This window comes from Scomber scombrus, chromosome 21, assembly GCF_963691925.1.
Source record: "Scomber scombrus chromosome 21, fScoSco1.1, whole genome shotgun sequence".
NCBI classification, from domain to species: Eukaryota; Metazoa; Chordata; class Actinopteri; order Scombriformes; family Scombridae; genus Scomber; species Scomber scombrus.
The window spans coordinates 3,796,177-3,868,265 of NC_084990.1; the positions used below are offsets into that span (position 1 = coordinate 3,796,177).

Here is a 72,089-nt window from a genome sequence, read left to right on the forward strand (position 1 = left end):
ACTATACCATACCATACTACACTATACACCATACTAGTGTACTAAACCATAGTATACTTTAGCCTACTATACTATACCATACTACACTATACACTGTACCATACCATACTGGTGTACTAAACCATAGTATACTTTACCCTACTATACCATACTACACTATACACCGTACCATACCATACTAGTGTACTAAAACATAGTGAACTTTAGCCTACTATACCATACTACACTATACACCGTACCATACCATACTAGTACTAAACCATAGTATGCTTTAGTCTACTATACCATACCATACTACACTATACACCATACTAGTGTACTAAACCATAGTATACTTTAGCTTACTATACTACACCATACTACACTATACACCGTACCATACCATACTAGTACTAAACCATAGTATACATTAGTCTACTATACCATACTATACTACACTATACACTGTACCATACCATACTAGTGTACTAAACCATAGTATACTTTAGCCTACTATACTATACCATACTACACTATACACTGTACCATACCATACTAGTATACTAAACCATAGTATACTTTACCCTACTATACCATAACGTACTACACTATACACTGTACCATACCATACTAGTGTACTAAACCATAATATACTTTAGCCTACTATACTATACCATACTACACTATACACCGTACCATACCATACTAATGTACTAAACCATAGTATACTTTAGCCAACTATACTATACCATACTAAACTATACACCGTACCATACCATACTAGTGTACTAAACCATAGTATACTTTAGCCTACTATACTATACTACACTATACACTGTACCATACCAAACTAGTACTAAACCATAGTATACTTTAGTCTACTATACCATACCATACTACAATATACACTGTACCATACCATACTAGTACTAAACCATAGTATACTTTACCCTACTATACCATACCGTACTACACTATACACCGTACCATACCATACTAGTACTTAACCATAGTATACTTTAGTCTACTATACCATACCATACTACACTATACACCATACTAGTGTACTAAACCATAGTATACTTTAGCCTACTATACTATACCATACTACACTATACACTGTACCATACCATACTGGTGTACTAAACCATAGTATACTTTACCCTACTATACCATACTACACTATACACCGTACCATACCATACTAGTGTACTAAACCATAGTATACTTTAGTCTACTATACCATACTACACTATACACTGTACCATACCATACTAGTACTAAACCATAGTATACTTTAGTCTACTATACCATACCATACTACACTATACACCATACTAGTGTACTAAACCATAGTATACGTTAGCCTACTACACTATACTACACTATACACTGTACCATACCATACTAGTACTAAATCATAGTATACTTTAGTCTACTATACCATACCATACCATACTACACTATACACCATACTAGTGTACTAAACCATAGTATACTTTAGCCTACTACACTGTACCATACCATACTAGTGTACTAAACCATAGTATACTTTAGCCTACTATCCTATACTATAGACTGTACCATACCATACTAGTGTACTAAAACATAGTATACTTTAGCCTACTATGCTATACTACACTATAAACTATACCATATCATACTAGTACTAAACCATAGTATACTTTAGTCTACTATACCATACTACACTATACACCATACTAGTGTACTAAACCATAGTATACTTTAGCCTACTATACTATACTACACTATACACTGTACCATACCATACTAGTGTACTAAACCATGGTATACTTTAGCCTACTATACTATACTACACTATACACTGTACCATACCATACTAGTTTACTAAACCATAGTATACTTTAGCCTACTATACTATACCATACTACACTATACACCGTACCATAGCATACTAGTGTACTAAACCATAGTATACTTTAGCCTACTATACTATACTACACTATACACCGTACCATACCATACTAGTACTAAACCATAGTATACTTTAGTCTACTATACCATACCATACTACACTATACACCATACTAGTGTACTAAACCATAGTATACTTTAGCCTACTATACTACACCAAACTACACTATACACCGTACCATACCATACTAGTACTAAACCATAGTATACTTTAGTCTACTATACCATACTATACTACACTATACACTGTACCATACCATACTAGTGTACTAAACCATAGTATACTTTAGCCTACTATACTATACTATACACTGTACCATACCATACTAGTGTACTAAACCATAGTATACTTTAGCCTACTATACTATAATACATTATACCATACCATACTAGTGTACTAAACCATAGTATACTTTAACCTACTATACCATACTACAATATACAACGTACCATACCATAATAGTGTACTAAACCATAGTATACTTTAGCCTACTATACTATACTATACTACACTATACACTGTAACATACCATACTAGTGTACTAAACCATAGTATACTTTAGCCTACTATACTATACCATACTACACTATACACCGTACCATACCATACTAGTGTACTAAACCCTAGTATACTTTAGCCTACTATACTATACTACACAATACACTGTACCATACCATACCAGTACTAAACCATAGTATACTTTAGTCTACTATACCATACTACACTATACATCATACTAGTGTACTAAACCATAGTATACTTTAGCCTACTATAGTATACCATACTACACTATACACCGTACCATACCATACTAGTGTACTAAACCATAGTATATATTACCCTACTATACCATACAGTACTACACTATACACCGCACCATACCATACTAGTACTAAACCATAGTATACTTTTGTCTACTATACCATACTATACTACACTATACACCATACTAGTGTACTAAACCATAGTATACTTTAGCCTACTACACTATACTACACTATACACTGTACCATACCATACTAGTGTACTAAACCATAGTATACTTTAGCCTACTATACTATACACTGTACCATACCATACTAGTGTACTAAACCATAGTATACTTTAGTCTACTATACCATACCATACTACACTATACACCATACTAGTGTACTAAACCATAGTATACTGTAGCCTACTATACTATACAACACTATACACTGTACCATACCATACTAGTGTACTAAACCATAGTATACTTTAGCCTACTATACTATACCGTACTACACTATACACCGTACCATACCATACTAGTGTACTAAACCATAGTATACTTTAGCCTACTATACTATACTACACTATACACTGTACCATACCATACTAGTGTACTAAACCATAGTATACTTTGACCTACTATACCATACTACACTATACACCGTACCATTCCATACTAGTGTATTAAACCATAGTATACTTTAACCTACTATACCATACTACAATATACAACGTACCATATCATAATAGTGTACTAAACCATAGTATACTTTAGCCTACTATACTATACCATACTGCACTATACACCGTACCATACCATACTAGTGTACTAAACCATAGTATACTTTAGCCTACTATACTATACTACACAATACACTGTACCATACTATACTAGTACTGAACCATAGTATACTTTAGTCTACTATACCATACCATACTACACTATACACCATAATAGTGTACTAAACCATAGTATACTTTATCCTATTATACTATACTACACTACACTATACACTGTACCATACCATACTAGTGTACTAAACCATAGTATACTTTAGCCTACTATACTATACTACACTATACACTGTACCATACCATACTAGTGTACTAAACCATAGTAAACTTTAGCCTACTATACTATACAACACTATACACTGTACCATACCATACTAGTGTACTAAACCATAGTATACTTTACCCTACTATACCATACTGTACTACACTATACACTGTACCATACCATACTAGTACTAAACCATAGTATACTTTATTCTACTATACCATACAATACTACACTATACACTGTACCATACAATACTAGTGTACTAAACCATAGTATACTTTAGCCTACTATACTATACTACACTATACACTGTACCATACCATACTAGTGTACTAAACCATAGTATACTTTAGCCTACTATACTATACCATACTAAACTATACACCGTACCATACCATACTAGTGTACTAAACCATAGTATACTTTAGCCTACTATACCATACTATACTATACACCGTACCATACCAAACTAGTGTACTAAACCATAGTATACTTTAGCCTACTATACTATACTACACTATACACTGTACCATACCATACCAATACTAAACCATAGTATACTTTAGTCTACTATACTATACCATACTACACTATACATCATACTAGTGTACTAAACCATAGTATACTTTAGCCTACTATAGTATACCATACTACACTATACACCGTACCATACCATACTAGTGTACTAAACCATAGTATACATTACCCTACTATACATTACCCTACTATACCATACCGTAATACACTATACACCGTACCATACCATACTAGTACTAAACCATAGTATACTTTAGTCTACTATACCATAATATACTACACTATACACCATACTAGTGTACTAAACCATAGTATACTTTAGCCTAATACACTATACTACACTATACACTGTACCATACCATACTAGTGTACTAAACCATAGTATACTTTAGCCTACTATACTATACACTGTACCATACCATACTAGTGTACTAAACCATAGTATACTTTAGCCTACTATACTATACTACACTATACACCGTACCATACCATACTAGTGTACTAAAACATAGTGAACTTTAGCCTACTATACTATACTACACTATAAACTGTACCATACCATACTAGTACTAAACCATAGTATACTTTAGTCTACTATACCATACTACACTATACACCATACTAGTGTACTAAACCATAGTATACTTTAGCCTACTATACTATACTACACTATACACTGTACCATACCATAGTAGTGTACTAAACCATAGTATACTTTAGCCTACTATACTATACTACACTAAACATTGTACCATACCATACTAGTACTAAACCATAGTATACTTTAGTCTACTATACCATACCATACTACAATATACAACGTACCATACCATAATAGTGTACTAAACCATAGTATACTTTAGCCTACTATACTATATTACACTATACACTGTAACATACCATACTAGTGTACTAATCCATAGTATACTTTAGCCTACTATACTATACCATACTACACTATACACCGTACCATACCATACTAGTGTACTAAACCATAGTATACTTTAGCCTACTATACTATACTACACAATACACTGTACCATACCATACCAGTACTAAACCATAGTATACTTTAGTCTACTATACCATACCATACTACACTATACACCATACTAGTGTACTAAACCATAGTATACTTTAGCCTACTATACTACACCAAACTACACTATACACCGTACCATACCATACTAGTACTAAACCATAGTATACTTTAGTCTACTATACCATACTATACTACACTATACACTGTACCATACCATACTAGTGTACTAAACCATAGTATACTTTAGCCTACTATACTATACTATACACTGTACCATACCATACTAGTGTACTAAACCATAGTATACTTTAGCCTACTATACTATAATACATTATACCATACCATACTAGTGTACTAAACCATAGTATACTTTAACCTACTATACCATACTACAATATACAACGTACCATACCATAATAGTGTACTAAACCATAGTATACTTTAGCCTACTATACTATACTATACTACACTATACACTGTAACATACCATACTAGTGTACTAAACCATAGTATACTTTAGCCTACTATACTATACCATACTACACTATACACCGTACCATACCATACTAGTGTACTAAACCCTAGTATACTTTAGCCTACTATACTATACTACACAATACACTGTACCATACCATACCAGTACTAAACCATAGTATACTTTAGTCTACTATACCATACTACACTATACATCATACTAGTGTACTAAACCATAGTATACTTTAGCCTACTATAGTATACCATACTACACTATACACCGTACCATACCATACTAGTGTACTAAACCATAGTATATATTACCCTACTATACCATACAGTACTACACTATACACCGCACCATACCATACTAGTACTAAACCATAGTATACTTTTGTCTACTATACCATACTATACTACACTATACACCATACTAGTGTACTAAACCATAGTATACTTTAGCCTACTACACTATACTACACTATACACTGTACCATACCATACTAGTGTACTAAACCATAGTATACTTTAGCCTACTATACTATACACTGTACCATACCATACTAGTGTACTAAACCATAGTATACTTTAGTCTACTATACCATACCATACTACACTATACACCATACTAGTGTACTAAACCATAGTATACTGTAGCCTACTATACTATACAACACTATACACTGTACCATACCATACTAGTGTACTAAACCATAGTATACTTTAGCCTACTATACTATACCGTACTACACTATACACCGTACCATACCATACTAGTGTACTAAACCATAGTATACTTTAGCCTACTATACTATACTACACTATACACTGTACCATACCATACTAGTGTACTAAACCATAGTATACTTTAACCTACTATACCATACTACACTATACACCGTACCATTCCATACTAGTGTATTAAACCATAGTATACTTTAACCTACTATACCATACTACAATATACAACGTACCATATCATAATAGTGTACTAAACCATAGTATACTTTAGCCTACTATACTATACCATACTGCACTATACACCGTACCATACCATACTAGTGTACTAAACCATAGTATACTTTAGCCTACTATACTATACTACACAATACACTGTACCATACTATACTAGTACTGAACCATAGTATACTTTAGTCTACTATACCATACCATACTACACTATACACCATAATAGTGTACTAAACCATAGTATACTTTATCCTATTATACTATACTACACTACACTATACACTGTACCATACCATACTAGTGTACTAAACCATAGTATACTTTAGCCTACTATACTATACTACACTATACACTGTACCATACCATACTAGTGTACTAAACCATAGTAAACTTTAGCCTACTATACTATACAACACTATACACTGTACCATACCATACTAGTGTACTAAACCATAGTATACTTTACCCTACTATACCATACTGTACTACACTATACACTGTACCATACCATACTAGTACTAAACCATAGTATACTTTATTCTACTATACCATACAATACTACACTATACACTGTACCATACAATACTAGTGTACTAAACCATAGTATACTTTAGCCTACTATACTATACTACACTATACACTGTACCATACCATACTAGTGTACTAAACCATAGTATACTTTAGCCTACTATACTATACCATACTAAACTATACACCGTACCATACCATACTAGTGTACTAAACCATAGTATACTTTAGCCTACTATACCATACTATACTATACACCGTACCATACCAAACTAGTGTACTAAACCATAGTATACTTTAGCCTACTATACTATACTACACTATACACTGTACCATACCATACCAATACTAAACCATAGTATACTTTAGTCTACTATACTATACCATACTACACTATACATCATACTAGTGTACTAAACCATAGTATACTTTAGCCTACTATAGTATACCATACTACACTATACACCGTACCATACCATACTAGTGTACTAAACCATAGTATACATTACCCTACTATACATTACCCTACTATACCATACCGTAATACACTATACACCGTACCATACCATACTAGTACTAAACCATAGTATACTTTAGTCTACTATACCATAATATACTACACTATACACCATACTAGTGTACTAAACCATAGTATACTTTAGCCTAATACACTATACTACACTATACACTGTACCATACCATACTAGTGTACTAAACCATAGTATACTTTAGCCTACTATACTATACACTGTACCATACCATACTAGTGTACTAAACCATAGTATACTTTAGCCTACTATACTATACTACACTATACACCGTACCATACCATACTAGTGTACTAAAACATAGTGAACTTTAGCCTACTATACTATACTACACTATAAACTGTACCATACCATACTAGTACTAAACCATAGTATACTTTAGTCTACTATACCATACTACACTATACACCATACTAGTGTACTAAACCATAGTATACTTTAGCCTACTATACTATACTACACTATACACTGTACCATACCATAGTAGTGTACTAAACCATAGTATACTTTAGCCTACTATACTATACTACACTAAACATTGTACCATACCATACTAGTACTAAACCATAGTATACTTTAGTCTACTATACCATACCATACTACAATATACAACGTACCATACCATAATAGTGTACTAAACCATAGTATACTTTAGCCTACTATACTATATTACACTATACACTGTAACATACCATACTAGTGTACTAATCCATAGTATACTTTAGCCTACTATACTATACCATACTACACTATACACCGTACCATACCATACTAGTGTACTAAACCATAGTATACTTTAGCCTACTATACTATACTACACAATACACTGTACCATACCATACCAGTACTAAACCATAGTATACTTTAGTCTACTATACCATACCATACTACACTATACATCATACTAGTGTACTAAACCATAGTATACTTTAGCCTACTATAGTATACCATACTACACTATACACCGTACCATACCATACCATACTAGTGTACTAAACCATAGTATATATTACCCTACTATACCATACCGTACTACACTATACACCGCACCATACCATACTAGTACTAAACCATAGTATACTTTAGCCTACTACACTATACTACACTATACACTGTACCATACCATACTAGTACTAAACCATAGTATACTTTAGTCTACTATACCATACTACACTATACACCATACTAGTGTACTAAACCATAGTATACTTTAGCCTACTATACTATACTACACTATACACTGTACCATACCATACTAGTGTACTAAACCATGGTATACTTTAGCCTACTATACTATACTACACTATACACTGTACCATACCATAGTAGTGTACTAAACCATAGTATACTTTAGGCTACTATACTATACTACACTAAACATTGTACCATACCATACTAGTACTAAACCATAGTATACTTTAGTCTACTATACCATACCATACTACAATATACAACGTACCATACCATAATAGTGTACTAAACCATAGTATACTTTAGCCTACTATACTATATTACACTATACACTGTAACATACCATACTAGTGTACTAAACCATAGTATACTTTAGCCTACTATACTATACCATACTACACTATACACCGTACCATACCATACTAGTGTACTAAACCATAGTATACTTTAGCCTACTATATTATACTACACAATACACTGTACCATACCATACCAGTACTAAACCATAGTATACTTTAGTCTACTATACCATACCATACTACACTATACATCATACTAGTGTACTAAACCATAGTATACTTTAGCCTACTATAGTATACCATACTACACTATACACCGTACCATACCATACCATACCATACTAGTGTACTAAACCATAGTATATATTACCCTACTATACCATACCGTACTACACTATACACCGCACCATACCATACTAGTACTAAACCATAGTATACTTTAGCCTACTACACTATACTACACTATACACTGTACCATACCATACTAGTGTACTAAACCATAGTATACTTTAGCCTACTATACTATACACTGTACCATACCATACTAGTGTACTAAACCATAGTATACTTTAGTCTACTATACCATACCATACTACACTATACACCATACTAGTGTACTAAACCATAGTATACTTTAGCCTACTATACTATACCATACTACACTATACACCGTACCATACCATACTAATGTACTAAACCATAGTATATTTTAGCCAACTATACTATACCATACTACACTATACACCGTACCATACCATACTAGTGTACTAAACCATAGTATACTTTAGCCTACTATACTATACTACACTATACACCATACCATACTAATGTACTAAACCATAGTATACTTTAGCCTACTATACTATACTACACTATACACTGTACCATACCATACTAGTGTACTAAACCATAGTATACTTTAACCTACTATACCATACTACACTATACACCGTACCATACCATACTAGTACATACATAGGTATGCCTGGCAACCTATGGAGAGGACGCTGGCGCTGCTCTGTTCGCCGCTTCTCCACCCGCGATTTTCTTAAATTTATTAGTCTTTTAAACTCTTCTACTAGTTCTCCTTGTGTCTACTTTCCTCCTACTTTCAACCCCTTCTGTTCGACACCTTTCTGGACCTTGGATCTGACTACAATCTCCCCCTCTACCCGTGAAGTAGGCATCCTACCTGCTTGGATCTCCTGCTGTCAACATTGCCCTCCGGGAAACAAAAACTCTGCGGGCCTAACCACCTCCGTCCCCGTCGGGTTGCCGACCTCCGTCACTCCGGTTGCATTTGCTTCTGTCGTCCTGTCATGGTCTGGATTGTCCTCGCTTCCCTCTCTGTTCTCCATCTGAGTTGGCTGACGTTACTAGCCAGCGAGCTCGCGGCTAGCTGCCGACTAGTGCTGGCATCGCACGTCTAGCTGCTAACGCTACTAGCAGTGTCAGCAGGACCAACGACAGCATGGTGCTAAAATACCGGCATCCCATCTCCGAACTTCTCCAACTACACTCTTCACCAACCACTCCTCCCGGGCACGTTGCATCCAACAGCATCAATGAACTTGGACTTCCTTGTCGGCCACGATATGTCCATAGAGGCAGCCGGAGAAAGTTTGTTTACTCCGGCTCAGGGAATTCAATTCCTTCTCTGTGGGCCAATCGGCACCCTCCAAAGACACGACGTCATTACCATAACAATCACAACGTGCGCACTGTTTACCTCACTCCTCTACCCAGAGCTCCTCAACCCATCACCAATAGAAACCCATCTCATCTGAAATTTGCTCTTCTCAACACCCGTTCACTTAATAAAAAAGGACTTCTCCTCAGTGAATTTATTTCTGACTCAGCACTGGATTTTCTCTGTCTCACCGAAACCTGGCAAAAACCCATGGACTATTTTTCACTCAATCAAGCCACACCCCCTGGATACTCCTACATTGACAAACCTCGTCTGGATGGTCGAACTGGAGGTGGAATTGCCATCATTCATCGCCATGACATCAAAACCAGTGCAACATCCATCCCAACCCCTTCATCATTCGAATCCCTTTCTTTTAAACTATCTGGTCCCAAGCCCCTGGTCATTGCAGTCATTTACCGTCCCCCCAAGCCCGACCCTGCCTTTCCCTCTGATTTATCTGCATTCCTTACCCAGCTCTGTGCTATATCTCCATCTGTTCTCCTCCTGGGCGACTTCAACACTCATGTTGACTCCTCTGACTGCAAACCAGCAACCGAAATTCTGGAAATCCTCTCATTCTTCAACATCACCCAGCACGTTGATTTTCCAACCCATCACAAAGGCCACACCCTGGATCTGGTCTGTTCCACTGGAGTCACCATCAGTCACCTGGCCAGTAACAACCTTCACATCTCCGATCATCTGGCCATCACTTTCCAAACTCACACTCCCTCCCCCCACGAGAAGCAAAAACGCACTATCACCTTCCGCAACCTTAAGTCCATCAACCCATCCTCTCTCTCCACATGTCTTTCTGAGTCCATCTCAAAACTCACCATCACCCACAACAACTCCCCCGACAACCTGGTCAACTGCTACAACTCATCACTTTCATCCTGCCTTGACCAGCTTGCACCCGTTCAGTCTAAACTGGTCTCATTCACCCACTCTGCCCCATGGTACACTGATGAACTCCACCATCTCAAATCCAAACGACGCCAACTGGAACGGCTTGCCTCAAAAACGGGTCTTACTGTTCACCAGGAAATGTATAAACAACATCTACAGCTCTACAAAGACACCCTGAACTCTACCCGCTCCTCCTACTACTCTGAAATCATCCAGTCTGGCAGCAGCAATCCAAGGACCCTCTTCACCACCATTAACACACTCCTCAAACCAATGGACACCATCTCACACTCCTTCTCAGTTGAGAAATGCAATAACTTCCTATCCTTCTTCAGTGACAAAATCAGCACAATCCACAGCCAGTTGACCACCTACCCCGCTCCATGTCCCGAACCTGGGCCCCTCCTAACCACTGGTAAATCCTTCTCCACCTTTGCTACCATCACCTCCTCTGATCTCTCCTCCACAGTCTCAACCATGAAACCATCAACCTGCAACCTTGACCCGCTTCCCACCGCACTTCTAAAGGCCTGTCTCCCTGCTCTCACCACCCTCATCACAACCACTGTAAACTCCTCTCTTTCCTCTGGCCATGTCCCCTCCTCCCTAAAGCTTGCATCAGTCACCCCCGTACTAAAGAAACCCGGCCTTGATCCTGATTCCCCTAACAACTACCGCCCCATTTCCAATCTGCCTTTTCTATCAAAAATCCTCGAACGTGTTGTTGCCAAACAACTCATCACCTACCTAGACTCAAACGACCTCTTCGAACTCTTCCAATCTGGTTTCCGCTCTAAACACAGTACAGAAACTGCCCTCCTCAAAGTGACAAATGACCTTCTGCTATCCTCTGACACTGGCTCCCTCAACATCCTCATCCTCCTTGACCTCAGTGCTGCCTTTGACACGATCCACCACTCCATTCTCATCTCCCGTCTTCAATCCACCCTCGGCATCCCTGGCACCGTCCTCTCCTGGCTCAGATCCTATCTCTCCGACAGACACCAATTCATTGCCATCAACAACTGCCAATCAGCCACTGCTCCTCTCATCCACGGTGTCCCCCAGGGCTCTGTGCTTGGTCCACTCCTCTTCATTCTATACATGCTTCCACTTGGTCAGATCCTCCGTCACCATGGTCTCCAGTTCCATTGCTACGCCGATGACACACAGCTTTACCTCCCCTCCAAAACCATCACTGCCTCCACCCTCTCAACCCTCTCCAACTGTCTGACTGCCATTAAGACCTGGATGCAAAATAACTTCCTCAAACTCAACTCCAACAAATCCGAAGTCCTCATCATTGGTCTTGACTCCCTCACCCACTCCACTCAGAACTTCTCCCTCAACATTGACGGCTCCACCATCACCCCCTCCACCAAAATCCGTAACCTTGGAGTTATCCTGGATCCCACTCTCTCCTTCCTCCCCCATGTCAACCATATCACCAAAACCGCCTTTTTCCACCTCCGAAACATCGCCCGCCTCCGCCCCAACCTGTCTACTACCGCTGCTGAGACACTCATTCATGCTTTCATTACATCAAGGCTCGATTACTGCAACAGTCTTCTCTACGGCACCACCACCAAAGTCCTCAATAAACTCCAATACGTCCAGAACTCTGCTGCACGTCTCCTCACCGGTACCCGCTCCAGAGAACACATCACACCTGTCCTCCGTGAACTTCACTGGCTTCCAATCAAACACAGAATCAACTTTAAAATCCTCCTCACCACCTACAAGGCCCTCAACAACTTAGCACCCCCCTACCTTGCTGACCTCCTTCATCACCACGCCCCCTCCCGATCCCTCAGGTCCGTCTCTGCCAACCTGCTACAAGTCCCCCGGACTAAGTGCCGGACCTGGGGTGATCGGGCCTTCTCTGTTGCTACCCCCACCCTATGGAATTCACTCCCCCCTCACATCAAAATCTCCCCAACCCTCTCCTCTTTCAAATCTGCACTAAAAACACACCTTTTCTTACTAGCCTTCAACTCCTAGCTCCCACTGGACTCGTCATGTTTTGAACCTTTGTTTTTGTGTTCATTCGTTGTTTGTTTTTTAACCTTTTATAACTTATAAACATTTGTTTCATAGCTTTAAATAGGGAAATAGGGAAATTGTAAAGCGTATTTGAGCACCGCATAAAGCGCTATATAAGTTTGATTTATTATTATTATTATTATTAGTGTACTAAACCATAGTATACTTTAGCCTACTATACTATAATACATTATACCATACCACACTAGTGTACTAAACCATAGTATACTTTAACCTACTATACCATACTACAATATACAACGTACCATACCATAATAGTGTACTAAACCATAGTATACTTTAGTCTACTATACTATACTACACTATACACTGTAACATACCATACTAGTGTACTAAACCATGGTATACTTTAGCCTACTATACTATACCATACTACACTATACACCGTACCATACCATACTAGTGTACTAAACCATAGTATACTTTAGCCTACTATACTATACTACACAATACACTGAACCATACCATACTAGTACTAAACCATAGTATACTTTAGTCTACTAAACCATACCATACTACACTATACACCATAATAGTGTACTAAACCATAGTATACTTTATCCTATTATACTATACTACACTACACTATACACTGTACCATACCATACTAGTGTACTAAACCATAGTATACTTTAGCCTACTATACTATACTACACTATACACTGTACCATACCATACTAGTGTAGTAAACCATAGTATACTTTAGCCTACTATACTATACTACACTATACACTGTACCATACCATACTAGTGTACTAAACCATAGTATACTTTACCCTACTATACCATACTGTACTACACTATACACTGTACCATACCATACTAGTACTAAACCATAGTATACTTTATTCTACTATACCATACAATACTACACTATACACTGTACCATACAATACTAGTGTACTAAACCATAGTATACTTTAGCCTACTATACTATACTACACTATACACTGTACCATACCATACTAGTGTACTAAACCATAGTATACTTTAGCCTACTATACTATACCATACTACACTATACACCGTACCATACCATACTAGTGTACTAAACCATAGTATACTTTAGCCTACCATACCATACTACACTATACACCGTACCATACCAAACTAGTGTACTAAACCATAGTATACTTTAGCCTACTATACTATACTACACTATACACTGTACCATACCATACCAGTACTAAACCATAGTATACTTTAGTCTACTATACCATACCATACTACACTATACATCATACTAGTGTACTAAACCATAGTATACTTTAGCTTACTATAGTATACCATACTACACTATACACCGTACCATACCATACTAGTGTACTAAAGCATAGTATACATTACCCTACTATACCATACCGTACTACACTATACACCGTACCATACCATACTAGTACTAAACCATAGTATACTTTAGTCTACTATACCATAATATACTACACTATACACCATACTAGTGTACTAAACCATAGTATACTTTAGCCTACTACACTATACTACACTATACACTGTACCATACCATACTAGTGTACTAAAACATAGTATACTTTAGCCTACTATAGTATACCATACTACACTATACACCGTACCATACCATACTAGTGTACTAAACCATAGTATATATTACCCTACTATACCATACCGTACTACACTATACACCGCACCATACCATACTAGTACTAAACCATAGTATACTTTAGTCTACTATACCATACTATACTACACTATACACCATACTAGTGTACTAAACCATAGTATACTTTAGCCTACTACACTATACTACACTATACACTGTACCATACCATACTAGTGTACTAAACCATAGTATACTTTAGCCTACTATACTATACACTGTACCATACCATACTAGTGTACTAAACCATAGTATACTTTAGCCTACTATACTACACTATACACCGTACCATACCATACTAGTGTACTAAAACATAGTGAACTTTAGCCTACTATACTATACTACACTATAAACTGTACCATACCATACTAGTACTAAACCATAGTATACTTTAGTCTACTATACCATACTACACTATACACCATACTAGTGTACTAAACCATAGTATACTTTATCCTATTATACTATACTACACTACACTATACACCGTACCATACCATACTAGTGTACTAAACCATAGTATACTTTAGCCTACTATACCATACTACACTATACACCGTACCATACCATAGTAGTGTACTAAACCATAGTATACTTTAGCCTACTATACTATACTACACTAAACATTGTACCATACCATACTAGTACTAAACCATAGTATATTTTAGTCTACTATACCATATCATACTACACTATACACCATACTAGTGTACTAAACCATAGTATACTTTAGCCTACTATACTATACTACACTATACACTGTACCATACCATACTAGTGTACTAAACCATAGTATACTTTAGCCTACTATCCTATACCATACTACACTATACACCGTACCATACCATACTAGTACTAAACCATAGTATACTTTAGTCTACTATACCATACCATACTACACTATACACAATACTAGTGTACTAAACCATAGTATACTTTAGCCTACTATACTATACTACACTATACAATGTACCATACCATACTAGTGTACTAAACCATAGTATACTTTAGCCTACTATACTATACCATACTACACTATACACTGTACCATACCATACTAGTACTAAACCATAGTATACTTTAGTCTACTATACCATACTATACTACACTATACACAGTACGATACCATACTAGTGTACTAAACCATAGTATACTTTAGCCTACTATACTATACCATACTACACTATACACCATACCATACTAGTGTACTAAACCATAGTATACGTTACCCTACTATACTATACTACACTATAAACTGTACCATACCATACTAGTACTAAACCATAGTATACTTTAGTCTACTATACCATACTACACTATACACCATACTAGTGTACTAAACCATAGTATACTTTAGCCTACTATACTACACTACACTATACACTGTACCATACCATAGTATACTTTAGCCTACTATACTATACTACACTATACACTGTACCATACCATACTAGTGTACTAAACCATAGTATACTTTAGCCTACTATACTATACTACACTATACACTGTACCATACCATACTAGTGTACTAAACCATAGTATACTTTAGCCTACTATACTATACCATACTACACTATACACTGTACCATACCATAGTATACTTTAGCCTACTACTCTATACTACACTATACACTGTACCATACAATACTAGTGTACTAAACCATAGTATACTTTAGCCTACTATACCATACAACACTATACACCGTACCATACTATACTAGTGTACTAAACCATAGTATACTTTAGCCTACTATACTATACTACACTATACACTGTACCATACCATACTAGTGTACTAAACCATAGTATACTTTAGCCTACAATACCCTACTACACTATACACTGTACCATACCATACTAGTGTACTAAACCATAGTATACTTTAGCCTACTATACTATACTACACTATACAATGTACCATACCATACTAGTGTACTAAACCATAGTATACTTTAGCCTACTATACTATACCATACTACACTATACACAGTACCATACCATACTAGTGTACTAAACCATAGTATACTTTAGCCTACTATACTATACCATACTACACTATACACTGTACCATACCATACTAGTACTAAACCATAGTATACTTTAGTCTACTATACCATACTATACTACACTATACACAGTACGATACCATACTAGTGTACTAAACCATAGTATACTTTAGCCTACTATACTATACCATACTACACTATACACCATACCATACTAGTGTACTAAACCATAGTATACGTTACCCTACTATACTATACTACACTATAAACTGTACCATACCATACTAGTACTAAACCATAGTATACTTTAGTCTACTATACCATACTACACTATACACCATACTAGTGTACTAAACCATAGTATACTTTAGCCTACTATACTACACTACACTATACACTGTACCATACCATAGTATACTTTAGCCTACTATACTATACTACACTATACACTGTACCATACCATACTAGTGTACTAAACCATAGTATACTTTAGCCTACTATACTATACTACACTATACACTGTACCATACCATACTAGTGTACTAAACCATAGTATACTTTAGCCTACTATACTATACCATACTACACTATACACTGTACCATACCATAGTATACTTTAGCCTACTACTCTATACTACACTATACACTGTACCATACAATACTAGTGTACTAAACCATAGTATACTTTAGCCTACTATACCATACAACACTATACACCGTACCATACTATACTAGTGTACTAAACCATAGTATACTTTAGCCTACTATACTATACTACACTATACACTGTACCATACCATACTAGTGTACTAAACCATAGTATACTTTAGCCTACAATACCCTACTACACTATACACTGTACCATACCATACTAGTGTACTAAACCATAGTATACTTTAGCCTACTATACCATACCATACTACACTATACACCATACCATACTAGTGTACTAAACCATAGTATACTTTAGCCTACTATACTATACTACACTATACACCGTACCATACCATACTAGTACTAAACCATAGTATATATACTTTAGCCTACTATACTATACTACACTATACCATACCATACTAGTACTAAACCATAGTATACTTTAGCCTACTATACCATACTACACTATACACCGTACCATACCATACTAGTGTACTAAACCATAGTATACATTAGCCTACTATACTATACTACTCTATACACCGTACCATACCATACTAGTGTACTAAACCATAGTATACTTTAACCTACTATACCATACCATACTACACTATACACCATACCATACTAGTGTACTAAACCATAGTATACTTTAACCTACTATACTATACTACACTATACACCGTACCATACCATATTAGTACTAAACCATAGTATACTTTAGCCTACTATACCATAATTCACACCGTACCATACCATACTAGTACTAAACCATAGTATATAGTTTAGCCTACTATACTATATTACACTATACACTGTACCATACCATACTAGTACTAACCATAGTATACTTTAGCCTACTATACTATATTACACTATACACTGTACCATACCATTCTAGTGTACTAAACCATAGTATACTTTAGCCTACTATACCATACTACACTATACACCGTACCATACCAAACTAGTGTACTAAACCATAGTATACTTCAGCCTACTATACTACTCTATACACCACACCATACATACCACACTATATCATAATATACTTTAACTTACTATACCATACTACACTATACCATAAAATACTATACCATACTTTACTATACTATATTATACCATATATTTCAAGAGAAAAGTTATATTATGATAAAAAGTGGTCTTATTACTTGAATAAAGTTATATACTATTATATATTTAAAAAATGTGTTCAAGGGATTATTGAATTTAATGTAAACGCTAATGTTTCCTGATGCGACACCGGCAAGGACCTAACAGGAAACTACGTGGTCAATATGGGGTGTGGCTTTTATTTTGGTAAATAGTTGAAAGAATGGAGTGGAGCACAGATCTATACATGTATATTAGTGTTTTTAAACATTTTTATTAGCTCTTAGCTCTTTAGCACTAACAACAAATCTTATTGACCAAATGTACTAAACATGAATTTGAATGTACTTTACAGCTGACCTGGAAATGTATTTGTATGATAGTGCTCCACTCAGGACAACTTCACGTCCATTTCAGTCCTTCCACTGACTCAACAATCTCAGTAAAAAAAACTGACCCTGACACAGCGCTTACTCATAAAAATTCTCCTTTTATTGATTTCCAGAATGATACAGAACTCAGTGGAAATATTAATCAGAGTAACAGGCATTCATCAAAACAGAACACAGGAACCAATAGTGCTAAAACTTTAGATTTTGATGTCAAAATGATTCACGTCTCAAAATCCTAAAAACACTCCAACTCCCTGATTTTGTTACAAAGCTCTTCCCGGCAGAAGTTTTAAGGGGGAAATTAATGTATGCTTAAAAAAACTAAACAGGGAGAGCATGTTTAAGGATCAATATAGGATTAAACATCTAGCTAATGGCTTTTCCTTACTGAGGATGGCTCACAAACAGGCATTCAACTGCAATAAATCAATGACTGGAATCAGACTAACGAATGATGAAAGCAGGTTTCTGTGGAGTGAATAATCTATAAGGTGCAGTTAACAAAAGTACAGGAGTCACAATATTTTCATACAGAATGACAAATGTAGATCTGGGATCAGTTAACACTGGTGAACCTGGAGTCTTACAAAGCTGGTTAACAGCTAGTTCTGGGTTTACCCAACTATGCAGGTTGTGCATGTGAAACAGGCAGCCAGTCAAATGCAGCTTAACAGATCAAGAGCAGTCAGGGCAAAAATATGAATTAAAAAAAAATCCTGCTATGTAATATTCTTCTTTGTAGCAGTATAAAGTCGATTAAGCAAATTCAAAGTTACAAACCTCTGTGCTCTGTCGTCACTTTAATTTAACATTTTGTCCACTCTTGATATACTATAGAAATGGTGGCTACATTTTTCTCACAGACGAGGTGAGGTGTTGAGGATGTGGTTCTTTTTTTATTTGTGGGTTAGGCTTGCAGTATCTGTTACCATGGTAACTGAACTCAGGGTGAAGGCCTGCTATCTCTGTGAGACTGTAAAGTCAGTGTTAACCTCAGAGTTAGCTGGCTACTACTTAGTCTGCAGTGTGCCACCGGAAAAATGACAATATAAATTTAAATAAATATGATAAATACATTTCCATAAAAATCACTATAGAAAACTACTATAGAAATTACAATATATGGACAAACAATTTTAAGTTTTAATACATTTTTTTAATATGAAGTAAAATTAAAAATAGATACGGTAAAATTAAATCTGTATTTAAACAGTATATTCTAAAGCTCTCTGTAATAGACAGAAAAGATCAATTTATTTCCTTAGATCTTAAAATGTGGAATTAATAATTACATCTTATCATTGAATCACAATATAAATTAAAATGGAACTTTTATTTGTTCCATTCATTTAAGTATGCTCAAATTAAATTCCATTTCATTTCATTTGTTAGCTGATTTAAGAATGAACAATTCTATAAGGAACAAGCAAAAATATTCATTTGCATTTAATGTCCTATTTATTATCTTACTACTTGAATTATACGGAATAAAGTTATAATGTAAATTATTAGTTGATTCTAATTTAACAAAGTAAAAGTCTTTCATTTTTCCGGTGGCACACTCAAGCCTCCGTACAGTGCAGTGTACAATTTGTAAAAAACAAGACTCTATAGATACACAATCTCTTACAGTGTTCAGTCACTTTCTAACTGAGCATTCTTGACATGCTTTGTAACAGGCCACTGTTGAAATGTCTAAAATCATTTGCCATTCTTTGGAAAGGGAAGGTCCTCAAACTGCACTCTTACAGTAAGTAGACTTCATAGCACCCTGAGGCGAGCAGTAAAACCCTCCAAAGCCAACTCCTCTGTCTCTAAATAAGAACTTCACTCCACAGCAGTCACACCTGATAAATGTGTTTTTACTGACCATAATAGTGCTTTTTAAAATTAGTGTTCCCCCAACTTGGTGCTCACAGAAACGTCTCATTGTAACTCCTGAAGAGGATAAAAGACTTTGGTAAAAACATTTTACATCAAATCTAGTACATTTATATATGGAATATGCTGCTTTTAATACAATAAACAGTAATTTCCTCATGTTATACACAGTAAGCAGCAATATATATATTTATATATATATAACACAATAATGCTAATATACACAATAATCATTTAAACAGTGAATCAGTCAATAGGAACTCCATTTGTTAAAAAACAAACATAGAAGTATAAATATACTCAGTATAAAGATATCTGACTACATCTGAAAACGCACACACACACGCACACACGCGCACACACGCACACACACACGCACATTTACAGATAACATGAACAAAATGGACCCTCATTCCCTTTAGTGAAAATAAACTTGACACACACACACATACACATCTGGAAGCTGTTCTAGCAGCCGCTGTTTGTTGTCGCTCCAATAACATTCCCAGGTGTGTGTCCTAAGGCGAAGTGCTCGCTGTTGAAAAACTGGGCAATACTGAGGAAAAGTTGTGCAGGAAATCCTCAAATGTGCTCTTATTGGTTCATCTGCTGTGTCTGTTCTTACCCTCATCAAAGGTTCAAACTGACCTCCTGTTTTTTCATCTGTTGCTCCCTTTAAGAAAACAATCATGTCCCTCTGTGGAGGAGTTTTGGGAAGTCACTCCAACATGGCGTCCAGCTGGTCGGCCAGGTCATCAAACATGTTGCCGATGTCGTCCAGAATGTTCCCTGCTGCCTTCACTGTGCTGCTGCTGCTGTCAAACAGAGTCAGATTTTATCTGTACTGAAAGAAATCTCTTTATTTGACACCAGAAGGTGTTTAAAAGTAAGTTTAAAAAGGCGATAAAAGTGTTATAAATCAGTCATTCTTACCTCTGCATAGTGTTCCCCTGTGCCAGTTTGTTCTCCACCACTTTGAGCGCAGCCTCCAGTGATGTACTGGTTTCCTCCAGCCTCTTCTGAGCCAGCACCTCCATACTGGCCAGCGCCACCCCTGCTGTCCCTGCCTGAGCCGGTAGAGCTGAGGCGGGGTAGCAAGAGGCAGGCGGCGCTGGGGAGGACGGAGCAGTGAACACAACGCTCTGGACCACGCTGATGTTTGAGCCTGAGGGACGGAAGACAAGGGTTAATCCATCATCCAAAAAATAAGTGTATTATGAAGCAGTTTTGAATAAAATAAGTGTTTTTTGGTGGCTGTTACCTGTTGGTGATGTTAGGGTGGTGTCAGGCTGAGGGAGTCTTGATAAGGACAAATCTGCAGCTTTCTGTGGACTGTCTGGTTTGGACATCAGTCTCTGTTGGTGTCTGACAGGTTTAGGACTGAGTATACATGTCTGTGTGTTGATGCTGCCGCCCAGTTTCGCTGAGACTGTGTGAATCTGGACGCTGGTCAGTTTAGGAATGCCTGTTTGTACACTAAGTTGTTCTGAGGGGACTATTTTTTGTGGGGTTGTTGGTCTGCTGTTGGGGGTTTGTCTGAGAGGACTGGAGGGTTTGCAGGACACCGGAGGCTTGAGGCCTTTTCCAATGGAGCCCACTCTGTGGAAAACAATTCTCTGAGTGTCCTCGTCGCTGACATCACTGTATGCGTGGTGGCTGTTGATGTGCGAGTAGTGGTCTCTGTTTGGGGTTGACGCCTCCTCGGGTGTCGACGCTCCTTTCTCTTTGGGTTTGTGTCGTCTTTTAACCGTGTCCGACTCTTTCAGGTTGAACTCTGGGAGCTCCAGGCTGTTCGGGGTCTGGACCGGACCCTCCGGAGGCGTATTGATTTCGTTGTCTGAGCGACTGACAGATGCTATCCTGGGTCTCTGTTTGATGGTGAGGTTACCTTCCTCGGCGAAAGGGAGGTGTTGTCCGGTGCCGTGCTTCGGAGATGCGGCGGCGCTCTTTGATGTTCTTTCACTTTTCTTTGCTTTGTCTTCAGAGGAAATGCTTCCGCCTCTTTGTCTGTCGGGGTCTCCTTCCGTTCTCTCACTTCCTGTCCTCCTAAGGCCCCCGAGGCCGAGGGCGGGGACAGGTTTGGAGTGCTGTAAGATGATGTTCGGAGTCCCGGTTTGAATGGGGGATGAGACGGGGCTGAAAACAGGTGAGGCTGGGATGTGTGTTGGGGGTATGTCGATCCTCCTGGATGGACTGCTGCTGCTGCTGCTGGTGCTTCCCTCCAGCCTGGCCGCGATGCTCCTCACGCTGCCCACGCTCTCCGTCTCCACCCCTCCCTTCACCTCTGGCTCTGCTACTTTACCGTTCCCCGATTGGCGCACCGGGCTGCCGCTCACCGAGCTCATCCTCTTGGGTGGAGGCGGGGGCGGGCCTTTGCGTCGGGAGCGCACGGCGAAGGACTGGCTGCGGTTGATGTGGCGTTGGACCCCCGAGGCGCTCGTGTGCCCACGCCCCGGCCTGCGCGACAGGGTGGCGTAGGAGGGCATGGCCGCGGAGGACACAGAGTTACAGGAGGGGCCGAAGTCTTCGTCTTCGTCCGGCTCGCCGTCAGACAGGGCGTAGCGGGTCAGGCTCTGGGTGCGCTTCTTGATCGGACCCCTGTGGGCGTCGTCGGCCGGGCCCTGTCCAGACCGGGGACCCAGCAATGGGATGGCTCCAGGTAGAGGTTTGGAGAGCACACGTGGAGCCCCGTTGGCGCCTCCTGCCTGAGCGTGTAGGTAATTGAAGGCTTTCTGTGTGGGGGAGGGCTGTGAGGAAGGAGAGGAAGGGGAGGGGGGCGGGTGGTGTTGAGGCTGATAGAGGCGGTTGGGGGACTGGAAGTGTTTGGCTTTGGGTGGGACGGCCGGGTAGGCGTAGCGGGGCATCTTGCTGGGGGTAAGTGGAGGAGTGAGGGGGGAGAAAGGGAGTTTGTTGGGGGTGGAGGATCGACCCTGGTGCTCCCACATCTCTGTAGGTCTCTGTCTGCTTCTCCCTGCAGGACTGCTTCCTCCACGCTTGGCCTCCTCCCCTACTCCACTCCCCAGGCTCTCCTCAGACCGGCTGGAGGTCCTGGCTGAAGGTGGTGCAGAAAGGTGCTCCTGAGGATATCCTGAATTTGAATTTCCAGAGTTACCAGAATTCCCAGAACCACGCGACCGCACGCTGATGCTCTCCTGACTCAAAGACATGGCGGAGATAGCTGCAGCAGAGGCCACGCCCCTGATGCAGAACACCTCCGTGCTTCCTCCTCCCGCCTTGCCCATCATGGCGCTCTGCAGCTCGGCGCTCAGCTCGCTGTCCTGGAAGGAGAGCAGCGCCCGAGGGGTACGAGGGGAGGGGCAGCAGTCGTCAGACGGAGCATCAGAGCGCATGTGAGGGTGCACGTTGTGTGTTGGCATGTGTTCGATGGCCACCAGCTCCAGAGCAGCGGGGGGCTTTCTGCGAAGAGTTCCGGCTCTGTCGCCATGGTTACGAGAGCGCTGTAGGTCGGAAAGTCTCTTCACTGCTAACATTAACTTCTTCTGATGGCCTGAAACACAGACAGCAGTCATTACTATCTACTCATTACAACACTCATGATAGTTTTAAGTTTTAGCTTTCAATCAAACCTCATGGTCTTCCTCAGTGGATGGACTTTGCCCAAACTGGCATTTTCTGAAGCTTTTAACCACTCCAGAAAGACGTGCAGTTGGAAGCTCTAATATAATCTATGAGGTGGATTTGAGTTGACTTTTGGTCAAATACACTTCTTATTTTTTACTTGTCTAATAAAGCCAATGAAAAATGTATTCAACAGCAGCATAGCACATGCAAAACGCTGAAATTCAACTTTTCATTTCTAAGAGAATACTAGAAATACTAGAATAATGTATTTCTTCTCTACATAGACTTGCTTTATTATACTCCTCTCTTCGACATTTTTATTTGACTTTTTATCAAAGTAAGGTGGAAATATACATCATGAAAACAAGACAGTTTAAGTTTACTACTAGTACCTCCTACAGCACCCAACAAGACAATGAGTGAAATGTAAAGTCTCTTCAATATTTGCAACATTGAAGAGAAGAACTGTCTTGAAATGGAATCAATCAATAAACACCCATAGCAAAACCTGGCTTTTAATTTTTGTGATATTTGGTCAAATGCAACAAAAAGTCAGAGAGTCACTGGAATCATTATGAACACTGTAGAATTGTCTACATCCTTACAACATTTCAGTGTCTACTCTAATCTCTCACCCAGTTTGGTGATGCCTATCTCCTGCAGGTCCTCCCAGGTGATGTCTTTAACGATGGTGATGGAGTCGTAGCCATTCTCACATAATCTCTTGTGATACTGAGGCAGTCCAATCACACTCAGCCACTCCCCCAGGTCCGCCTGAGCAGCAACAAACACACATGGATAGAGAGACAGAGGAACAGATAGTGTGAGTCAGAATCAGAATGGATTTTGTGTGTTGTTGGTTTGCAGTAGCAGTATCAATCATCTAACTGACACCAGTGTTTCAATGTATTACAGCAAATTTAACAGCTGTGATACAATCAATCAATTAATCAATCAATTAATAACTGCATTTCATGGATGTTACAGTATGTGAGTGGGACATTTCTCACAGGAATGTAATCAGGAAGCCATTCAGGGATGCTCAGCTTGCCAATCTCCATAGAGATCTTCTTACGGTGGCCTGGTTTGGTCACTCCGATGGCGGTCAGGTCCTGAAGAACATAAAAACATGTGAATGGCCAGTTACTACAACACTGTGGGAGAATCTGTAACCAATACATAACCTATTTCTGATGGATAACATTTGAATGGTGAGTGACATCTACCACTACTTAAATATGCCACATGCAGCATGTTTCATATGTGACTGTCAAATGTGTTTGTCTTTATCCTGCACCACTAGTATCATTTGTAATATAGTTTCACAGAACTAATACTATATGTCTCATAAAGTACAGTATATAACAGCAGATTTTTACCTATGGACAGAGTCAGGTTAGCTGTTTCCCCTTGCTCTCAGTCATTATGCTAAGCTAAGCTAACTAACTTCTGACTCTAGCCGCATATGTACCGTACAGACATGAAAGTGGTGTAAATCTTCTCATCTTAAGGCACCTTTAGATTGTGCAACAACAATTATCATGTAAGTTTATTGCAGTTTGTTTGTCGGTGAGTTGGACAAGTTTCACAGTGAGATCTGGAATCATTGCTTTGAATGGACGACCAATGATTTCACCACGTTTCTCTCATGATTGCCAATTTTCATGTCAGGGAGCTCAAAGTTACATATTGTAGAGGGAACTTTAACTTCCAGCCAAAAAGCAGAGGTCTATTTCCCAAAATGTCTAAATATTTCTTTAATTAATTCCAATGAACAGCAGCAAGCTTTAAATGGATTTTATTCTAAATACTAAAAACACACCTCAGGGGTCATCCTGCTGATGGTAGGAACATCATATCCTGAGTTGATGAAGTTGGATGTGTATTGCTCCAACTGGAATTCACACAACCACTGGTAGATGGCCTCAGAGTCCTAACGAACAGAGAGGAGGGATATTAATGAGGCCTCTCTCTTAAACAAACACACACACATACACTCATACTTCTAGCCCTCAACTCACCTTGCCCTCCAGAAGGTGTTCCGGCCTCACAAAGCCTTTCTGAGGAGTGTTGTTGACCTGCCGACGGGAACCACCTAGAAAACACACATTATCAATCGTAAAGGAAAACCCCCGCCACACTTTATTGCGAATGGGATCAAGCACACTCTGGCAGAAACTAAGACAGTATTGGCGAGGAAACAAAGACACACCCAGACAAAAATATAAATTCTAGCCAGTGATTAACACAGTCTTCTTTAAACTTAATCATGACACACTCAGTACGTTAAGTCATGTTGGATCACTCTTCTCCATGCAGCTGTCTAGGTGAAAGAGGAGAAAGGGGGGTCTTGGGTCTCTCCAGGTGACTGAAGTTGTGTTATCTACCTGATCTGAAAGCCCACTGAACACAGTCATGACACATCTATCTTTCGGTCATGACATGTAACCCCAAATCTCTGAGGAATGCACCTTTCCTTCCATTTACTCCGTCTTTGCCTCTAGTTTGCCCGAGGTCAGGGTTTTGATCGTTCCCCCCATTTTCTTTCTGCTGGTTTAGTCATCTTTCCTGACAGAATCCATCTGCCTTTTAATTATTACCATTTAGAATAACCTTTATCTATGAAGCACCTTTCTGAAAACTTTTAGCCTCAGGTCCTTGAATAAAGGTATAGGTCAACGTTTGGTGGATCCCTCCCTCATGTCTGTGAGTTAAGTATGAAGCTGGATCCAGGAGGTGATTAGTCTACCTTAGAATAAAAACTGAGGCAACAGCTCTAAACCCCACTAAATGACATGTTGTATTTTTTTCCTGAAATGTATCAAATTTGTTACATGTTGCTACTTCTTGGTGAACAAGAGTGAGATGCAGTGATTTCCTGGAGCCTCGTCATCACCCTGGGGTTCCCATGTCACCAATCTGATTTTACGGACACTTATCCTAAAACCTGTGCTCATCGACCACATCCAGCAACCAAAGCTACAAACACCGCACACTGCTAATATACAGGATGGATGGTCGAACTGTGGGTCGTCAGAAAAATAGTGCCTGTTCTGTTTGTGAGCCGATAAAACAAACGAGACACAATGTAGGACTATATTCAAGAACTTAACTTTTAACAGAGCAGGTTAGCTAAGTTAACCATGTCCCAACTTCAGCTCTGTATACAGAAAAAGAAGTAAGTACCAATCTTTTCATCCATCTCTTCTAAAGAAAGTAAGTCTATTGCCTATTTGAATTACAATATTCCTTTACGTTACTCCAAAAGTTTTGATGCACTGGGGTCAAACAACCTTCGTTTTTTTATCTAGACCTCATCTCCCCGCAGGACTTTGCACTTTCTTTGTTTTGTGTCTCTTTTTCCAGGTTCTGTTTTTCTCTATTTTGTTGTGAAGGTCAGGGGCCCTGTTCGCTCTCCCAAGGGAGTTAAACAACACCTAGTGAACAGGTATTTGGCCTCAGGGTAAGAGAGACTCGCTGATGGAAATTCATCGACTGTTGGGACGAGAAGCACTCTTCACAAAACCCGAAAGAGAGAAAATAACACGTGAACAGTACGCTACAAAAGAAAACATATGACGATAGAAGTATGGATACAAATCTTTTAAAGACCCTGTAATGGTACTTTACAGGGTACCATTACCATTTTTGCAGCTGGAATAAATTCAGAAATGGTTAAACTTTGGTACTTTTTTTTTCTTGAACAGTCTTCGTTAAAGCTCAGAACAGTAGCTTTTGATTTCCTGTGGGTAATCCACCAGTTAAAAATACAAATTTAATCCCTTCACTCTGGCTTCTTATTGTCTCCACAAACTAACAACTACCATCTACCAACATAGATGATATGAAATGTGAATAAAAGCTTTATCCCCTGCAGCCAAGACAAAGAACATCCAACATCCTGTCAAATCGCTTCTTACCCTTCATGAGGAACGAGAGCGACAGAGCTCCTGATGTTTGGCACTTCATCCTTCCTTCTGTCTATAACTCATACACTGCAGACATTTCCTCCAGTTTCAGTCTGTTCTTTTTCTTTCCCACTCTTTCTTCTTCATTTAGCAAATATGTTTTGCTCCTGTCTCCTCCCCCTGACCCCTCCCCTCCCACTCCTCATTTCTCGTCTCCTTCACTTTAAACCCACCTTCCCATTCAGCCTGGGGTCAACAGAGATCCTCGGCTCTGTCTTGCATGTCAGTTCTTCACACTGAATGGCTCGTTGCAAAGCCCCTGCTCAGCAGATAACCTGTCGGGAACATCTGAGGCATATGTGGTTTCTATGATTTCTCTGCACCTGCCGGTTAGATGTGACACTAAAACATTTTGTTGGCCTTTTCTTGGAGTAGTAATCGGGTGCTTTGATGGGCTGTGTGGTTGAGAGAAGCTTGTGGTTTTATTAGTTTCGGTGGCGAGGTGAGGTTCACTCTGCCTCCGTCTCATTTCCTTTCAGACTGACGCCAATAACAGCTCAATCTGCAGAACAAAAGCACTGCTGCTACATTTTTCTTTAATTGCATTCCTCAAGTGTAAGTAGGTACAGTAATGTCTGTGAGAAGCTGCAGTGACTCAGGTCATGATGTATGGTACGTCTGCTGTCTGAAAAGGTTCCGATGTCAGCAAAGTACACATATTCAAGGTGGTTTGAAATGTCTAAGTGAAACAATGATCAGTCAACAGAGGAAGTGGTCTTCAACACCACATATCAGCCACATAAACATGATCCATGTAAGCACACCAACGCCCATGCTTTGTGGTACACAAGGTCAATTTCAGAATTTTAAATTTTAAATCCATTTACAGAATGGAATAATAATTCATTTTTGTAATTTTGAAGTGGGATATACATTTTGAAATAAAATAGTAATTGTATAAGGGGAAAAATGGACTGTGCTATGGACCCTTCCCAGTCAATTTAACCACCATTTGTACCTTGGGGACATACCTAATTCTTTTAATTGCATCCAGGTTTCCCTCAATCACATCATATCCTTGTATCTTAGTCTCTCCAATTAAAGACATGAGAAGAGATCTGAAGCCATGTCAGTTTGATGATGACCCAATCGCTATCACATTTCCAATAAAAAGGGAGTCGGGCGGTACAGATTCCCCATGGTCTTCTCTCTTGTATCCTCACTCAAGCTGCTTCCAGGATACTTCCACAGTCCTTGCTCCTCAGAGCAGAAATAACAGAACTGAAACATCCATCATGATGGCAGACTGGAACAATTTATGGGGTCAAGTAAAGAGCGATCAAATAAGGGAACTGGGATGAACACCTCATCTCATTTGGCTCTATCTACTGAAGGAGCCTTTTGGATGAAAAGCGAAACATCTTTGATAATCTAGTCCAGTTGTCCCTAATGTATCCTAAGTATTACAATTATATATACCAGGGGTCAGCACTTAGGTAGTGTTTATTTGAGGGCTGCTGTTGTACAGTCATAATGAAAACACATATTTTGGAGATACTTTTATTTGTATAAAACAGTTTTAGGGTTATATCTGAGGGTAAATCTTTTAAGTATAAATCGTATAAGTCATTGTGCATGTTGTGCAAAAGTTGCAATTTTGGGAAAAAGTTATAATATTAGAAGAGGAAATTTGTAACACTTTGACGTTACAGACACATAATCAACATTTTCAAGATTAAGTGTTTTGTTAAAAATATTTTTAAAAGTTAAAATGGTGAGTTAACACGTGGGTACGTCAGCTTTTGAGGGGTTTCAAATAATCTGAAGTTATAATGGTGACCAATGAGTACCTTTTCATCACCAAATGATGCAAAAATAAACCAAACATCATCTACTGCATGAATCCATAACCAGATGTGTTTTGAAGCAGAAGTTAAAAAAATCATAAGTAAGACGCAGGATAAAGACTGAAATGTCTGTCTTTGACTAACCTGTGGATCCATCAGCCTGTTTGCTGTGGTCTGCTCCTGTAATGTGGAGATGATCTCCTGATTCACCAGCAGAGGGAGCCATCTGCACACGCAAACAAGGGAGACGCAATGAGTAACAGCACTGAATGTCAATGATCACTGAGATGCAATGCAAACAGTATCCACCTCAGCAAGTCAGATCATGTTGTCATGTGTTCTGTGAATTAAACTGAAAATGAGTGAGCGTCACACTAGCGGAGAAATCTGCTGACACAACATAAGTAGGTTCAGCTGGAGGTTAATTGTAGAACAGTGTAACAACTGTATTGCAAGAGTTGGTATGGAGAGCTTTTCAGTGTGATAAGGGATTTTATTAATCAAACGTACAATTTGTGGTTAATAAATGTGTGACTTCTATTTGAAAGTTGTGTGAATGGTGTTTCTGAGCAGATCTAACCTTGCCAGTGTCAGCATTGTGGCGATTTTGAGTCCCGTTCTGTTTGTGGCAGCTTTCGGAGCTCTGGCCGCTACCAGCACTGCGGCTGCTACCCACGCTCCCAGAACTGCCAACGCTGTTTCTGTCACCTGAGAGGAACAAAGAAAGCAAAAGAAAGCAGGGAGTGATATAGTAATTATATGTATGTCTGTGTGTGTTGATTGATTTATTATTGAATTAATGGAGAAGCCAAGACTGTCAGGCAAAACTGGTCGGGCAAAACGTGTGTGGTTTGAGTCAACAGCAAAAATCCAAAACCAATTTTAACAAGTCCTTATTGAGTCACATTCAAAATACAGTCTTTTGCTTTGTTTCCGGGGGTCATTTAAGAAGATCAATTCCACCATAATGTCTGTGCTTTGAAGCCTCTCATATCAGTCAGACTATGTGTAATGTGAAAGTGGTTCACATTGTTTTAGCATCTTTCAGCTTAGTGTTTTGGTTTTACAACAACATGACTTTACTCTTTACTGTCTCACTGGTCTCATTAGTGTTTCTTCCAGCAGCAGCAGCAGCAGGCAGCTATTTTCAGCTAAGAACATCTGATAAACCCGCTGTACACTACCTGTTCAGCACCAAACAGCTAACAGACAAAGTTAGCAACTAGCTGGTAAACATAGTGGAGCATTTCAGAGTGTTTTTTCTTCCTTAGGAATTGGTCAAGACAAAAAAAGAGCTAAAAGGAGATTGAATATTGGACTTATATTTGTCAGATGGTCAGACACAACTCCAAATGAATGCTAATGTAGCTTTGTGTCTGTTAGATGCATAATTAGCATTTGTTTGCAAACATGTTCACCATATTAATTTTATAGGGTGATAAAATGCTAATGTTTGGGTTTTTAGCTTTTTGCAATTATTGCAGTTGCAAGTACAGAGCTAGTTTCGAGATGCGATTAGCTTAGCTTCAAATAAAGACTGGAAGCAGAGGTAGAAGCTAGCATGGCTCTGTTCAAAAATACACCTGACAACAAATCTAAAGCTGGCTAATTAACACACTGTAGCTTAATACTTTAATGTGTACACAAACAGAACTGTAAAACACTTAGTGATTTTAGGTGAGTTACATGGTGTAACTATTTATGCCTGGCTATTGTTAAGCAGGAAATAGTTAGAGCCGCAACTCCTCTTCAACCTGCAAATTCCTAAATTCTATATTTCTATTGCTTGTGTCCAAATTTTAAAACCTCAATACAACATGTTCATTTTTCTAACACTGCACAAAGCCAGGCTGGCTGGCTTCCCCCTGATTCCAGTCTTTATGCTAAGCTAGGCTAACTGCTCAAACTCTATTCTTGATGCACAGATATACAGTAAGAATGGTTTTGATCTTCTCATGCAACTATTAGAAACAAAGCAAAATGTAAAACTTTTCCCTTAACTTTGTACTTAAAGAATGATCTGGAGTTTTTGTCTCTTTATATATTAAACACAAAAATAAATGTTTTACTCAATACTAGATGAAATGACTTGTAAAGATAACTGTTTTTTTTGTTGTTTTTTTCATATTTGCTGTACAGGCTTTCAGGGAGGGGGCAGGTGCAGCAGCAAGCTGCAAAAAACTGTCAAACCAGCAGGTCAGAGTGACACAGGAGTAAAAGAAAAGGCTCAAAAGAAATGCTGTTCACTTACCATTGTGTACTTCTGAAAGACAACTATAGTTATATGGTTATAGCTGGATTATTGGGGTGGGGGTAGTGGGGTGGGGGGATGGGATGGGGGGATGGGATTTGCAGGGTTGCACCGTAGTTCAAGACTTGGGGATATAAAGGGATAAAGATGGGAATAAGCTTCCTACAGTGCTGGTGGGTGAGGTTTAAAAAGGCCCAGTTGTTCAGAGCTGGTCTATAGGTTCACACAGGGGAGGGAGAGGGGGCGGGGTGTTTGGGGCCACACACTCTTACCAGTGGGAGAGCTCCTGAGGACCCAAATGTCCTGAGTGGGGCTAGCAGGACTAGCTGGGGTTGAGAGCTGACTGCCAGGTGGAACACCTAACAAACACACACACACCTTTAGACACACGCTCACTGTATACCCCACATACTGGGGCTGGGAGTGGACCTATCAAGCTGACACTGAGCACCAGAGGGCTGACGGAGTGGAGACCGGGATCAGGGCGCTGTTTGGGAGGGAAACGTGAAACCTGGGAGGACGTGTCACTGGTGATGAGAAGAGACCAATCAGAGTGGAGAAAGTTGAGTTGGGTTTTGTGAGTGCGTGTATGTACCTGCAGGGTCATAGCCGAGTGTGTATGAATCGTCAGTCTGAGGAGCGAGGCCGTGGCTTGAGGGAGGAGCTCTGTTGGCAAATACTCGTTGGCTTGGCGCAGAGGCTTGACGGGAGAGAGTGCCCCCTGCAGTCAGGGAGACAGGTGTGGGATGAGGCAGGCATGCATGAGTGAGGGAGAGTCCTTCATGTACATGCATGTGTGTGTGTGTTTCAGTTTGAGCAGCGTGCACAGGTATGGGTAAAGTCTGTAACGTGGCAGCGAAAAGCTTTTTGAAGTATGGTGAGTACATTATGAAGAGCTAAAAAAAGGCTAAATTGACTGTAAATCCCCTGTGGTGTTACATAAGAAGCTGCTGAATGGAAGTGTAAGATCACCAGCGACGCTGAGAGGGCTTACTTATCCTTTGTGTGTTGTTGGTCCATGGTTGCTGACACCATTGACATTATCACAGGGCTCAGGCGCACACACACACACAAATATGCACACACACACTGCTGAGTTTGCCTCATAAGCAAAGAGCCTGTCACAGACTTTAAGTCAAACTCTCTGTCTCTTTCCTTCAAGCGTGAGCAGACACACATACACACACACACATACACACACACACAATATCCCGACGTTGACTGTGAGGGCTTTAGCACTGAGCTGACACTTTGCAATCTGGCCATAGTAATCCTATAAATGTGCGTCTCTGTGTGTGTTTGGGTATCTACGGATGTGTGTAGCCTGGCTTGCTGAGGACCTAGATCTGAAGTGTGTACGCGCGTGTCTGTGTGTGTATTATGGGACCCCTTACTGTGCTTGCCATGCTTTTTGAATGTCAATGACTTTACAGCTGCAGAACAAGGACAGGACTAGTATTCCTTTTATTCACAGGGATTAAATCTGATGATTTACAAGCATGCTGAACCCCACAGTGATCCTGCTTGTTTACAAGTAGAGCTGGCAGATATATTGATATTATATTAATACTGTGATATGAAGATTTATCCAAAAATATATTTTGTTAAATAACCAATATCACCCCTACAATATTGTTGCAGTATTGATTTCAAGATATTTGGTCATAAATATCTTGATATTTAATTTTGTCCACATTGCCCAACCCTATGTATAAATATGGAGATGAATGCATTCTTAGCCCAAATATAACTGTTGCCCTGGGTGAAGTCAGCCACTTTAACACCACTCTGCCAGCTCAAGCCCATAATGTACCAGGACTAATCTAGCCCTGAGATGGATTTATTATAGTCAGAGCACGATATAGTCAACACTCATTCTTCTGCTGCTTTTGCTTTTCATATTTAGTCAATCGTGTCATGTCTTTAATAAAATAAAATAAACACTGCTTTAAGTCATACTTTTTTTTTTTTTGACAATTTCAAATAAATTGAATGCATAAAAATATAGGTGGCTGAATTAGTTTTTCAGCAACTGCAATGCTTGTATACTTTACTAAATTTAACTATTTTACACACTGTTATTTGACATGTGTCTCAAGGACACCACCGAGTGTCTCTGAGTTAATACAGATGTTGTGTGCCAGCTGTCTACCTGCTCTTCTGCTGAGGACCTCCACCACCGAAGGGGGGAAGAAGCCCACCCGGTCTGTCCCCCGCTGGGTGTCGTGGATGTGACCTTTCCACCGGCCGTCTGAGTGCTGCTCCAGGACCTGACATGAACAAATCATGAGCATACTTCAGCTGAAATGTTTGTATCATTGCAAATAGCTGTGACGGACATGAACGTCTGTACAAAATTTGAAAGGCAATCCACCCAATAGTTGTCAAGACAGTGGCAGGAGAAGAACAAAGTCAGTAGGATTCATTCTCTGGTGACCAGGAGTCTCTTGTTTTTCCTTGTCAACTGTATATCATGTGTAAGTATGCATGTCAAGTGTGTGTGAGTCCTCCGGGCATGCTTTTAAAACCATAATGAGAGAACCAATGAGCTGGAAATACACTATCCATTCATTGTGAGTGTTAACAAAATGCCTGGAGAGGACAAAAACAAACGCTGCTGCTGCCTTCTGACAGGAGACTGCATAAAAACAACACACAGTTACGAGTTCAAACAGGAGTCTGGGGTGTCACGCCAACTCTTAAAAAATATATCAAAATGCATGGCAGTAAGCACATAAACACGCAAACACGCACATGATTGAGTGCGAGAAGTGTGTGCGTGTGTGTGTGGGGAGGGGGGTGAGTGGTGGCTAAGCAAACAAGGTGGTAATGAGAGAGTGACAGCAGCAAGTTACTGCGTGTTTCTCTTCTGTGGTCTCCTGCTCAGGGTACACTAAATTACCCTGCAACATCCCACACAAATCCTAACAACGAGACTGGAATCACTGAAGACTTCACTGTATAATCCTGTGATTTCCCTGCCAGTAAACATGCAGAGTGAAGCAGCTGGAAGCAGAAGGTTCAAAATGACTTTCAGTTGATTCAGTTTTACGGTAATTGCGAGAAAACAGTTATGTGGAAACATACCATCGTACATTCACTAAAACACAACAAGCCTTCACTTTGGAAAGGTCCTGTTTACACCTGGTATTAACATGCATCTCGGGTGATCCGATCACAAGTGGACAGCTGAGACACATTCATGTTCACACCTGTTTCTATTATGACTCTCGAGCTCATCATTTAAGATACGTGGTCAGATGAGTCGCACACCTCATTGGCAAGTGGTGTTTTAGTGATTGGATCAGGTCTAAACAAACAAATGTATCAATCCACAACAACTCCATGTGTATGTGTATGTGTATGAATAATACATACCAACAAAAACCATGCATATAGCAGTACGTTTCCCACGATTAAACTAGGATCTATAAAAGAGGAATGCACCATTTTCAAGAGTGATCCGACGGCAAATGATAAAGTGGAGATGAGAAATGAAAACAAGACATTGAATCTAATGATAAAACAGTGTGCCGATGAAGTAAATGTGATTAATTATTTGTGTTATGAGTAGCCAGAGCCATCTTTAATGATAACACATGAGATGGCTGACCTAGCATAGATGGAAAAGCTCATCGATGTTCTGCAATCTGTAAAATTGTTCTTCTCTGCCGTTCTTTGCATTGACAGGTTTAAAGACTAGTGAAGCAGACATAAGTTTTTATATACAACAGGTGTTTAAGTGTATGTCTACATCCATCAATAGTAAAACGGGCTTGTACAAGTTTCACAAAGGGTTTTATAGAATAGAACCAAGGCTAGGCACCAGTTTGTAGATACGATGAAAAGAATGTGTATCTTTAAGTTTTACTCATCAAGTCTTAAGTCTATTCACGATATAATGTCCAATAGTTCTTGTTGTGAATTTCAGTCTGGAGCAAAGTGGTGGTCCAACTGAGCAATATTGCCATCCTTGGCTAAAAATTAGGCTTCTTGAAAATTACTTTATCCATTGAATTTCTGATGAGTCACCCTAATAAAAACAGTACTGCTGAACCAGCGACTCATGGGTGAGGATCTAGTCATCAAGAAATCTAATGGTTTCCTTTAAAGCCACTTTATGTAGAATTTGAACATTTCGATCTTTGTCACCCCCTTGTGGCCAATGAATGTGGCAGACGGATCTGACCAAGGCAAATGAATCAGGTGATTTTAATACACCAATTTTCACCAGGGTTGTAAGATTTCTCTACTATAAAAATAAATTGAAATCATTTGAGAGATGCTGTAATCACATAAACAACTGCTGCCACCTGGTATTTTCTGTCTTAATGGAGGTCAAAGAGCCACTGTTGACTGTACAGCTGGAAGACATTAAGCAGGAGTTTAGCAAAACTACTAAGAGTCAGCTGAGGCACAACAACTCAAGCAAAACCAGGAGTACTGCAGAATGAAACCATGACTTGTGTGCTAGACAGCTATTAAAGAGACCTGTTTCTTTCTCTACAAACATACACAGACAAAAGCAAATACCATAATGAGGTCTCCAGCCCGGAGGTTAAGAGCTGTGGGGTCGTGGAGGTTCCAGTAGTCCTTCACCGCTCTGACCTGGAGGGAACTTGATGCCTCTGTGGAAAAAAAAAGACAGACACAGAGCTGTCATCAAGAGGGCACAAATGCTTTGTTCTAATCTACACCATCAAGATCAATTTTGACCCTTTGCCATTTAGCATGTAAGCCTCTGTCTCAACCAAAACAATCCAAATTTCATGAAAGCATCAATGAAACATTTAAAAAATGAAGAAAAAGGTAGTATTTAAAAAGCAATCTACCTCTCAGCAGTTGTTTGATTTCCCTGCTGGCTGTGGAGGTGGTGAACTGGTTGACGATGTCCAGAGCTGTCTGGTTGTATGTGTTGCGCATGTTCACGTTGATGCCCGCCTAGACACAAAAACACACACAGTGTAGGATTGCACTTTTAAAACAAACCCTCCCTTGATGAGATGCACTTTTTTAAACAAACCCTCCCTCAAACGCCTCCCTCCTTTATTAAAGAATAACACTGAGAAACTAGCGTTGTGTGAAGTCGTCTTAGTTTTAATCTGTTGTTCTATCAGCAGTTTAAATTCAGAAATATCTGTTCAAGCCTTCAAAATGAGCTTATCATACTAGCTGAATGAAAATTTAATTCCCGTCACTTTTGCTTACATCAAGCAGCAGCCGCACTACCTCCGTCTTGCCGTAGAGGGCGGCCTCGTGCAGAGACGTCCCTGCTTTGGTGGCTCTGTTGATGTCAATGCCGGCTTTGAGTAGCAACCTAGGAAATCAAATCAGACACACTGATGTAAGGCTGCAGATTCATCTATTCAACTGTTAAAAGATATCTGCAAATTAAATCAATTAAAGCATATACCCCCTCCCACCACTCATCAACAAGCCAACAAATGTCTCTCTGGTTAAGTGAGAGGCCCTGAAGAAGCCACGCTGATGTATCTGGAGAGCTGTGCAGGAGGAGGAGGAGCAGGTGGAGGTTCTGGGCTCACTGTGTGAAGGTTGAGTCAAGTTTTGAATATGTAAATAACATTGAAGCAAGGCTGTAGTAAACTGAAGGCTGATGTTCATGGACATTGTTGCCATTTGTGTTCCGTAGATGCTAAACCTCTGCATATTGGGGGGTGTTTCTTTTTTTTTCTCCAACTTTATGTTTATTGGGGCACAGATGCCAGTTATTACATCATTTTTCTTTCAAATTCTACTAAATCTTCCTCTCCTCCCAGTTTAACACCTCCTCAACCCAACCAATAACAAAAAAATATAATAATAATACTACTTTACTTATAGAAGACTTTTCAAAATCCAAGTTACAAAGTGTTTCAGAAGGGAGAAAAACACACAAAGTAATGAGGTTTTAAAAGAGAACAAATAAAAAGGGGTAAAAACCATTTAAATGTAGGAAAAAGGCAAGAACAGATAAACCATATTTAAAGGAGATAAAAGCCATTCAAACTCAAATAAAATTGGGAAAAGGCTCACGGATAAAAGTTTGTTTTAAGAAGGGACTTAAAAGAGATTACTGATTCAAACCATTAAAAACCATAACACTGATATTAGCAGCCACAATTACACAACACATCACTAGAAAGCTACTTACAATATAAATTAATGAAAGGCAAAAGTTTCCTAAGCTTCCCTTGCTCCATATACTTCTGGCCAAGTTGACTATCAGTCTGTGAATTGTACAGTCTCAGCATATAAGTTGTTTTTTCCCCCATTGTGTAACTACTGACTGTCATGTGTCATAGATTGGAGGTCAGTGTTATTGCTGTCTTGACTGCTGCAGGAAATGTATGCATTAAGTGTATATTTGTCCTGCTCATCACTGCCTCTGGGATGCCCCCAAGCATGGTCAGCAATGGGTCCCCTGGGTAGTTGAAAACCAAATAGTTATCCAAGAGAGGACACCTCAACATATATATTTATATATATATATTTATATATATATTAGGGGTGTGACGATACACTCAGCTCACGAGACGAGACGAGGCACGATATTGGGTTCACGAGATCCCCTGCTCCTCCTACTTCAGGCTCTCAGTGTAGAGACCTGAGATCAACCTTCTCCTCTCCTCATGTCTTACTTCTGACTGAGATCTTCTCAGCAGGTAGAAGCTGTAACAAGGTTAATGATCCACACGTGACATTCTAAAAAGAAGACATGACGTGCGAATGAGCGATAGAAAACCGATCGTCTTTTTTTTTTTTGGTGTGCCCCTTAATTATAGCTTCGCGAGACAAAATTCACTTTGACGAGAAATATTGCACGTTTTCATCTTGCGAGATCTCGTATATATATATATATATATATTGCAGACTTCTCTCCACATTTCCTCCAACATACACTTGTTAGACTGGAGTGTATTTTGGAAAGGATATGAGGCGTTCCAAAGAATCAGTTAAGTATTTTCTACTGGAACTCCTTCCATAAGTTTGCATTAGTGATTTTGTGAGTTTCTGAAGAGATATTTTCCCAAACCCCCTTACTCATTTCTCATTCAAGCTCCGCTTCCCAGAGCATCGTGATGTCTGGGCCTAAAACTATCTGATGTCAACACAGTAATGCAGGTTTTTAAAGCTGTTAAAAAGAATTCCTTGAGTTAGGTAGTTTCCCCTGAAGAGTCCCTCCCTGATTACCAACTCTTTCATCACCTGAAGCTTCAATTTCAGTGGTTTCAGTGGAAGTTACATTATAAAAATGCATCAGACCATAAGAAAAATAAGAAGTTAAATTATAAAACATAATAAAAAAGTGTGGCTGACATATACATCACTATTATAACTGGATTACATGAAATATCTGGTATATAAAATAGTATGAATACTGTGACATTTAGTGGTAGATGGAACATCCACACACACTGTATTTATTTCATTAAATAATAAATGATAAACACCAATGTTAATGTTCAGCCCTAATTACACTTTATTTTAGTAAATGTTAATTAGAGAGAGAGAAAAAAAATCCAAATCTGCCTTTTTTGCACGAGGCAGTATTAAAAGTATAGTCTCTTGTGCTCCTTGAGTGCAACATGAAGTTAAGCACAATGTCTCCATACTACTTGTGCCTATGATGTAGGTGGTAGAGAGGTCATGGTCCAATGTGATATGATTACCTTCAAACGGCAAGTCTTTTGTTTTCCATCTAGGGACGTCAGGTTTGGTCAATACTGCTTGCAGTAGACAGCTAACTGTTGACTGGTAACTATCCAGTTCATTTTTAGGAAAAGTTGTGAATGATGTTGCTTTCATTTGTGAGAGCTGTCCAGTAGTTGGTGGTCAGAGCTAGCTCAATCTTCTTCTTCTCCAAGTGTTTTTCAATGCGTTCAGTAGCTCTTGATGGTAGAACATACTCGGTACTGAGGTACTGAGCTAGCACTTTCAAAAAAATGTATTTTAACTTTTTACATTGAATTGGGACTTTTATTGATATCACGGTTTTATTCTCAAATATCTATATCGTCATAAAAAGACGACATTTTTCTCAGAACTGAATAGTTTATTCTTGAAATCATCCATTTTTTTTCAATAATTGCGATAATGAGACACACACGTACTAATTCTGTTTCAATGTTAATATGAATAAGCTACGTGGCTATAAACTCAGCATTTGGTTTAACGTCACTGTACTGAAGGTAAAAAGCCTGAAGTTGACTTGTGAAATGGGAACACTTTTTGACAAACACTCTTGACTTGACAAGATCTCCCTAAGTGGGACACTAAAACAGAGAGGAGAGATATTAAGCCATGCAGTGACAAAAAAAGAGCGTGAAGGACACTGTAACCTGCAACTGTTTTAATCATACTGGCTTAAACTGGAGAACATGTCTGTCCTGCTGATAAGCTGTTGATTTACTCTCTGCATACACTGCAGCATATACTGTACATCAAATGGTTATCAACATCCAGAGTCCAGGGATCTCTAAAGGCTTTGACAATTGCTTTATTTAATTATAAATTCCCTAAATTAAGAGGACTTGTTATATTTTTATATGAGTAGATCGATTGTTCACACATACACAACACTAAAATCTTCCTGTCTCTTCCCTGTGCAAATGTTTGCAGTTCTAACCAGACCCAGAAAGCTCCTCCAGCTATACAAAAAGTAGGTACTGTAAGATGTCTCCCTCATAAGTATGGCAGTCTTTGAAGAGACATAAATCCCTTAGTAGGAGATCACAGCTAAATTCTGCTGAGTAAACCCTGAATAAACTTGTGTGCTAATGCAGTGAATTTTTTATTTCTGTTTGTGTCAGAGCCTCCCCTCCTCTCCTGCACATCTGCTATTCACCATTCCAGTTCAGAAGAGTGAGAGAGGAGGATGGAAAGGGTGTTGCAAGAGAGATCAGATAATTACGGGAGGATGGGAATCGTTAACAGCATTTCTGAGAGGCAGGGTGGAGTAACTTGGCTAAATTTACACATATATGCCGGTGTAAAAAGACACAGCAAACTACTACAGGCTGTGTGAAAAATTTGAAGTCACTAGGATTAAATATCAGTACAGTACAAAGTGTTTTCTTTGAGAAAGTGGTTATTACTGGTTTTATTTTCTGGGACTACCTGAGGGAAAATGTTAAGCTCCTGCAGCAGTGGTGTAGTGACAGTAGACGTCATTAGCTGTAGCTGTAGCAGAGGATGCAGTAGTAGCAGTAAAGGTAGTAGAAGTAGTAGTAGCAGTAAAAATAGCAGTAGCAGTAGAAGTAGCAGCAGAAGTAGTAGTAGCAGTAATAGCAATATCAGTAATAGCAATAGAAATAGCAGTAGAAGTACTAGTAGCAGTAGCAATAGCAGTAGAAGTAGCAGTAGAAGTAATAGTAGCAGTAATTGTAGTAGCAGTAGCAATAGCAGTAGAAGTAGCAGTAAAACAATAGACTGTATATAAGAAATGGACGTAACATCCGTGACGTCACCCATTGGTTTGTGGACTGCTGCTCGGAAGCCAATAGTTTCGGATCTGGGCAGCGCCATGTTGAAAATTTCCGGTGCATGCCGGGAAAAATAAGTTATAACTTATATGGGCATCAGGAGGAGCATGAGGCGCCCTCCTGAACCTGTGAACTAATCAACCTGTCAATCACAACGTAGCCACGCCCTAATGCATACCCTGCTTTATCGTCAAATATAAAATCAGGGAGGCCAAAATTTCACAAATTATAATAATAGCAGTTGTAGTAACGTTAGCAGTAGAGCTATTAGTAACAGCTGCAGTGTGCGTCAAAATTGAATTAAATGAATTACAGCCTTAGAATTGTGATGTGTTTTCTTTTCTGTTTTGTGAGTATTCTTTACACATTTTGAAGGTTTTATGGGTAGAAGAGAGGAGGGGTAAAAAATGAACAAATATATTTATGTATGTATATGAAGATTTGAATACTGATTTTGCTGTTCAAATGTCATCGAACAAAGCTTCAAAGCATTTATGTCAGCCCTAGGTAATAGTAGCAGCTGTACTTGTAGTAGCAGCAGCAGCAACAGTAGCTGTTGGTAAAGTAGACAGAAGCTGGCAGGAAGATAAAGGAGCAGAAATAGAGACGTGACAGAATCCTATTACAGTGTATTTCAACACGGCTCCTTGCTGTGATCTTACTTGATGATGTCTTTGTGTCCGTTCCTGGCTGCCAGGTGGAGCGGGGTGGTGGATGGAGCGTCCAGGCTGTCGTGCCCTACCTCTCCTTCTAACAGCGCTGCCACCATATTACTGCTCAGCAGCAACTGAGCCACCTAAAGAGAAATTTAAAGACGGAAATTTAAAATGGAGATGAAATGTGATTTGTGTGAACAGAGGAGTGGCAGAATCGGGGCAGGAATTACAGCATTAGCAATACATTAATATACACTAGATGCAAAGCTGAGCTGGCTGAGTTTGCAGGATATAAATATATCCATTGAAATAATATACAGTATACGGTGATACATATATATATATATATATATGGTCAAGCTAGTGCATAGAGGCTCATCCGCTACATCGACAAAAAAAACTGCTCAAAGCCTTCTATTCTTTCAAAGCTGAAGTGAAAACTCAGACCGGAGAACATTTAACAGGCATGGACAGTGTATGTGTGTGTGTGCATCTAATTCTGATTACAGGACCGGCTATACATCTCACAGCCAGGCTTATCCACAGATGTGACAGACAAACAGTGAAACACACTGCAGTGTGCAATCCCTTTAACGATACAGTGTGCGCGTGTCCCAAAAGAGCCACTCAAGCCCATTTTCCTTTCGCTCAAACAAGCTTAATTTAGCTGGGTCACTTCATCTAAGCCATGGTTCATGTTTGACACGGGCTGTCCCCCATCCAAAAGGGGCAAAACAGAGTTTTAACATGCAAATAATTGGATTAGTCGCTATCTGAATGAAGCAAATCACCACATGAAGGTTTAGCATGTTATTGGACTGTCCATAGACACAGAGGAGCACAGGCATACTCACACAAGGAGATCTATGCAGATTCATGACTAAGTCTGTGTGCACAGAGTCAGAGAAATGCATTTGCACTATTTTTGTCTGATTTACGAAGCTATACATTTCTCATGTGCTTTTGTAAATATCCATTTTTGCAAATGTTTGCACATGGCACAAACCATGATTTCCCTATATCAATGCATAGCCTTTAACAATTTGTTTTCATATAGACACCTTTGTCTGGCAAAGGAGCAGAATTCATGTCCTGTACTCTCTTGGACCTCTGTGGACTCTGCTTGGGACCTGAGAGAGATGTGTCCTCCACCTTACATGATCTTACTGTGACTAAATTACCATAAGAATTTTTGCTATCCACGCTAGCTAAAAATGGATGGTGCAATAATGGTGGTCAATTTGTCAATCTGTCTCTCTGTTATTCATTTTCCATACCGCTCATCCTCTGGAGGGTTGCTGGGGAGCTGGAGCCAATCCCAGTTGTCCCAGCCGGCCAGCAAGTTCGTACCCAGAACCCTCTTGCCTCTTGCTGTGAGGCGACAGTGTTAACCACTACACCACCATGCCACCCCTCTCTGTTATATATTCTGTAATTATCTCTTTATACAATAGTTAATGGCAGAGTGCAACATTCTTATAATAGAATAAAAAAGAGTTTACTTGGCTTTTTCAGATTCACCAGTTGCTCTCCTGTTGTATATCTGATAAAGCAGCAGTATTAAGACACATCTGCTGTTACCACCAGTAATCTCAGATATACCCCCAAGTCAGTCAGGACTTAAGTTTAAAAAGACACATTTTTTAACAGATGCTTATCAGAAGCAGAGTAGAAGCACATCTTCACCTACTTCTAAGGTGCACAGAAGAAGGGAAAAAAGTCTAAAAAGGTCAAAGCTCCAACAACACTTGTAGTAAAGAAACAACTTTATTGTTAGATCAAAGCATTTCGCCTTGCAGCCTTTATGAAGGTCATTTAAATAGGGTAGTTAAAAAGCATCCAGACATGTATCAGCCAATGGACTATCTACTAAGATAGGTTGTGTATATGGTCATGTGACTTCAGGCCAGTCATTATCCCAGACAGGCAGGGGGCAAGGAGAGTATCCAATAAGAAACATGGGTGACACCATCTTTGGTCCATAAACTAGAAAAGTCCAACTAAAAGGTAAAGTTTATATCAGATTAATTGATATATTGATAAGGCTAGAGTTTTTAACTCTTAAATGTTGATATAAGCCTCAATATTCCAGTATTGTTTGGGCTCTACTTACTTTTTATGTTACCTATTTTGTCCCTATCATCGGAAGTTAAACTGAAGTATATCTCATTCATTGTATCAAATATTTAGTATCAAAACCAGAGACTGGTGGAAATAATGGAACACTAGAATCACCAAAGGCAGAATAAACACAAAGAATATTTCTTTTGATCATGGATGATACTCAAAGGGTAAAATCTTATTCACACACACACACACACACACACACACACACACACACACACACACACACACACACACACACACACACACACACACACACACACACACACACACACACACACACACACACACACACACACACACACACACACACACACACACACACACACACACACACACAAACACACACACACAAACTACATACACACACCTTCAATCTGCCAAACTCGCAGGACAGATCTAGAGGTGTCTTCTTGGCCTTGTTCATCATGCAGGGATTGGACTGGTGCTGCAGCAACATCTCAGACTGAGCGAGAGAAAAACAAACAGGAGGAAAGACAGTGTAAGTAATATCAACCTCAGCGTAAGTGTAAGTGATAGGACCTTCACTCACATGTCAATCATCCGAACACATTTGTCTTTGAACAGAAGAGAGGAACATATGATAGCTCTGGTGCGCCCTCTGTTCAGGATTGCCAGCATTGTGTTGGATAGTGTTGTACTGAAGAGGTCAGGGCTCGGTGTGGGTTATATGTCATGTGGAGGTGTGTGTACGTGATGTGTATGTATCCATTAAGACATTCCAGAACAAACGGATGAGGCTGGAGGAAAGGAATGTGTGCGTTCACTGCCTGTGTCATTGCATTCATGGTGTTACTTTTATTGTTGTTGGACAATACAAGCTGAAACAGAAAGGGAGTAGATTTCACTGAAATAGGAGGACTCGTAATAGTTTGGAACTTTGCCTATGGCGTCGGATGTACGTGTATGTGTATGTGTGCTCACCACTTCGTAGTGCCCATACTGAGCGGAGAGGTGTAACGGTATCTGTCCATCATGGGAAGGGGAGTTGACTGAAGCGCCGGCTCGTAGCAACAGTAAGATGGAGTCAGCTTTACCTTGCCATGCTGCGTAGTGGAGGGGACGCATGCCTGCAGACAGAAACATGAGTGAGGGATGTGAAGGGGAAAAGACAGTGAGAGGTGTTTATTAAAGGAGCACCACTGATTTCACATGTTGATATTCAAAATAGGTGATGATGTCATCAGGGTTATCTTGGCTTGGTTTTAAGGCACATTTTTCACAGAGTCAGCATTACAAACTTGGGGCATGGCGTAAGAGTGTTTACTAGCTAGTTATTAAGCTATTAAGCTATATTATGAGGAATGAAGAATCCAGGACTTTTGGAGTTTGGCCCATACTAGGAATTAAAAATCAGTCTATCTTTGTCTCTGCTACTTCGATTTTGCCCATCTTTTTTTTTTTATCAGTGATAAACATTATTGAAATATGATGCTAAATTTAAAAAATATATAACTCTAGCTAGTAAAGTTGTTATGGTGATCATGTTAGCAAACAGTTTACGCATCCAGTAGACAACATCCAGCAACATTAGCATTCACTGGGAAAGGCGTCAGTGTTTCCTCTTAGACCTGTCACAATAACTACTTTTATTGGACGATATATTGTCTCAGAAATAATGGCAATAAATTATATTATTTTCATTTGAAGATTGAAGAATTTTATACCTCTTATATAATGTTAATATAAAAGCATAGTAATGCAAGGGGGGCGGGGGGTGGGATTGCAGAGTGGGCGCTAAACTTCTGTAAAAACACAGACTGCATTATGGGCTGGGAGAGAGTTATTTACCTTTAATTCCATATAAGCGGCGCCGCTCATTAATATCAATGGGGTGCTAATGATTATAACTTGCGTATTATGCGAGCACGATGACACCTTATGTTATCGTGGAGGTGTTTGTAGTCGTTGACGAGCGCATCAAATCCCAGAATCCTCCCTCTCCTCATTTTTCAAAGACAATTTATGTGAAAGGTGCTGTTATATGAGTAGCTCCTTTAGGGCAGTGAGTGATGTGTGTGTGTGTGTGTGTGTGTGTGTGTGTGTGTGTGTGTGTGTGTATGTGTGTGTGTGTGTGTGTGTGTGTGTGTGTGTAGTGTAACAGTATATAAATAGCAGAAAAAGAATAATATGTTGCCTTTAATCTCCTTTAGACATTTTAACGAGTGTACGCAGCAGTCATGGATTGGCTTGATCTGATGAAAAGGTAACTTATTAACAGCTCAGTGTTAATTTATCCACAGGAGATGTTTAATAATTCATAATAAAAAAGTAAAATGTAAATTTACTAGTGGTTTACCACAGCAGGCTGATCAGGATATAGGATTTATAAGCACATTATGGCATACATCCAATTATCAGCAATCGTCTCTTCGGTGGCGGTAGACGTTATGATGGTCAATCAACACAAGCTGACAGGAAGTGCTGAAAGTTCAATTCAACCTTTAAAATCTATGGCTGACCTCACAGGCGTCACACACACATGGTAATGAGAACTCTATGCCTCTGGTCTAAGCAGCAGAGCTGTCACTCTCGCACAAATTCTACTATATCTGTTCCGCTTGGAGTCTGAAGATATTTGCTGTGGTGCTGCTGTCACTTCAAACTTCAAAGTGAGTCATATTTATTCATATGGGTCAAACATATTTTGCAGCTGAGAGTGTCAGAAAGCTGTTGAGAAAGTTTTTCAGGCTCCGTTTAACCCCGACTGACTTCCCGAGGAGTGGGAACCCTTTTTTTTTCTTTTCCTAACTGAGTTGTATGTTTTTACGGGGACGCTGGTTCAGCTGGTAAAGCTGTTCTGCTATCACTATACCGTTGATGTCCTTGATATCCACCGTGGCCTGGGCCTCCAGCAGCAGAGACAGCAGCTCAGTGGTGCCCGTCAGAGCAGCGTGGTGCATTGCTGAGAAGCTGAGAGAGAGAAAAAAAGAAAGGGAGAAAAAAAAGAGGGAGACAAGGAGATGAGACAGGTTATAAATCAAAATGATGACTTTACAGCAGGTGAGCCCTTTTCACACTTGGGATGATGTGTGTATGTGTATGTGTATGTGTGTGTGTGTGTGTGTGTGTGTGTGTGTGTGTGTGTGTGTGTGTGTGTGTGTGTGTGTGTGTGTGTGTGTGTGTGTCTCTGTGTGTGTGTGTGTGTGTGTGTGTATGTGGCGTGTTCTCATGAAAACTTCAGACTGATAAGTGGTGTTTGTGTGCGTGTATAATCCCATTACAAACTGCAACCTGAGATAAGAATTTATGTGTGTTTTATGAGTTTGTGTATCCCCATCTACCCATCAAAACTTCAGACTCAGAGGAGGGGTGTTTGGGGTTATGTGTGTATACAGTATGTGTGTGTGTGTGCGTGTGTGTGTGTGTGTGTGTGTGTGTGTGTGTGTGTGTGTGTGTGTGTGTGTGTGTGTGTGTGTGTGTGTGTGTGTGAGACTTCATCAAAGCCAGTCAGAGATGAAATGCGTGTGTTTGTCTCTGGGTGTCTGTCAGGTCGCGCTACGTTTTACCGAGGGAGAAATTAAAGACATAAATTCTCGCCGACAAGTTTTTGCTTTGGCTCGAGGCGACACGGCGCAGTTCCTGCTCCCGAGGAGGTGACCCTCCGAGACATCACCCCCCCCTCCCTCACCCCACCCCCACATGTGGGGATTCAATAATAACTACAGCACAGAGGGCTTTCAGGTGATTTCACACAGCCTCTGGCAGTCACAGTGGATGCCCGGAGCTCTCAGGCACCTGTGGCAATAAACAGTTGGGCTACATTTGGAAACAGAACTTACTGTGGCTGCCTCTCAAAAGACACATTTAAAGTTTAGTTTGTTAGTTCCACAGACAGTGAAACATGGGGGAGGGAATAGTCAAGACTGGAGGTGTTTTGCCAACTCCTGAGTTGGACACCTGTACTATATTGATTGAAACCATGACCAAGTAGAAGTATGACTTCATTCTCCAGAGACATGCTGGACCCTCTGGTTTGTAGGATTCATACTGCAGCAGGTTATTGACCCCAAACACACCTCAAACCAAAGAAGACCAAGGATTCTTGACTGTCGTGGACTTTCCTCGACAGTCACCTGACCTCAACCCTATTGGACATTTGTGGAATCACTTGAGGACTGAGAAAGTCAATCATTGTGTGACATTACAAACAGCTCTTTGAAACAATGTCAAATCATGGTGGGATACCATGAGTCATCAGGTTTTGAACAAACTTGTGGAGTCAGTGTCAGCTCGTGTGCAAAAGGATGTCAAATCAAATACTGAGATATTCTGAAATTCATACACATTTTTCAAAGATTCAACTTTTCACTCAAATTGTTAATCTATAATTTTTCATGAAAAAATGTATATTACATTAGAAACAAATGCAAAATAGAAGTATCTTGGCTAGTAATCTCAGAATTGTGACACCTGAGCCTGTGTGGGATCTTTCTAAAAACATGCAGGTTAGGTTCAGTGGTGACTCTAAATTGCCTGTAGGTGTGAATCATTGTTTGTCTCTATATGTCACCCCTATGATTGATGGGCGACCTGTCCAATATCAGCTGAGATCAGTTCCAGCTCCCCTGTAACCCTGTACAAAATAAGTACTATAGGAAATGGATGGGTGGGTGGATGGATGATGGATGATATATCTATGTCCACAACCCTGAAGCTGAATCCTGGACGACATCTGCAGGAGCATCAAAGTGTTAATGGCAAAAAAGTCCATTATCCCATATTCTAGACTTTATATTATAAATTATATATAAAGGATCTCAGAGTTAACTGTGTTCATAGTGTTGTGCTTAATATTCACATATCTTAGTCCAGGAATGTCCAAACTATTCCATAAAAGTTCATGTGGCTGCAGGTTTTCATTCCAACCAAGCAGGAGCAAACCAGGCTTGACTCAACTAATCAACTGATCTCAGTCTTCAGACAGTTGATTGGTTGAATTGTTTGCTCTTGATTGGTTGGAACAAAACCTTGTAGGCACACGGACCTTTATGGAATAGTTTGAACATGCCTGTCCTAGTCCAAGTTCAAAATAAAACCGTATTAAATCCAAGTGTAATAGTAAAGGTGTACGGGGAAACTCTGTTCAATCAATAGCACAAATTAGTTACTTTTTTTTTTGTATAGTATCAAACAGGGTTATATTTTTCATTTTCCTCATAACACACTATTATTATAAGTATTTTTACTAACAGTTTTACTTTCAATACTGTAGTATAACACAGAGTAAATAGGACAAACAAGCTCTACACTGCACTACAAGAACAATACTGTGTGTTATTTGCATGTCTGCTACATGAATCATAAGCCGTTGAGGATGTTGTCTTTTAGCCTGGGACCTGAAGTTTTAGCTTGCGTCTGATAACACAATATAACAGAAGCTTTCCACGTGCGTGTTTAAGACCTTCTTTTTTTTTTTTTTTTTACAGGTTTTTAATTTTACGAGTCAGCCAGAGACCAACCTGCGGGGTCAATGTTGGCAACAGCTGTCATTAAATCCACGGTCACTGTGTAGAAATGAGAACTAACCATTTCAAGTGGTAAATCTGCCACTATCACTTGTAAACTATACTGTGTTAGAAAAACTGGATTAGTGTAGCAACTGCAACTAAATGAGGGTGGGTTTTTTAGATGAGCGAAGGGTCTTTTAAATTCACTGTAACTCTTTTAAATAGAGACCTACTTCTTTTTATGACATGCACTACTTTGTTCAATGTGTTTAGTCTTCCCTGTTGTCCAATCACATGCAGTGGTTTTGTGGTATCTATCAAAGTGGGCCATCTGGCATTCAAAGAATCTCATTCTACAAGTCTGTGTGTGTGTGTGTTTATGAGATAGCCTACGTGCAGTGTGTGTGTGTGTGTGTGTGTGTGTGTTTATGAGATAGCCTACATGCAGTGTGTGTGTGTGTGTGTGTGTGTGTGTGTGTGTGTGTGTGTGTGTGTGTGTGTGTGTGTGTGTGTGTGTGTGTGTGTGTGTGTGAGAGAGTTGACATAGGCCTGCTGCGTGTGTCTACATGCAGGGTCAATGTAGTGGGTGGGAGGGTGATACACAATAGGGGTGTTGAAATTAAACATGTCCATCTGTGAGGGAGAGTGTGTTTGTGTGCTTGTGCGTGTGTGTGTGTGTGTGTGGTACATAGGAGGGGGTTAAGCGATATATGAGATCAGTGCAGAGAGAGTGCAGAGGAGAGGGGAAGGTGAGCAAACACTCACTCATCACTGAGTCAACAACATCACAGGTAGAGAAACATATTCAGGCGGTGTGTGTGTGTGTGTGTGTGTGTGTGTGTGTGTGTGTGTGTGTGTGTGTGTGTGTGTGTGTGTGTGTGTGTGTGTGTGTGTGTGTGTGTGTGTGTGTATTTAAGAAAGTGGCTGGAGCAGGTGACTCAGCATATGGACAAATAGATGGATGGGTAAATGTGGAGCATTGAGGCCTAAACAAAGACTCTGATAAGATAAGCCACTTCACAGACTGCAGATGCTTCAGATTTCATATCTACACACACTGACGTCTAAACTTTTTAATCTCTGACCTGTCTTGCCTCACAGACAGCAAGCGTTTCTATCACAAAGTGAGTTTAGCTTAGTCAGGCTCTGTTTGGGTTACTTGTCTAGTATTGGTAATCCTGGAGCTGGTTATCACCTGGAGGAGTATGTAAAAATGAAAGAGATGAATCTCTTAATTACGAAAAAATCCCATTAGGAGCAGAGTATTTCATCTGAGATAAGATTACACTCATGCTGTCCACAGGCATATTAGGAAATCACAACAGAAGTAAGTTATACTCATTGAGGTATATCAGTTAATATATACTGTGCATAATATAGTCACGACTAGAATTGAAAAGAAATAATGCAAAGACAAAAAACTATTGTCAAACTTAGGCTAAGTATAGAAATAAGTGTGTGTATTGTTCTTAGACCTTATTTAATACAATCAGAGTTTTCTTGAGTAAGTAGGAGAAGCAAACTTTTCTTTTTGTGAGCATTAAAGGTATTTAGGCTTTAGACAGCACACAGCTAGCTAGTTCCCTCTGCTTCCAGGCTTCATGCTAAGCTAGGCTAACCGTATTCTAACTCCAGCTACACTCAACAACAGACTTATAACAACCCTTTCATTTCACTCTGGGAAACAATGTAAATTGGTGTATAATACATGAGTTTAGAATATGAGATGGGATATTTTACTGTAGCCTTTGTCAATTATGCTCCAAAACTATGAAACACATTACCATATAATAATCATTCAGGTCTAGTTTTTCTATCAGTCTGCTTCAAATTGATGCACTACTGCTCTTTTACTATGCACTATTTGTATTATTTCGAAATGATTAGTATTTTTATTTTCCATCTTAAAGCTCCTTTTAGGCCCTTTTAACATTAAGTACTTGGTGTATGTCATTCCTTTTAATGTAAAGCACTTGCTGCATTTCTTGTATGAAAGGTGCGATAGAAAAAAAAGTTATTATTGATTTCCTACAGACCAAGGTGACGTCATTATGTCTTTTTTTCTCTAATTGTAATGTTAGATATAAAAAGCAGCACAGTCTCACATTTGAGAAGCTGGAACCATCACATTTCCGCTTGAAAAATGACAATTGATTATCAAAAATGCTCCCTTTCTGTCAAACAGCTAATTGTGGCAGCTCTATAATTTACCTCCCAATAAAGCGCATGAGTTGTCACATCCTGGCTTCTAACTACACCAAACACAGTTTCCTGTCATTTTCTTTAATGATGAGATAATAACTCTGTGTGTCTGTACATGTGTGAGAGTAATGAGTCACACAGTGCAGACAAACAGCAGACAGCCACATGTATGGAACGTGCTTTTTCTTCTTTAATCCAACGTGTCAATCAACACGTGGTGACTCTTCCATTGCGTTCTTCTGACTCAACTTCATACCTACCTTGCAAGCTGTGACACACACATACATACACATACACACACATACACACACACACACACACACTTACCCATCTGAGTCTTGGTAGTTGATGTTCAGTTTCTTGGTGGAGCCCAGTAACTCTGGAAAAAAGGTGGAGATAGAGAAAGAAAGAAGAGGGAGGGGGCGTGAATGGAAAAGAACATTAGTATTTGGTGACATATTTGTCTTTTCATCGGGGTTCTCCACAAATCCCTCCATCCCTGCAGGACGTTGTGTGTGTGTGTGTGTGTGTGTTTTCCTAGTGTTTTTCTTTCCCCTCAGCACTTCTCCCCCCGTCATCACTCCTTCCCCTCAAACAACCTGACAGTCCCGACAGGATGGAGAGCTTTCCTCACCTCCCACTGCCTCACCCTTCCCTCTCTCTCTCTTTTTTCTCTCCCTCTCTCTCCCTCTCTCTCTCTCTCAGTGATGTCTGGCAGCCGAATGATTCGTAAACAAATGTACCATTCCACCTCATTTGCGCTGCTATCTTATCACGGCTCTTTGGTATGGAGAGTGACAACCATACAAACACAAGCCTGCCAGGATAAAATATACATTCATCTTTTTTTTCCACAGCGCTGCAAAAAATAGCATGAGCCGAGTTAACAAGACTGAACAAGTTTTTTTTCACTCACCTTGCAACAGACAGACTGCTGCTTGTCCCATGTCTTACTCATTCATGCTGCGCTCCATCAGAGAACATACTATAACTTTCTGCTCCATGCTCTTTCACTAATCCTCCTTCAGGTGCATGTTGTCACAATGGGAAAAACGACCAAATATACATTGTAGAATTAAAAATCAATACCTGAAAACTGTTAATAATTTTAATCCCAGTTGACTAAACTGGTTGACGAACTGGTTCCGGCAATTACGTAATAGAGATAATGTCCTTGGGAACCTTTAGAGACAGCTACAAAACTGTCCACTTTTTGCAATTGAAACATATTGTAGTGTAATGTTTTGTTGTCTAAGGTATCAATTTCAAAAGTCCTTCATTGTGACAACTCTACTTTCCTCTGGTTCTACATGCGTAATCCTTTTTTGTCTAGGAATCATCCGACCCCAAATTTGTCCATCGCACCAAAAAAGGCTCTACCTCATCCTAAATTATATCAAACTATACTTCCATCTTCTAAAATCATGCATCTATCCCCATCCGCAGCCTCTAATGAGGGCAGGAAAGTCTCCTCACACAGCTAAATATCCTTGGACGTCCTACAGCGGAGCTCTACTGTAAAGGCCCCACTGTCCACCAAGACCCACACAGGAACCAGACTGCCAAAGTCCTCTGAATACAGAGCCATTCATCACAGTCAATCTCCCTCACTGTTTTCCTCCCACTTAGGTGTGGAAAATCACATAAGAGTGTGTGTTTGTGGAGAGAAAGAGGCATGGAGTTAGAGTTTGCAGTGCATTAGGAACAGTAAAGAAACAACTCAAGTGTTAGATGTAATAAGCCTACTTAAGAATTGCGTCCATGTTCCACAATTCTGTATCTCACCATTTAGATTCAGTGCCATTGCAGAAAGTAGCTTGCCCTTTATGTAGTTTGGAGGAAACAAAGGGGGGTGGATGACTGTGTAGTGAATGCAAATGAGGTTCACCTTTTTAACTAATAATTATACGCACATCATGTAGGTGCAAGGCTACCAGAAAAAAGGTTACACCTGCACACTTACTGCAAGCCACAAATGGTTAACGGTGGCAATGTTTCCATCCAGCTTGGATCTTTTGCTGTGTCTAAAATTGTGTACTTCTGTACTTACACTTTATATTTTAAGTACATAAGTGCGTTCAGACTGAAAAGTATGGAAAAATGAAAAAGATCACCACATTATACAAATGCATTATATATTTTTTGCACTATGCACCACTATACTGTAGTAATGTACTATTGCAATCAGTGGGTTTATTGGGTTTAGCAGTCTGTAATGAATGAATTGGTACCAACCAAACAACAATGTGAATGCTAACACCAGTTTACTAATGCTAGCTTGCTAACTAGCCAATCGTCTTCGTCAAATTTGCGCACTGCACAAGTAAGTACAGAGTGCACAGAGTGTACTAACAGAAGTATGTGATTTAAACGCAGCATTTGTCAGGTTAGAATGTTTGAAAAATGTCAACCACACCGTATTTATACATCATGCACAATGATTATATGATGATAGGTGTGATTAACCATCCAAGCTACCAACGGTGATAAACATCTGATAACAATCCAGTACATCCAAACAGATAAACATTATATCAGATGATGATGCCTTTTTACTAACCCTAACTCCAACCAAGTTTTTGAGTTGCCTAACTCTAACCATGCATGAACCACAGTGTAATTTGACTGACTGATTTTTGTGATTTAAGACACATAGCTGGCATGCGCAGATATTGTGGAAAGAGTTGGCACTGAACATAATTTAAAACATGAATTTAACATAAATCTTTGTTCTGGTCTCCTTGTGGTACCACCACCATTACAGATACTGGCATACTCTCATAAAAGCTGTGAACAATATCCAAAGTACTGTTGACAATGCAATACACCCACAGTATACCCTGACCCAAAGGTAGTGAAATGATTGTGATAATGAGGGAAATGTAGATTTGGGGACCCTGCTAATACTTGAAACATGTGAAAGTTCATAACAACTTCGTTTATAACCACTTGGGTTTCATTTTTGTAGTTTTGTTCATTGTTTTTTATAAGTTAGGAACGACTTAACTGTTGAGACAATGGGGCAAGAGCAGTAAGATGAACAGACTGGTTGTAAATAAGAAAGCAGTTTAGTCATATTATTTGATTTCAATGGAAATTCTGAATGGTGTGCAATTTGTAGGAAATTGGAATAACTCTTTAAAGTACAAATGTATGAATGAAAGAATATTGGATTACATAATCAAAAGGGAATGTTTAACAACAGCAGCAGTAGAAAGAAATTAAAGGAATAGAAGAATATGAATCAATTTGTGAATTAATGGAATATAATTGGGTTCCCACTACAGTGATGATGAAATATTCAATTCTATCTTTCTCTGGTTTATTAATGGTATTCTCAAGCTCGAAAAAGTCATAAAGGGAAAAATGTTCTGATTTCCAGTGCGGGTTGAGTAGACTATGCATTAAAAATACATAAAATCCTACAAAAAAAAAAGAAAAAGCATGAAGTCATTGATAGTTCTAACTATCCCAAAATTTACAGACTTCTAAATTTCCATGATATTCAAGGAACTTCATAGAGAATTTGTCATTTCTTCTGGAGCTGCGTAGATAAAGACAGCATTTGTGCTTCTATGGTTAGGAGATCCATTTCCACTGGAGCCACATTCACAGCCCTGCAGGGTTTTTTTTTTTATTCTCCACCAAACAGCAAACAATAAAGCGCACAAACAGTCTACAGTCATACTTACAGTCATACTAGATTTTTATCATTTACATGCTGGTGTGGCGCTTCTGCAGACTCACAAAACAAGGGTCTGAAGGCACAAAAAGGCACATTGATAATGAGACAGATAGAGGGGCTGGGCGTTGGGAGGCTTGCCAAAAACGGGGGTCTAAACTGTCCCAGGGGGTATGGAGAGAGAACAAGGCCTTTCAGGAGTTCTAGTTACAACATGAGCCGACATTCCTCACATAGCACACCCACCATGCCATCCTACTCGCTCGCTGTCTCTCCGACTGTGTGTCCGCTAAACTGTCAGCTCCCTCTTTCTCTCCTCTGCTTTCTATCTGGTAGAGGAGGGGGGGGGCTCGATTACATTACAAGCATGTTGACTATGTTTGTGTGTGTGTGTGTGTGTGTGTGTGTGTGTGTGTGTGTGTGTGTGTGTGTGTGCTTCTGCCCCTCACCCCTAGTAGTTGGTGATAACAGATGTGTAGTAAATCTCAAGCACTGTGTTTTCTTACAGAGACAAGGGGGGGAAATTACAGGGTTTGCAGCACTGCTCGTCCACGCAAACAAAATATATTGCACGCAAAGAGCCGGAGAGTTGTCAGTGTGGAAGCCCACTATTGTTTTCTATTGTTACGACAAACAAAGCATAAGAAATCATGTGATGTTTTGTTTTGATAACCTTATCGGATGCACGAGCGGCCCTCTGTGAATAATTTCATGGAAGCGATGCTGCTGAACTGCTTCTGTTGTTGTTGTGCTCCCTGTGCACCTTTCTCATAAGAGCTGAGGCATCCCGGACAGAAGAAAGGGATCTCGGAGCTTTGATGTGGAAAAACGATGGTTCGCCGAGGAGCGGAGGAACGCTCAAAAGAGGAGGGGAATAAAGAGGGGAGGAGGAGGGGGAGAAGTCGGGGGTAGAGATGAATCTGTTCAGGTGAGATGAGGGGAATGTGTGTTATGGTGGGTAAACAAGAAAACATGCAAAGGACTTTTTAAAAACGTCTACCCACAAGAAAGATCAGACGATGGAGCAGATAACTTTAAACCCTCTTCAGAGAAAGAACAGAGAGTTCGGGGAAAAATGGAGAGAAATTGTAAATAAAAAATGTAACTAACAATAAATAAAAAAAGGCTGACTTCGCTTTTGTCTTCTTTGACGATATTAGGACTGGCAGAGGCATATGTGCTTTGGTTGGCTGCAGAATTCATTTTTAAATGTCTTTGATAACGGTTCACGCATATAAAAGTCTGGAAGGGATGAGGATAAAGAAATCACAGTGACTTTAGTCTTTAAAGGCACACTTGGTTATTTTACATGTCGACGAGAGAAATGTATGAGTCAGTTCAGTGGGATTTCTTTTCTACCACAAATTACCAAAGGCAAGACAAGTTAAAGGATCACTTCACAAAATTAAATTATTAATTTTATGCCTTGGGTTGTATCTCGCTATGCAGATATTGTAGCGATATTTGCTCAGGTTTTGAGATCTTTGTTTTCATAGACACTATTTCTTGTCAGAAAGTAGTTCCTATGAAATCTGTTTAAAGCACTGTCTGTGGATTATTTCAAGTGTATGGCTACTGTTTCGTGAAAGACGTTTTACTGCAATTTTTTTTTTTTTTTTTAAACGGTTTACTGAGTACCATGAACAAATTCAATTTAACATGACGTTGGAGTGGACGTTAAAGTGTCTGCTAAAATCTCACACACTTTAGCAACATTAGCATTCTTTTGGAGTTGTGTTTTTGGCCATCTCACTAAAAAGCAATTCTAATATTCACCCTCCTATTAGCTCAGTTTTGGTCTCCACCGACCCTTTATATATCTGGTTCCAGTTTCCAGTTTGGTGCTGGGAAGGTAGTATACAGTTGGTTTATCATTGTATACAGTTTGTTGCTACTAGGTACGAGGTTGAGGAATGGTGATGTCTCTTCATGTTGTATCTTTCTTTTGCCTCATTTTGATGATACATGTCACCTTGCAAATACAACACATTGTAAATAAAAGCCACTGTGTGTGTGTGTGTGTGTGTGTTTGTGTGTGTGTGTGTGTGTGTGTATGCCAAGCTTGACTTCTCTGTATCAATGTTTTAGAGAAAGATAGAGAAGCCTTCCACTGCTGTTTTGATAAAGCTGGTAAAAGAAAAACCAATGTGAAATAACAGCGGTCTTCTTGTGGAAAATATTCCTTGGAGTTATACCGCGGGGGAATTCAGACCCACTTCTACCCACACCGGCTTCTCATTAACAAAAGCAGAAAAAGAACACATGATTCGGGGGTTGTGGGTTGGGATGAACCCCTGCACCGCGATGAGCAGGAGGTAGCCGGCATACAAACAGCACAACCTCAGAGGCCTGGGGCCAGACTAAAGTACAGAGGAGCGTAGAAGGGGGGTAATTTAAGGTCATCATCTGTCTGTGGCGATAAACGCTTTGTGGTCAGGTAAGGACCTCATCAAGGCAAACGCTTATCTGGGGAACACATCCATCTAAGCACACTGATTGCTGAGAAGGTAAACACAGTCCCTCAAACCAAACCACAGAGGCAGAGCAGGGTCTTGGCTTTACTCCAGCTGTCCCACAGAATTCCTAATAAGGCTCAAAAACATGATTAGGAATGTGCTTGTTTCTGCATGCAACACATTTTTTGTTTTGTTTATCATAACCAGGAACATGTGTTTATTAATACCTACAAATCATTTCAAATTTGGGTGTGAAACATGAAAACTAATGTCTGTAACATTAAACTAACTTCAAAACCACAGCTAACACCGTCTCCAGCTTGATTCCTCGGCCTTGGCAGGTGGTGACCAAATCTCTGTAGGAGTGTATGTGATGGTGTGTGTGTGTGAGGAGTGTAAAACAATGCGATTAGACTTCGATGATAAGTCTAACCAAATGGGAGCCATCACCCAGCTCTCTGTAGCAGGGAGGACAGAAAGAGAAACAACCTATGTCAGTTTGTACTGCTGCTGCTTTCCAAGAGAAAAGAGAAGAAGTCTCTTCAGCTTCAAAAATAACTTTGGCAAAGAAAAACCTTTTGGGATATCTGCAAGTTTTACAACCAAAAACATGTAATTCCTGTTATGGTTAAGAGAATCTTTAAGAGCTTGTGGTTACCCTGGATACAGGAGGCTGAATACAAAAAAATGGAGTAAATGACTGGAGAGATTTAACTTTTAAATCCTGATTGGGGAAAAAAGTCTAATTGCTATTTGGGTGTTTGAATTGATTTCAGCTCATTAGTTTTAAAGTCAACAAATAACAAACAGCAAATGATGTTTACTTGCAACAATGCAGAGTTTCATCTTTTAAAGACGGTGTTCAACATTTTGGGACATTTGCTCATTAGCTTTCGCACAAGGCGCACAGGTGGGAGGTTCATTTTGGTAGAAATAGAGTTGCTCTGATAATAGACAAATCAAAACAAGGCTGACTGTGGTACAAGGTTGTTCTACTGCCAACTTTGGTCAGGCATTCAACAAGAAAAAAACTAAATACTTGAAGAAAAAGCAGAATAAATCTGTCTTCTTCACAGATCATCAACTAATAGATGCATTTAAATTGGCATCAGGAAACTTAAGTTTAATGTATCAGTTATCTACAGCTGCTTTAAGGTTCTCCTTCAGTTCATTAAATCCCTGAAGCCATTTGAAGCACAGGCATGTTGATACATTTGCAGCTTCAAATTTGAAACGTTTAGCTTTGCAGTGCATTGCACCATTACCAGGGCTGGGTATCGGTACTCGATACCTTTAAGGTATCGGCCAAAATAAATTGATACCAAGTAGTATGGAAACGTCTCCTGTTAAATGATACCTGCAATCAATCCTTTTTGCACCCAGAGCTAGAAAATATGACTATTTGTATGGACTTGCTCACAGTTATCGTTCTTCGATTAAATGCGACATGTGATTGTCTGAGAGTCTTAACAATTTGAGGATTTTTAAAATGCATTTGTGTAAACATTAAATCATTTAGATGTGGAGGAGTGGTGGCATTTTATGGAATTTAATGCTTCTATTCTCATAATGGGTATCAAATAAAGTATTAAATTGGTATCAGTATTACTTTAAGGGTACTTGGATACTTTTTTAAATGATACCCAGCCCTAGCCATTATGCACGCCCACCCAATGTGTTTACCTTCGTTAAATCAGGTGCAAATCACACTAGGCTGCTAAATAACACACACACTTCTGCTGGTCAAACTGGTCAGCCATAAGTCGGCATTCCATCCGTGTTTCCAGCTGGTTCCTGTGCGTCATTGCTGCCGATCAACCTTTTATAAGAATGTTGAATGGGTGTTGTGGTTATCCATGGCTGCTATCTGCTTCACTGTTCAAAGTTAAGATCTTTCTGATATCATTTAAAAGTTGTTTCAAAGTTATGTTTAACCGACCTTAAAATACTGTAAAACTAAGTCCTCAATTAGGTTCAAGTTGAATTTGGACTTTAACATAAAGTCACTGTCAAATAAACTTGAGAGAAACATTTGATTGTCAGGTTGTAATCAGCTGTAATCCTGTTAAGTCTTAGAACCATAGTCTGGTATGTGATGAATTTTAATGCTGGCGGTTAAATGGAGACTTGTAAACAGCCTGCAGAGACAAATAAACCCTAAAGCGAGATCAGAGTCAGTCTTTCAATTGGTGAGTGAGTGGCGTTCCAATGGGGTTTTCTGACAGAGAGCTTACCTGCAAAAAACCCCTTTTGTTTTACCTTGGGTTGCACAGAGACAATAAGTACGTGTTGTACACAGACTGCCAATGGAAACAGAACTGCCTGCTTGTATGAATGTTAGTGTGTTTCTGACAATGTGTTTGAGTGAATAAAAAGTAATAAAAATGTAGCATCGGCTGGTGTTGTTTCCTAACGCTACAAACACTAGGAAAGTATAGTACAGTAAAAACAGTGCAAGCTACACACCCAAGGGCATACACATACACCAAATTTGCAAAGTGACACACTTTAGCTTCATCAATTCTTCATCAATTGCTTCATTGCTACGTCGCTCGCTGTGTAAATAAAAGCTGCAACTGGGTCTTGAGAAAAAAACCTCAGAACATCAAAAAACAGCTCGACGCTGTATTATCCAATAAATCTGCTCCATTGTTAAAAATGTAAAGAGTAATCTCCCGTGGTGCCGCTGGCAACTAGGTCAGACACATTCAATATTCGTTGACACTGAGCCAGAGTGGAAATAAAGCAGATGATGTGGTTTGTTGTGTTGTGCGTATCATGTGTGTGCGTGTGAACCAGTGTTGCTACATCTGTATACTTCTTCCTACAGTAAACAACAGGAGATTAGAACAGGCGTACACACACCTGCAGGTTTCATATTACATAACATGCCTCAACCCTGCACCTTAGGGACAAAACACTTTACATACCATTCAAATCATCTGTTTACTCTACTTACTCAACTCGCTGCTGAGCTCCTCCTTTATTTCCATGAACCGTTTCGAAAAACTTAAGACATATGATTTTGTTTAGCGCCTCAAAATATTGGCCTTGGAGGAATCGAACAGCTGGTTGTTCATTTTATCATGTGCCTATGGTTGGTTTATACGTTTATGACAAGCTAGTCATGCCTTTAATGAAAGAACATTTCCTACAATGGGCAACTATGAAAAGTACTTCCAAAGAGGCTACACGTGTGCTGCAAATGACCTTGACAGCTATACAAATCTGAGCAGTCAGGGAGGGCCGCACTCAAAATAGAGGTACAGGATGATATTTCTGTGCTGCAAAGTACTTCTCCACTCATGTGCCAATAAAGAGCCATGACGGGCTCCCATGGGACCAATTTAACACATCTTGATACAACCTACAGCTCGGGGTTGCAACGGTTACTTAGTGAATTGATTAGCTGATTGAAAGAAAATGTACAGCTAATTTTAAATTAATGCTTCTTAAAATATTAAAGTGATAAAAGTAAAAACACAAAACATTTGATCGTTCCAGTTAGTCAAATGTGAAATTGCTACTTTTCTTGGTTGATTTAATATTTTGGGGGTCTGGACTGTTCAAAAAGACATCTGATGACATGACTGTGCTTAAGCTTATATTGATGCACATTTTACGTTGTTAGTGTTTTATAAACCAAAAATTGATTGAGAACATCATCAACAGATTAGTATTGGTATACTTCCAGTGGATACATTACAATTACTTGCTATTATAATGACTTTTAGTCAGTGTACGCTGGTTATTTGGACATATGTGCAAATGTTTTTAAATTTGAGACATGCATACAATTCATTACAAAGAATACACTTCCAAATAAGTATACCATACCATATAAGAGCTATAATTGAGCTTTTCTTTTGAAGAAAATTATTGACAAATTGCATAGTTACTTCCAGGAAACCTCCTAGGACATGATTGTAAAATTACATAACTGAAGCATAAGGTGTTACCTTAGGTAAAAACTACAATCATGACTAGGCTACTACTCCAGCAACAAGCTTTATACAAACGAGGTACAACATACCTTTTTTTTACCTCAGAGCAGACATTTTGACTTGTCACAGTAGGAAGAGCACAGTTGTTACTGATAACAGTAACTATGGCTCCGTTACGCAAGTTCCCTGGAACTGGATAATCTAAATGGAATGTAGTTGTTATTATTATTATTGATTACACCTGTGTTTTTCATGCAGTGACATGAAATGACATGAAAAGGGTCTATTTAGCTTTATTTCTTACTGAGAGTGTTACCAATAAAACACATGACCACATGTTTAGGAGAAACATAACTCCACTCAAATATTTTACATGACTTCAAGAATGCATAATTATACTAAATCAAGTATGAACCCATGAAGGCAACAATGCACCGTCTCCATCCATTTTAGCCCTTTGTTGTATCTTTTTGCTGTGTGTAGTGGTGAGAAATTACAGAAACCAGTCCCTTTCCAAGAACCACGGCTATTCCAGTGGAGGACTGGGGCGTAATCATAGTCTATTAAAAAAAGTTACGGATGTAGCCACTGTGACATCAATCATTAGTTTGTGGACTCCTATTTTGAACCTCGAGTTCAGTATTTTGACCATCACCATCTTGGATTACTGGAGCCAGAAGTGACCATATATGGACAAGAGGGTGGAGGTAACCCTAACGTCAGCTGCTAGTTTGGTTGACACGGTAATTCTTCAGTAATTCATGGTAACTGTGATCATGTTATTGCTAATGCTAATTTTGACTAACAAAAAACAGCCTTAAAACAAAATGTACTTGCCAGAAAAACTGAACATCTGACTCCTTAGAGGGTCTTTTAGTACAACCAAAATGCTTTAGGCAACTAAAATGCTACAATTAACTTTCATGACCTGAAAAAACACTGTAATAGTTGCCTTGGTAGCAACTTGTCAATCACAAGGTATCCATGTACTAAATAATACCATGCTTTACCATCTATTTTACTCTAAATGGGTCCATAATGTACAACATGAATCATCATGCTGTATTGAAGAGGATTTTAAACTATTGATGTATTATGTGCAATAATGTATTGAAGTGTTTACTGAGGTTATAAACCAAGTGAGAAGTACAGTAGGTTCATTTTCTCATAGACTTCTTTTTGGAGCCAGCAGAGACACACTGCTTGTCAGTAGAAATAATGCACATTTAAGACACTTCCACATTGGCTTCACTTTTCAGACCAGAAGCTTGCTGCTTGGATAATGAGAGGAAATGTGACACAGGTTCATGGAGAGATTACCTACTTGGAAAACTTTTGTGTATTTGTTGCAGAGCTTATGCTGGCTCATCACTGTCTGCTCTTTAATGCCGTGGATCTGTCTACAGTGTTTCCTGTATGCAGCAGTTTACCACTGTCTGTTTCTTTTTTAATACCACTTTTTCAAGCAAAGCCAGGGTTTTTCCATCGTCCTTTCCCTGCCAAGTGACTTGTTTTGTATTTGGGTTACAGTCTTTAAAATTAAGTAACACTGAAGCCAGTCACTTGCTGCATTTTGATTGGTTGTTTAGATCAGTTTATCAGACTGTTTCTCGTGTTCAGTGCTTTTGCAAAGATTAGAAACCAGTCAGGGGTGTCAAGTCTGCCAACAGACTTCTAGTGCTGCTTGAAGTTCTGTTATTTCACCAACTATTAGCTCACTCCAATTTGAAAGTGTGAAAGCAGCAAAGCCTCTAAGCCATTTCAGATTATACTGCTGAGGTAAAAACAACAACAACAACAAAAAAAAAAACAATAAAACGGATTGTGCACTGGCTACTTGGCTCAGTGACGGCCTCCAGCTAGTTAGTTAACTGTCATGTAATTATTGGACTTGTGCCAAACACGAGTGTGAGGTCACACATGCGCACATGGAAAAGTCACTACATTTCTCATTTAGCCTAAGAGGCAAAGATCAATACATATAACACCTAATGTGGAAACTCTGGTAGATTAGACACCAAAACAAGTTACTTAAATGTCTGTTTAGTCACAGACCTACTGCTGCATTACAATATATTTATATATCAAAGACAAAAACCTGTACAGGAAGTACAAGCTTGAGGATATCACACCCAATCCTATCGACACGACACACAAACCCAACATATTGGTGCCATTTCCGCAGGCCTTCTCAAATTTATGGCTGGGTATTGAACCTCCATAATTCTTTGGTACTGTGTAGCACAGGGTGTCGGTAACTGTCAAGTAATTACTATGTAATTTTGCCAACTTTAGAACTGTTGTACAGCTGCTTCTGTTCAGACATCATTTAATGTTTGAGAAGTTTGAGGGACTTAATAGAAATGTGTATATCCTTCAAAGCAAAGTGTAGAACCAAGTACCATTTTTGTATTGGTTTCAAAATGCAGGTATTAAAATTGGTATTTAAAACTGTAAAACAATACCAAGTTATAACCAAACTGGCACATATATTTACTATGAAAATGGTAGCAAATGTACTACTCTAAGCTCTAAGAAACACTTACATTATTAAATCAAACATGTAAAAGCAGAGAAACAGTGTGTTATATGGCCAAGCGATTGGTTTGCTTTTAGTGTGAAGCATTGATGTTGGTACATTGGTAATGCTAGTGGACATTTGCTAACATCCTAAAGCCACATTACTGCAAACTTCCTGAACTTGAAAAATATGTATTTGGGTGACTGTGTTGCCAACACATTAAATGTTCACCATTATTATCTACAGAATCTTCGAGTATAATTAAACCCACCTAAGTTGCGTGAGAGCCCGCACCGTCGTCCATCTTAGCCCAAACTCTCATAGAGTAGTATGCTGAACCAGCTTCCATACAGAGGTGAAAAGCTTACACAGTGGATGTGCCTGTTATGACCCTGCCTTCTAACCTGTAATATGACTAAATAATGTAGTATGAAACGATGCTAAAATTGGACATTAGCCAGTCATGCTAATATTTAGAGCAGATAAACACACCATTCCTCACACTTACATGGTTGTGTTTTTGGTTTTACAGGCAGTAAAACAAAAAAAACAACACAATTCAAACTCTATATACTGGAGTTTTGCTCTTACTACAGTTCTGTATGTTCAACATGAGGTGAATAGGTCTAGATCGGCCTGCTGTGCCAGTTTACTGTTGCAAGATTGCTATGATTGGCAAGTCGCCCAGTTGCTTAATATTACATATCATCATATGTGATGGAACTGATTGCCAGAGCTAGAAAAATATAACCCAACCTTCACTTCAACTCCTGTGAGAAATACAAAACCCCCCAAAATAACATCACCATAAAAAAACATTCTTGATATATACTAATAAAATTGAAGACAGTGGATTGAGTCAAAGTAGTTTGAGTTTGAGGGCTACAGTTTTGCAATTGATACATGTGTTACGTTTTATAAACATGTACGCACCCTGCTTTGGTCTGTGGAAAAGCCAGATAATGAAAAACAAATTGCAAAAAGGTTACACCTAAAATATAAATGCAGCTCCATCTGTGAAGCCATTTCTGATGCTACTTATATTTCCCATTTCCCAGGTTTGCCTAACATAGACACACACTGATCAGTTAGCCTAAATATTATCCGAGACGCTGCTATCCAGATACTTCTCATTACAATGAATAGTATCTCATTCTAAGGCACAGTGGCTTATCAAACAACTACAAAGCCGGCCGATATGAACAGACAGTGATTTTTGTGCTTCTAATTCAGGGTAAGAGATGGGAAGAATCGGGGGATGAAATGAAGTTATTAAAAAAAAATCTGCGTGATAAGCGCGGGAGATCAAAGCCGAGACAGCAACCTCTACACAAAACAGCATCCTGCTGATTCTCATTACCGCTAGCAGATACTGATACAACCCAATTCCCATTTGGGAGGTGCGCTCCTTACCCACACACATACACAAGTTCATGTAAATACACACACACAACCAGACCTCCCTGACAGACAATCACATTATCCTTGTCTGTACATGCACAAAAACAACTCCACAGACTCTGAATACTCCACCTACAGAATTTTTTTTGGTTGTTGTTCCTTTTACTTTTTATCACAGAGCTGAATCCAAACACATGAATACAGTGGCAGGTCATGTAGGGGCGAGGCAGGAAGCAGTGACACAGGGCACTCTTGCACCTGTCTAAATGACAGCTTGTTTTTTAGTAAGAGGAGAAAAGAATGGAGCTGAATGAGGATGAGTGCCAAACCCAACTATGTGCAGCCTGGAGCGAGTAATAAAAGGGCTAGTTATGCTAGATTAAATGACACTGTCTATTACAACCACGCACACACATACACTACTTAATTCCTTTGGTGGATTCCACAACGATCCCAGACAAGCTACCCCATCTGTCAGGGGAGGAAAGGGGTCAGGATTAATGTGTGTGTGTGTGTGTGTGTGTGTGTGTGTGTGTGTGTGTGTGTGTGTGTGTGTGTGTGTGTGTGTGTGTGTGTGTGTGTGTGTGTGTGTGTGTGTGTGTGTGTGTGTGTGTGTGTGTCTGCTGCAGTGCAAGAGTAGGTGAACTAGAAAGCCCTTCACACACTACTTGGCTGCTACCCAATTGTCTGGATTCAGTACAACACTGATTAGCCCAGTTAGCCGGTTAGCTGGTGGGGCTAACTACAACTATCTGCTGCTACAGGCTCAAAACAATTCAAATGAGATGAGACAAATGGGGAGCTGAAGGAGAATAAACCATACGTGTGTTTGGACATGGTCAGTTTCTAAGCAGGACCACACATGTGCTTTGATTCACACAAACACACAAGCACAGACTCACCTCTTACGTATTCTTAAGTCTAACAGACTTCTAATCTGACACTAGGCCAGATGGGTTATCCCTGATTCAAGGTATAGGGATGAAGGAAGGAGGAGGCTAAGATAAAGGATGAGGGGGGTGGAGGTTGTTGAAGAACGATCAAAGCAAGAAAGAGGAAGAGCAATTTTTCTTACCATTAAAGATCCCCTTAAGACATTTTGTAAGTTGTCACTTTGTAAGATCTAGTTTGAATAATAATTTGTGCTTTTCAAAATAAAAGTAAAATGATCTTGTTATAATCCTTAAAATGACATCTACTAGATTCCAGAATCTATAAATATGCAAATATATTTCATTTCAGAAGTTCAACTGCTGGACACAAGATGTTTTCTACATCACTATAAAGTCCATTCTCAGTGTTTGTGCACTGGAGACTACAAGTTTCTACAGACTAGTGTAAGTTGAATATTGAACTATGACAGGCTTGGCTTATTGTGCATGTAACCAAAGTCTGATATATCATAATCCTCCCTGATTCGTCACTAAATGAAGTGGTTATGTAGCTTTAATACTGGGCGATATGACCAAAATCTCATATCCTGATATAGGTCATTCATATTGAGATAAAGATACCTATCTCCATATAGCAGATCTTAATACAATGAATAAATAGTTGGTCAAGCCATTAAAACCACACGTTACACTGTGTTGATGACTTGTACAGTTGTTTTAGGCAAGCAGCAGTGAATGCATGGACGCTTATGGCTGTTTTTGATTGTTTTTTGCCAAGTGAGATGTACTCGACAATGTCAGCTCACACATCGTTAAAACAACATTTAAGATATCAACATAAAGCATATATTGCACGCCCGCACGTAGCTTATATTGCTTCACTGGCTTGTTGAGTTACATATCAGAACTTTGTACAACATTATACATTTCTCAAAGAACTCCAATAGTCAAGAGGTTGAGTTATGTAGCACAACAAGCTAGTGAAGCTCAAGCTAGTCAACCATTCTCTTCTCTCAGGGATAAATCAACATGTCCCCAAGTACAACGGTGTGGCTCACTGACGAATCGTTTCTTGGGACGACAACAGAGGTCTACTGCTTCATTGTTGGTTTGGCTCTACATGTGAGACTTGTTGACAATAAGAAAAATATAGAGAAACTGCCAGCCTTATTATTTAATGTCGAATTTGTTGTGTGTGGTTAGCCTAGCTTTGTTCACTACTCAACTTGTTTGTTTCATCTGTTAGCACAAAAATGTAAAAACAGCAATTTGTGGTAGTAGGGGGAGTAATCTGCTGTAACTATTTCTTGACAAACTACAATTTATCCATCAGTCAGTCAGTATGGTCAGTCAGCACAGGTTTTGGTTTTGGTCTGTGTGTAGGCACAATGGGACCAAACCTGCTAACTTCAGTGTCACAACAAGACCCTGGGACTATCGAAGGGAGTCCACCAAAATAAGTACACATAACTCCCCCTAAAAACACAAACTGAAAAGCTGTTTGATTTGATAGCAGGGACAGAAGGCTAAGATTACTTAAAAACTTGTGAGGACTTTTTGTTTTGGCAGTTTTCCAGGACGATGATGAGTCCATTTCATTCTGACTTTACAGGAACACAAAGAGGAGAACACACAGATGATGAAATAAACATGAGATATTGTCATAAAACAATATTTTGAAGCAGAGATAACTGCATTTCAAGGGTGTATCTGTGTAACAAAGACTTGGATTGAGAATGTGTTAGAGTGAACAGCGCTTAGTTTGCTAAAGAAACTTTGAAAGTAACTTATTGTAGAAAGATCATGCATAATTAATCAATAAGAAAACAGCAACAGTATGGATTGTGAATTTCTGCTTTTGAAGTGTGAGCAGAATTCTTGAGTGAGCTCCCAGTGGGGAATCCCAATTTACTGCAATGAGCTCCACTGCTAATCTGATGTGAGGTTTCGAGATTGCTTTGCTAAGAAGCGGAAGCAAGTCATCTCAGACCACACAATGTATTTAGATGACATTAAAACATCAACCTTTCTCAAACATAACTCAACCTTTACTTCACCAGTAGCTGAAAGGTTTGAGTTTAATTAAGTATTGGATTGACTGACAGAAAATGAAAAGGAAACTCTATAATTATTCCTTAAAGGTCATTTTTCAAGCTGATTTCCTGCTTTTCTCGGTTATATTTTGTAGGAAAATGTATCCCGTACCCGCTGGACTCAAGACACTGTGCTTCAGATTCATAAAACTAAAGTTAAAACGGCAGCTGACTTCAAAGCAAGTCAAGTGTTTTGCTATTCATATATGTAGATTACTGTGTACTACTGTGGTGCCACCATCCCCTTCTAATCATTTGCATGTCTCCATAGTGAGTCGTAATGGCACAATGCTGTTTACCCAATCCAGCCAGAAAATTCTACTTCTTTCACAGCAGGTGGTCCGAGCTCAGTGTTATTACTGATAATTGGAAAATAATGGCTGTTAATAAAAAATAGCTAAAAATGTTTTGTTAGTGCTACTTCACATACATACATATCATTTTGTTGGCCTCAAAAACCTTCTTGGATTGGTTTATTTTGGTTTTCATTCCATGGTGTGTTCAACATTTCACACATGATTTGGAAAGATTTTTACTAGTACTCACCTGGGACTGATGTTGACATAGTATTGATGTGACTCAGCAGACTTTACCATGGCTTCCTCTGTTACCTGTGTGTTTGCTGGGAATTGTGAGGATCTGACTCATCACTACATTAGGTCCGGATCAAATGGCCAATACAATACGTATTCAGATATGATCTTCAGCCTTTGTGTCATCTCTGTTTGTCCATCTTGAAAATCACCCAAAGGCCGTGTGTTAACCGTGACAGAAGAGAGGGATGGGCTGTGGATTCACATGAAAGCGAGCATGTGTTGCAACAAAAGACATTGTAATCACGAAGGCCTTTGAAGAACCTCTGGTCTCTAATGGTCTTCATTCAGGGAGGTGAAGCAACACCCACTTCAGTCCACTCCCAGTCAAGAGTATGTGAGAATGGGGGGTCGTTTAAGGCAAGATTACTTTACGAGTCAAGCTGTCGCACTAAATGCAGCGCTGTGCTGTGTGAGTATCTGACTTGGTGAGTCTGCAGCCTTCTGTGTACCCGCAATATATATCTACAATGAGCCCACCTGACATGTCAGCTTGCTTGCAACAGCTAAGCAAAAAAACATGGAGGCTGTGATAAGTCCACTTAAGTTGACTGAGCGCCCGACCTGATGTCAGCAGATGGCTGATCGGAGAAGAAACCTCCCGTCTCAGCTCCCTGTCCATCAGTCGGCCTGGGTGCCACCGCTAATCCCCTCAGGACATGGCGAGTCTCCTCTGCCACCTCCCAGCCGGCTTTACCAGCAGGCTCCTGCACCTCTCCAGACCTACTGCTGGGACCACATCAACAATGGACTTATGGATATCATTACTTTTGTTTTGGGGGCTTATATAGCAAAGGCCAATACTTTGAGCTGATGTACAGATTTGTAACTATTTTCATGATCACATTTAACCCTAAAACACTATCACTGGTGGGATAGAAGTTTCTAAAACATCATTTAGGCTAGGATTAGGGCTGCAACTGCCTATACTTTTCATTATTGATTAATCGCACAGTTATTTTCACGATAAATCATTTAGTCTGTGTAATGTCGAAAAGTGAAACATGTCCACTTTCTCATTAAAATGTCTTGTTTTGTCCAATCAAAAACCCAAAGATATTCCATTGACAGTAATCAGAGAAACAAAGCCAATTGTTGACGCACTGACTAGCAGTGTGCCATTTAATAATACTATTCTATTATATATATGATGCTGCAATGTTTTTATGTGATTATGTCATGACTGTTTTCAGTAACAGCACACATGGTCTGAATATGAAAGTAGTGTTGCTTCCACATCTGAAAAACTAGTGCAATATGGAAGCTGTTTGATAATGTGAAACTTTAAATAA

General features: G+C 39.4%; 1 protein-coding gene across 1 annotated transcript; it reads right to left on the reverse strand.

Annotated features, from left to right (window-relative positions):
* Positions 1-21,912: 21,912 nt before the first annotated feature.
* LOC134003819 (caskin-2-like) lies at positions 21,913-46,632 on the reverse strand. Its single transcript, XM_062443173.1, has 18 exons — positions 46,487-46,632; positions 45,912-46,007; positions 43,424-43,557; positions 38,488-38,596; positions 38,112-38,220; positions 37,813-37,907; positions 35,432-35,549; positions 33,875-34,000; positions 33,552-33,638; positions 31,609-31,736; positions 31,173-31,254; positions 27,295-27,368; positions 27,096-27,206; positions 26,284-26,385; positions 25,909-26,047; positions 22,953-25,199; positions 22,625-22,856; positions 21,913-22,506 (listed from the first exon to the last, which is right to left on the reverse strand). The coding sequence occupies exons 1-18, from the start codon at positions 46,628-46,630 to the stop codon at positions 22,410-22,412; spliced, it is 4,230 nt and encodes a 1,409-aa protein (XP_062299157.1). The 5' UTR covers positions 46,631-46,632; the 3' UTR covers positions 21,913-22,409.
* Positions 46,633-72,089: the final 25,457 nt, after the last annotated feature.

What these genes read in the sequence shown, in the direction of transcription:
- LOC134003819 (XM_062443173.1), bottom strand. Translation starts at nt 46,630, where the DNA reads ATGCGTCCCCTCCACTACGCAGCATGGCAAGGTAAAGCTGACTCCATC. An exon ending in ACAGGCTGATGGATCCACAG is followed by an intron (nt 27,369 to 31,172) that starts GTTAGTCAAAGA and finishes TGTGTTTTCTAG; the next exon opens with GTGGTTCCCGTCGGCAGGTC. An exon ending in GATAGGCATCACCAAACTGG is followed by an intron (nt 25,200 to 25,908) that starts GTGAGAGATTAG and finishes TCTGTGTTTCAG; the next exon opens with GCCATCAGAAGAAGTTAATG.